This window comes from Pseudophryne corroboree, unplaced genomic scaffold (assembly GCF_028390025.1).
Source record: "Pseudophryne corroboree isolate aPseCor3 unplaced genomic scaffold, aPseCor3.hap2 scaffold_237, whole genome shotgun sequence".
NCBI classification, from domain to species: Eukaryota; Metazoa; Chordata; class Amphibia; order Anura; family Myobatrachidae; genus Pseudophryne; species Pseudophryne corroboree.
In genome coordinates, this window is record NW_026969024.1 from 46,054 (window position 1) to 115,213 (window position 69,160).

The 69,160-nt window shown below is 45.1% G+C and overlaps 26 non-coding genes and 2 pseudogenes across 26 annotated transcripts; 26 read left to right on the top strand and 2 right to left on the bottom strand.

The window, feature by feature from the left end:
* The first annotated feature begins 16,523 nt into the window (after positions 1-16,523).
* On the top strand, positions 16,524-16,687 carry LOC135010673 (U1 spliceosomal RNA). Its single transcript, XR_010209968.1, has one exon. It is a non-coding gene; the product is annotated as a U1 spliceosomal RNA (small nuclear RNA).
* Positions 16,688-16,839: 152 nt separating this feature from the next.
* On the top strand, positions 16,840-16,981 carry LOC135010769 (U1 spliceosomal RNA; annotated as a pseudogene).
* A 692-nt stretch (positions 16,982-17,673) lies between these two features.
* LOC135010612 (U1 spliceosomal RNA) lies at positions 17,674-17,837 on the top strand. Its single transcript, XR_010209908.1, has one exon. It is a non-coding gene; the product is annotated as a U1 spliceosomal RNA (small nuclear RNA).
* Positions 17,838-17,989: 152 nt separating this feature from the next.
* LOC135010854 (U1 spliceosomal RNA) lies at positions 17,990-18,152 on the top strand. Its single transcript, XR_010210135.1, has one exon. It is a non-coding gene; the product is annotated as a U1 spliceosomal RNA (small nuclear RNA).
* A 674-nt stretch (positions 18,153-18,826) lies between these two features.
* Positions 18,827-18,990, top strand: LOC135010607 (U1 spliceosomal RNA). Its single transcript, XR_010209903.1, has one exon. It is a non-coding gene; the product is annotated as a U1 spliceosomal RNA (small nuclear RNA).
* A 972-nt stretch (positions 18,991-19,962) lies between these two features.
* LOC135010728 (U1 spliceosomal RNA) lies at positions 19,963-20,128 on the top strand. The gene has a single exon (XR_010210022.1). It is a non-coding gene; the product is annotated as a U1 spliceosomal RNA (small nuclear RNA).
* A 152-nt stretch (positions 20,129-20,280) lies between these two features.
* Positions 20,281-20,443, top strand: LOC135010730 (U1 spliceosomal RNA). The gene has a single exon (XR_010210024.1). It is a non-coding gene; the product is annotated as a U1 spliceosomal RNA (small nuclear RNA).
* Positions 20,444-21,114: 671 nt separating this feature from the next.
* On the top strand, positions 21,115-21,278 carry LOC135010959 (U1 spliceosomal RNA). The gene has a single exon (XR_010210226.1). It is a non-coding gene; the product is annotated as a U1 spliceosomal RNA (small nuclear RNA).
* Positions 21,279-21,430: 152 nt separating this feature from the next.
* Positions 21,431-21,593, top strand: LOC135010805 (U1 spliceosomal RNA). The gene has a single exon (XR_010210092.1). It is a non-coding gene; the product is annotated as a U1 spliceosomal RNA (small nuclear RNA).
* A 671-nt stretch (positions 21,594-22,264) lies between these two features.
* Positions 22,265-22,429, top strand: LOC135010760 (U1 spliceosomal RNA). The gene has a single exon (XR_010210053.1). It is a non-coding gene; the product is annotated as a U1 spliceosomal RNA (small nuclear RNA).
* Positions 22,430-22,581: 152 nt separating this feature from the next.
* LOC135010740 (U1 spliceosomal RNA) lies at positions 22,582-22,744 on the top strand. Its single transcript, XR_010210033.1, has one exon. It is a non-coding gene; the product is annotated as a U1 spliceosomal RNA (small nuclear RNA).
* A 674-nt stretch (positions 22,745-23,418) lies between these two features.
* Positions 23,419-23,582, top strand: LOC135010628 (U1 spliceosomal RNA). Its single transcript, XR_010209923.1, has one exon. It is a non-coding gene; the product is annotated as a U1 spliceosomal RNA (small nuclear RNA).
* Positions 23,583-23,734: 152 nt separating this feature from the next.
* On the top strand, positions 23,735-23,897 carry LOC135010732 (U1 spliceosomal RNA). Its single transcript, XR_010210025.1, has one exon. It is a non-coding gene; the product is annotated as a U1 spliceosomal RNA (small nuclear RNA).
* A 674-nt stretch (positions 23,898-24,571) lies between these two features.
* LOC135010659 (U1 spliceosomal RNA) lies at positions 24,572-24,735 on the top strand. The gene has a single exon (XR_010209954.1). It is a non-coding gene; the product is annotated as a U1 spliceosomal RNA (small nuclear RNA).
* A 152-nt stretch (positions 24,736-24,887) lies between these two features.
* On the top strand, positions 24,888-25,050 carry LOC135010781 (U1 spliceosomal RNA). Its single transcript, XR_010210068.1, has one exon. It is a non-coding gene; the product is annotated as a U1 spliceosomal RNA (small nuclear RNA).
* A 674-nt stretch (positions 25,051-25,724) lies between these two features.
* Positions 25,725-25,888, top strand: LOC135010660 (U1 spliceosomal RNA). The gene has a single exon (XR_010209955.1). It is a non-coding gene; the product is annotated as a U1 spliceosomal RNA (small nuclear RNA).
* Positions 25,889-26,040: 152 nt separating this feature from the next.
* On the top strand, positions 26,041-26,203 carry LOC135010767 (U1 spliceosomal RNA). Its single transcript, XR_010210060.1, has one exon. It is a non-coding gene; the product is annotated as a U1 spliceosomal RNA (small nuclear RNA).
* A 674-nt stretch (positions 26,204-26,877) lies between these two features.
* Positions 26,878-27,040, top strand: LOC135010704 (U1 spliceosomal RNA). Its single transcript, XR_010209999.1, has one exon. It is a non-coding gene; the product is annotated as a U1 spliceosomal RNA (small nuclear RNA).
* A 153-nt stretch (positions 27,041-27,193) lies between these two features.
* LOC135010754 (U1 spliceosomal RNA) lies at positions 27,194-27,356 on the top strand. The gene has a single exon (XR_010210047.1). It is a non-coding gene; the product is annotated as a U1 spliceosomal RNA (small nuclear RNA).
* A 674-nt stretch (positions 27,357-28,030) lies between these two features.
* Positions 28,031-28,194, top strand: LOC135010641 (U1 spliceosomal RNA). Its single transcript, XR_010209936.1, has one exon. It is a non-coding gene; the product is annotated as a U1 spliceosomal RNA (small nuclear RNA).
* Positions 28,195-28,346: 152 nt separating this feature from the next.
* On the top strand, positions 28,347-28,509 carry LOC135010771 (U1 spliceosomal RNA). Its single transcript, XR_010210063.1, has one exon. It is a non-coding gene; the product is annotated as a U1 spliceosomal RNA (small nuclear RNA).
* Positions 28,510-29,183: 674 nt separating this feature from the next.
* LOC135010963 (U1 spliceosomal RNA) lies at positions 29,184-29,347 on the top strand. The gene has a single exon (XR_010210230.1). It is a non-coding gene; the product is annotated as a U1 spliceosomal RNA (small nuclear RNA).
* Positions 29,348-29,499: 152 nt separating this feature from the next.
* LOC135010851 (U1 spliceosomal RNA) lies at positions 29,500-29,660 on the top strand. Its single transcript, XR_010210132.1, has one exon. It is a non-coding gene; the product is annotated as a U1 spliceosomal RNA (small nuclear RNA).
* Positions 29,661-30,334: 674 nt separating this feature from the next.
* Positions 30,335-30,498, top strand: LOC135010672 (U1 spliceosomal RNA). Its single transcript, XR_010209967.1, has one exon. It is a non-coding gene; the product is annotated as a U1 spliceosomal RNA (small nuclear RNA).
* A 152-nt stretch (positions 30,499-30,650) lies between these two features.
* On the top strand, positions 30,651-30,813 carry LOC135010782 (U1 spliceosomal RNA). The gene has a single exon (XR_010210069.1). It is a non-coding gene; the product is annotated as a U1 spliceosomal RNA (small nuclear RNA).
* Positions 30,814-31,637: 824 nt separating this feature from the next.
* LOC135010733 (U1 spliceosomal RNA) lies at positions 31,638-31,800 on the bottom strand. Its single transcript, XR_010210026.1, has one exon. It is a non-coding gene; the product is annotated as a U1 spliceosomal RNA (small nuclear RNA).
* Positions 31,801-31,952: 152 nt separating this feature from the next.
* On the bottom strand, positions 31,953-32,116 carry LOC135010677 (U1 spliceosomal RNA). Its single transcript, XR_010209972.1, has one exon. It is a non-coding gene; the product is annotated as a U1 spliceosomal RNA (small nuclear RNA).
* Positions 32,117-35,613: 3,497 nt separating this feature from the next.
* Positions 35,614-35,792, top strand: LOC135010870 (U1 spliceosomal RNA; annotated as a pseudogene).
* Positions 35,793-69,160: the final 33,368 nt, after the last annotated feature.

The following is a 69,160-nucleotide window of genomic DNA, read 5'->3' on the forward strand; positions in this document are numbered from 1 at the left end:
TGTCAATATACTATTAAAACAAATTAAAATGGTAAAAGTTATTGTACTTTAAGTAAAAATAAAAGCTAAAATATCAATCCCAGTTTTGGATTACTTTAATGAACAAAAAAAAAATGCATATAGCAAAGGATAGTTTCAATCTGCCTACCTCTGGGTTATGGGCCCAGCATGCTTCCAGTGCAGTACTCTGCTGCACATGTAAGTGCAAGAGATCCTGAAGCACTCACTCATCATGCGAAAGTACCAATGTGTTTCTTCATTGGTTGCTGGAAGAAACATCTTACAAAAACTCTCCAGATTATTGACTTTTTAAAGTTTTTCTAGGAAACGTTCTAGATGAATGCTTATTAGTCTTTGTCAGTATGTACTTTTTGCAAAGTGTCTCTGTGGCGCAATCGGTTAGTGTGTTCAGCTATTAATCAAAAGGTTGGTGGTTCAATCCCACCCAGGGACGTAATTGACCTTGTGATCAGATTTTGGTGATCTTTAAGTAGACAAGTCAAAATTTCGAAAACCCCTGTTATGGTGTAGGGTACCTGGCCTTCTCTGATGTAATCAGAGTTAGATTTGATTCAGTGATTTTATAAAAACAGCTAGGAAGCACAATTTAGCAGTGGGTTGCAGAGAAAAAGAAATATGCTGGCAAAAAAATCCAATTGACTGATTAAACAGCTCTTCATTTTCTGGCTTTATTTTTATGCTAACAAATTTGTTCTCTGAAAAGTGTCCACAAAGCCAAGTATCTGATTAACATCTTTGTAGGGATGGTTTTTCACCTATTACTAAATTAAACTTGCTTCATTGGAAAGGCAGCAAGATGCATCCTCATTTCAATATCTACTGAAATAATACAGGTTGACACCAGGAAACATTAACGCCACTGCATCCTTGCTGCTTTCTCATGTGGAAGTCTGTTTAATGTGAAAACAAGGTGATATCTAATTAGCACACAGGTAAGGAATTAAGAAAATCTTTATTTAAGGGTGAAGATGTTTCTCACAAAATCGTTGCCCCAATGCATCATTGAAATTCAAGCTGGAAAGATGATTTTAATATATCACTTGTACATTTTGTATTGCTCTTCTGGTGACAATGTAGTTTGCTTTTGTCAATTACCATTTTAATAATCGGGTAAAGAAAATTAATTGGATTTTTGAAAGAAAACAATACTGTCAATATACTATTAAAACAAATTAAAATGGTAAAAGTTATTGTACTTTAAGTAAAAATAAAAGAGCAAAAATATCAATCCCAGTTTTGGATTACTTTAATTAACAAAAAAAAAATGCATATAGCAGAGGATAGTTTCAATCTGCCTACCTCTGGGTTATGGACCCAGCATGCTTCCATTACAGTACTCTGCTGCACATGTAAGTGCAAGAGATCCTGAAGCACTCACTCATCATGGGAAAGTACCAATGTGTTTCTTCATTGGTTGATGGAAGAAACATCATACAAAAACTCTCCACATTATTGACTTTTTAAAATGTTTCTAGGAATCGTTCTAGATGAATGCTTATTAGCCTTTGTCAGTATGTACTTTTGCAAAGTGTCGCGGTGGCGCAATCAGTTAGTGTGTAAGGCTATTAACCAAAAGGTTGGTGGTTCAATCCCACCCAGGGACTTAATTGACCTTGTTATCAGATTTTGGTGATCTTTAAGTAGACAAGTCAAAATTTCAAACCCCCTGTTATGGTGTAGGGTACCTGGCCTTCTCTGATGTAATCAGAGTTAGATTTGATTCAGTGATTTTATAAAAACAGCTAGGAAGCACAATTTAGCAGTGGGTTGCAGAGAAAAAGAAAAATGCTGGCAGAAAAATCCAATTGAGTGATTAAACAGCTCTTCATTTTCTGGCTTTATTTTTATGCTAACTAATTTGTTCTCTGAAAAGTGTCCACAAAGCCAAGTATCTGATTAACATATTTGTAGGGATGGTTTTTCACCTATTACTAAATTAAACTTGCTTCATTGGAAAGGCAGCAAGATGCATCCTCATTTCAATATCTACTGAAATAATACAGGTTGACACCAGGAAACATTAACGCCACTGCATCCTTGCTGCTTTCTCATGTGGAAGTCTGTTTAATGTGAAAACAAGGTGATATCTAATTAGCACACAGGTAAGGAATTAAGAAAATCTTTATTTAAGGGTGAAGATGTTTCTCACAAAATCGTTGCCCCAATGCATCATTGAAATTCAAGCTGGAAAGATGATTTTAATATATCACTTGTACATTTTGTATTGCCCTTCTGGTGACAATGTAGTTTGTTTTTGTCAATTACCATTTTAATAATAGGGTAAAGAAAATTAAGTGGATTTTTGAAAGAAAACAATACTGTCAATATACTATTAAAACAAATTAAAATGGTAAAAGTTATTGTACTTTAAGTAAAAATAAAAGCTAAAATATCAATCCCAGTTTTGGATTACTTTAATGAACAACAAAAAAATGCATATAGCAAAGGATAGTTTCAATCTGCCTACCTCTGGGTTATGGACCCAGCATGCTTCCATTGCAGTACTCTGCTGCACATGTAAGTGCAAGAGATCCTGAAGCACTCACTCATCATGCGAAAGTACCAATGTGTTTCTTCATTGGTTGCTGGAAGAAACATCTTACAAACACTCTCCAGATTATTGACTTTTTAAAGTTTTTCTAGGAAACGTTCTAGATGAATGCTTATTAGTCTTTGTCAGTATATACTTTTTGCAAAGTGTCTCTGTGGCGCAATCGGTTAGTGTGTTCAGCTATTAATCAAAAGGTTGGTGGTTCAATCCCACCCAGGGACGTAATTGACCTTGTGATCAGATTTTGGTGATATTTAAGTAGACAAGTCAAAATTGCAAACCCCCTCTTATGGTGTAGGGTACCTGGCCTTCTCTGATGTAATCAGAGTTAGATTTGATTCAGTGATTTTATAAAAAAACAGCTAGGAAGCACAATTTAGCAGTGGGTTGCAGAGAAAAAGAAAAATGCTGGCAGAAAAATCCAATTGAGTGATTAAACAGCTCTTCATTTTCTGGCTTTATTTTTATGCTAACTAATTTGTTCTCTGAAAAGTGTCCACAAAGCCAAGTATCTGATTAACATCTTTGTAGGGATGGTTTTTCACCTATTACTAAATTAAACTTGCTTCATTGGAAAGGCAGCAAGATGCATCCTCATTTCAATGTCTACGGAAATAATACAGGTTGACACCAGGAAACATTAACGCCACTGCATCTTTGCTGTTTTCTCATGTGGAAGTCTGTTTAATGTGAAAACAAGGTGATATCTAATTAGCACACAGGTAAGGAATTAAGAAAATCTTTATTTAAGGGTGAAGATGTTTCTCACAAAATCGTTGCGCCAATGCATCATTGAAATTCAAGCTGGAAAGATGATTTTAATATATCACTAGTACATTTTGTATTGCTCTTCTGGTGACAATGTAGTTTGTTTTTGTCAATTACCATTTTAATAATCGGGTAAAGAAAATTAAGTGGATTTTTGAAAGAAAACAATACTGTCAATTATAAGGGCACGGTCGTGCCCTTATATTAAGGCTGAATCGAACAAACGGAATTCTCCCATAGGGAACTTCTGAGATGGGGGCATGGTGTTTGAGGGGCTACACCTCAAAACTGATAGGACGTACTGAGCTGAAATTTGGCATGGACGCGTAGAATCGTCACCCGCTGCTGCAGGCCAAATTTCAGGGCAAAATAATAAAAAATGAGGAATTGGGAGTAAGCTAAATTCCAACTGTCAGTTTTTTTCTGCCACTCCCTCTGTGGCTTTTTGACAACGTTTTCCTATAGAGTGAATGAAGATTTTTTTGGGAAGGCATAACTCAGGATAGAGGACGAATTAAGACTTGGGGTTTGTTTTACTAGATAGAGTATGCCCCAGTGTAGTGCCTTTTGGGGTTGTGGTTTTTCAGAAAGTTATAGGGGTTTTTTAATTAAGAGAAATATGCCCCATTATAGAGATAGGGCATTTCAATTTGTTGCGCCTGCGCAGTGACCGCCAGCAGGGGGTGTACAGAGAGTAGCTCTGGCAGTTGGGCACGAGGAGACAGAGCGGGAAGGAGTCACGTGGAGCTGCAGGAGGACAGCCAGCGGTTCCCGGCGTGTGAGTTCATTGAGGTCCATGAAGCGGGAGGAGATCGCCGGAGCTGCGTAGCACTGGGTGAGTTCTGTCAGGCAGCCCACCGCTGTGTACCCAGCTTCCACTTCTCCCCCGCGTGTCCGGCCACCCTCCCTTCCCGCCCGCCCGGCCACCCTCCCCTCCCGCCCGCCCGCCCGCCCGCTCGCCCGCCCGCTTGCCCGCTGTGTGCCCGGCCGCCCGCCGGACCTTCCCTGGTGGCTGCCTGCGTCTCCTCCCCACGTCTGTGGTGCGGCTGGCAGTAGGAGGCGTCTCGGGCAGCTGTGTCCGGCCACTCCTCCCTCCTCCTCCTCCCGCTGTGTCCGGCCCTCCCTACCTGCAGTATGCGGTATTTATCAAGGTCTCTATGGTCACCAGTCACCCCCCCTTCCCCCTCTCGCCCTCCCTGCTGTGTGTCCGTCTCCCCCCCCCTGCTGTGTGTCCGTCGCCCCCCCCCCTTGCCCTCCCTGCTGTGTGTCCCCCCCTCCTCCCTGCAGTGTGTTCCCCCCCGTGCCCTCCCTGCTGTGTGTCCGGCCACCCTCCCCTCCTCCCGCTGTGTCCGGCCACCCCCCCTCCCGCTGTGTCCGGCCACCCCCCCCCTCTCGCTGTGTCCGTCCACCCCCCCCCCTCCCGCTGTGTCCGGCCACCCCCCCCTCCCGCTGTGACCGGCCACCCCCCCCACTCCCGCTGTGTCTGGCCACCCCCCCCTCCCTCTGTGTCCGGCCACCCTCCCCTCCTCCCGCTGTGTCCGGCCACCCTCCCCTCCTCCCGCTGTGTCCGGCCACCCCCCCCTCCCGCTGTGTCCGGCCACCCCCCCTCCCGCTGTGTCCGTCCACCCCCCCTCCCGCTGTGTCCGGCCACCCTCCCCCTCCCGCTGTGTCCGGCCACCCCCCCCTCCTCCCGCTGTGTCCGGCCACCCCCCCTCCTCCCGCTGTGTCAGGCCACCCCCCCTCCTCCCGCTGTGTCTGTCCACCCCCCCTCCTCCTCTCTGCTGTGTGTCCGTTCTCCCCCCGCCCTCCCTGCTGTGTGTCCGTCCCCCCCCGCCCTCCCTGCAGCGCCTGACACACGCACATGCAGCGCCTGACACACACGCACACACGCAGCACCTGACACACACACACAGACGCAGCACCTGACACTCACACGGACCTGACACACACGCACACACTCACACGCAGCGCCTGACACACACAGACACGCAGCGCCTGACACACACAGACACGCAGCGCCTGACACACACACACTCACGCACCTGACACACACACTCACGCACCTGACACACACACACACACTCACGCACCTGACACACACATACTCACGCACCTGACACACGCACACTCACGCACCTGACACACGCACACGGCACGCAGCACCTGACACACACACACAGCACCTGACACACACACACACACGCAGCACCTGACACACAGACATGCAGCGCCTGACACACACACACAGACACGCAGCACCTGACACACACACGCAGACACGCAGCACCTGACACACACACACACACGCAGCACCTGACACACACACGCAGACATGCAGCACCTGACACACACACGCAGACACGCAGCACCTGACACACACACGCAGACACGCAGCACCTGACACAGACACGCAGCACCTGACACACACACACATACGCAGCACCTGACACACACACACACACAGCACCTGACACATACACACGCAGCACCTGACACAGACATGCAGCGCCTGACACACACACGCAGACATGCAGCACCTGACACACACATGCAGCACCTGACAGACACACACACACACACACACACACACATGCAGCACCTGACACACCCACACACACAGACATGCAGCACCTGACACACCCACACACACACGCAGCACCTGACACACATACATACATGTGGCATTTAACGCACACACGCACAGCACCTGACACACAATCATATACACTCAGAGCACCTAACACACACATACACTCGCAGCACCTCACACACACTCGTATACACACGCAGCACCTGCCACTCACACATATATACACATGTAGCACCTGCCACTCCCACATACATGAACAGCACCTAACACACACATATATACATGCAGCACCTGACACACACATACACGTGCAGCACCTGACAGTCACACACATACAGATGCGACACAAACACATACACGCTCAACACCTGACACCCACGTGGCAGCTGACGCATACAAATGCAGCACCTGAGATACACACATATACACGTGCAGCACCTGAGACACACACATACACGTACAGCACCTGACACACACACACATGTATGTACACGCGCGGCTCCAGGCACACACATACGTACGTACACACGCGGAATTTAACACACACACACACATACACGTGCGGCACCTGACACACATGTACGAACACGCGTGGCTCCTGACACACACACACGCGTGGCTCCTGACACACACACACACACATGTACGAACACGCGCGGCTCCTGACACACACACGTATATACGTATACGCACGGCACCTGACACCTACACGTATGTACGTATACGCACGGCTCCTGACACCCACACGCATGTACACGCGCGGCTCCTGGCACACACACACACACACACGTACGTACACGCGCGGCACCTGACACACGCCTGTACGTACACACATGCACAGCACCTGACATACACACATGTAGGTACGCGCCACCTGACACACACACACACACGTACACGTACGACACTTGACACACACGTACGTACACGCACGGCACTGACACGTATGTACGCGCACGGCACCTGACACTCACGTACATACTAGTGATGAGTGGGTTCGGTTCGTCGGAATCCGAACCCCCCGAACTTCACCCATTTTACACGGGTCCGAGGCAGGTTCGAACCTTCCCGCCTTGCTCGGCTAGCCTGAGCGCGCACGAACGTCATCATCCCGCTGTCGGATTCTCGCGAGATTCGGATGTCTGCATTCGTGGAAAGGGATCCCATGTGTAAACATGGGACCCCTTTCAGTCCGTCTGGTCCGGGTGTTCGGTTTGTTGTTTTGCCAAGTACGTGGATTTAATCTGGAACCTGGATCAGGTGAGTATAATTATCTTTTATTTTCAGGTACCCGTGGATTCTACTTGGAGAAGAGGACCGACTGCTTCATGTCAACATAGGTAAGTATGTGTGTGTCGGCAGGTGGGAAATAAAGTTATACTTTCACGGTGTCTGTGTCCTGTTTTTATTTGGGTATTTTTTCCCCAGTAGAACTACAGGTACCAGCGGGCCCGTTTTTCTCCTGCATGCTGGTACTTGTGGTTCTCCAAGTACCAGCTTGCGGGGGAGGCTTGCTGGGACTTGTAGTACTACTAGAAAAAACAATATTCTTTAAATTTTCTCAAGGTTATCAGCCTCCCATCCGCAGCCCTTGGATGGGGGGGACAGCCTCGGGCTTCACCCCTGGCCCTTAGGTGGCTGGGGGGGACCCCTTGATTGAAGGGGTCCCCACTCCCCCAGGGTACCCCGGCCAGGGGTGACTAGTTGGATATTTAATGCCACGGCCGCAGGGCACTGTATAAAAGTGACCCCCGGCTGTGGCATTATCTGTCCAGCTAGTGGAGCCCGATGCTGGTGTAAAAAATACGGGGGACCCCTACTCTTTTTGTCCCCCGTATTTTTTGCACCAGCACCAGGCGCAGAGCCCGGTGCTGGTTTTAAAATTACGGGGGATCCCCTGTCCGTTTTTCCCCCGGATTTTTAGAACCAGGACCGGCTCGAAGAGCCCGAGGCTGGTTATGCTTTGGAGGGGGGACCCACGCAATTTTTTTTTCGGGTTTTTCACATTCCATTTAAAAAATAAATAATATTTTAAAAAATATATAAATAATACTTGTGCCTCCAAAAAAGACAAACCAAGTACCTAATCCCTTCTAATATAAATAGATATGCTATTACCAAAAAAAAAAAACTGCAAAAAAAAAACATGTTTTTAAATTTTTTTTATTAGATTCCGCCAGCAAAGTGTGGCGGATTGAAAATGACGAATTTACTGTTTAAAAGCACTGTTGTCGAATTTACAAACTTCAATTGAATATACTTTTGTCGAATTGCCGCATTTGTACCATTGCAGAAAAGTCGAATTTGTCAAATGTCGAATTTTAAAGTCGAATTTTGAAAGCCTGTAAGAATAGGCTCCGTCCCCTTCTACCCCTGTACCTTGCTCTCTCCTGTCTGTGCTCTCTCCCGTCTGTAGGACTAGGCCCAGCCCCCTTCTTACCCTCCTGTGACTGCTCTCTCCTGACAAGTGGACCAGGCCTGCCCCCTACACGCTGCTGGTGTCTTCATTGTTACTTGGTCTGGAGCTCCGTTGGGGAGAGAACTCACGTGAGCTCATTAAGAATGAGGAACTGGGATGTTTTAATTTTATTGTGAGTAGTGTAGTGTGGTGATGTAGTATGTTGTATGGGGGGTATAGTGTAATTATGAAGTGCAGCATATGGGAGGGCTGTAGCATAGTGATGTAGTGTGGCATATGGGGGGTGGTAGCGCATAGGCGTGCGTACAGGGGGTGCCTGGTGCGCACAGGCACTCCCTAATGTTCAGCACCGCTGCACGCCACGCTTGCTGTAGCACAGTGATCGCTGACTGTGTGATCGGTGGAGCCTAGCCTGCAGCTCATTTCCGTACCTCCCACCACCGCTGCACCCGACCCCCCTCTGCCTGCTGCTAATACTATGCTGAGTGCATTCGTCGGCGGCCTCACTGGGGGGACTGGCGTCACCTTGCAATGTGACGTGGTGATGTCCGCCCATGCTCTCCTCCCGCCCACCTGTGCTTTCCTCCTGCTGCGGTCTCTCAGTCCTAGTGTGCCGCGGCCGCCACACCACTGGCAGTGTTCCTCTAGGAGGGACTGGGAGCTGCTGGCAGACACATTCTGCTGAGACTTACTTGTCAGTGCGGGTTCCGGACTGCAGGCGGCGGGTGGGAGGGCAGACGGGGAGCAGGTGTCACAAGGAGTGTGTGGGTAACTAATTCACAATACTTCCGCTCAACGTGCCACTGCTGGTCCTTCATCTCCCATGTCTCTTCACCAGGTGGCGGGCGGCCCGGAAATTAAGTGATGTGTTGTGCAGCAGTCAGTGTGAAGTGACTGTGAGTAACACTGGTGGTGCTGATGATGCTGCTGCAGAATCTGGAAGCAATTAATTCATAAATATAATGTACTCTATCAGTGTTTCTCTGACGTCCTAGTGGATGCTGGGAACTCCGTAAGGACCATGGGGATTAGCGGCTCCGCAGGATACTGGGCACAAAAGTAAAGCTTTAGGACTACCTGGTGTGCACTGGCTCCTCCCCCTATGACAATCCTCCAAGCCTCAGTTAGATTTTTGTGCCCGGCCGAGAAGGGTGCACACTAGGGGCTCTCCTGAGCTTCTTAGTGAAAGTTTAGTTTTAGGTTTTTTATTTTCAGTGAGACCTGCTGGCAACAGGCTCACTGCATCGAGGGACTAAGGGGAGAAGAAGCGAACTCACCTGCGTGCAGAGTGGATTGGGCTTCTTAGGCTACTGGACACCATTAGCTCCAGAGGGACCGAACACAGGCCCAGCCTCGGAGCTCGGTCCCAGAGCCGCGCCGCCGGCCCCCTTACAGAGCCAGAAGCAAGAAGAGGTCCGGAAAATCGGCGGCAGAAGACATCCTGTCTTCACCAAGGTAGCGCACAGCACTGCAGCTGTGCGCCATTGCGCCTCAGCACACTTCACACTTCGGTCACTGAGGGTGCAGGGCGCTAGGGGGGGGCACCCTGAGCAGCAATAGAAACACCTTGGCTGGCGAAAATACATCATATATAGCCCCCAGGGCTATATGGATGAATTTTAACCCCTGGCAGATTCCACAGAAAAACGGGAGAAAAGGCCGCCGAGAAGGGGGCGGAGCCTATCTCCTCAGCACACTGGCGCCATTTTCTCTCACAGCTCCGTTGGAGGGAAACTCCCTGGCTCTCCCCTGCAGTTACTACACTACAGAAAGGGGTTAAAAAAGAGAGGGGGGCACTAATTAGGCGTAGTATAACAATACAGCAGCTATAAGGGGAAAAACACTTATATAAGGTTATCCCTGTATATATATATATATATATAGCGCTCTGGTGTGTGCTGGCATACTCTCCCTCTGTCTCCCCAAAGGGCTAGTGGGGTCCTGTCCTCTATCAGAGCATTCCCTGTGTGTGTGTGTGTCGGTACGATTGTGTCGACATGTATGAGGAGGAAAATGGTGTGGAGGCGGAGCAATTGCCTGTAATGGAGTTGTCACCCCCTAGGGAGTCGACACCTGAGTGGCTGAGCTTATGGAAGGAATTACGTGACAGTGTCAGCTCTTTACAAAAGATTGATGACATGAGACAGCCGGCTACTCAGCCTGTGCCTGTCCAGGTGTCTCAAAAGCCATCAGGGGCTCTAAAACGCCCGTTACCGCAGATGGCAGATACAGACGCCGACACGGATACTGATTCCAGTGTCGACGATTAAGAGACGAATGTGACTTCCAGTAGGGCCACACGTTACATGATTGAGGCTATGGAAAATGTTTTTACACATTTCTGATAATACCAGTACCACTAAAAAGGGTATTATGTTGGGTGAGAAAAAACTGCCTGTAGTTTTTCCTGCATCTGAGGAATTAAATGAAGTGTGTGATGATGCGTGGGTTTCCCCCGATAAAAACTGTTAATTCCTAAAAAGTTATTAGCATCATACCCCTTCCCGCCAGAGGATAGGGCACATTGGGAAACACCCCCTAGGGTGAATAAAGCGCTCACACGCTTGTCTAAACAGGTGGCACTACCGTCCCCGGATACGGCCGCCCTTAAGGAACCTGCTGACAGAAAGCAGTAAAATATCCTAAAATGTATATACACTCACACGGGTGTGATACTGCGACCAGCAATCGCCTCAGCCTGGATGTGCAGTGCTGGGGTGGCTTGGTCGGATTCCCTGACTGACAATATTGATACCCTAGATAGGGACAGTATATTACTGACTATAGAGCATTTAAAAGATGCTTTCTATATATGCGTGATGCACAGAGGGATATTTGCCGACTGGCATCAAGAGTAAGTGCGCTGTCCATTTCTGCCAGAAGAGGGTTATGGACAAGACAGTGGTCAGGTGATGCTGATTCCAAAAGGCATATGGAAGTATCGCCTTATAAAAGGGAGGAGTTATTTGGGGTAGGTCTAACAGACCTGGTGGCCACGGCAACGGCTGGGAAATCCACATTTTTACCCCAGGTAGCCTCTCAACATAAGAAGACGCCGTATTATCAGGCGCAGTCCTTTGGGCCCCATAAGGGCAAGCGGGCAAAAGGCTCCTCATTTCTGCCCCGTGGCAGAGGGAGAGGAAAAAGGCTGCAGCAAACAGCCAGTTCCCAGGAACAGAAACGGTGGGGGCCCGTCTCATAAATTTCAGCGTGCAGTGGGCTCACTCACAGGTGGACCCCTGGATCCTTCAGGTGGTATCTCAGGGGTACAAATTGGAATTCGAGACGTCTCCCCTTCGCCGTTTTCCTAAAGTCTGCTTTACCGACGTCTCCCTCCGACAGGGAGGCGGTATGGGAAGCCATTCACAAGCTGTATTCCCAGCAGGTGATAATCAAGGTACCCCTCCTACAACAGGGAAAGGGGTATTATTCCACGCTGTTTGTGGTACCGAAGCCGGACGGCTCGGTGAGACCTAATTTAAATCTGAAATCCTTGAACACTTACATACAAAGGTTCAAATTCAAGATGGAGTCACTCAGAGCGGTGATGGCAAACCGGGAAGAAGGGGATTATATGGTGTCTCTGGACATCAAGGATGCTTATCTCCATGTCCCAAATTACCCTTCTCACCAAGGGTACCTCAGGTTTGTGGTACAGAACTGTCACTATCAGTTTCAGACGCTGCCGTTTGGTTTGTCCACGGCACCCCGGGTCTTTACCAAAGTAATGGCCGAAATGATGATACTCCTTCGAAGGAAGGGAGTTTTAATTATCCCTTACTTGGACGATCTCCGGATAAGGGCAAGATCCAGGGAACAGTTGGTAGTCGGGGTAGCACTATCTCAAGTAGTGTTGCGGCAGCACGGTTGGATTCTTAATATTCCAAAATCGCAGCTGATTCCGACGACACGTCTTCTATTCCTAAGGATGATCCTGGACACAGTCCAGAAAATAAGAATTTACTTACCGATAATTCTATTTCTCATAGTCCGTAGTGGATGCTGGGGACTCCGAAAGGACCATGGGGAATAGCGGCTCCGCAGGAGACTGGGCACAAAGTAAAAGCTTTAGGACTAGCTGGTGTGCACTGGCTCCTCCCCCTATGACCCTCCTCCAAGCCTCAGTTAGGATACTGTGCCCGGACGAGCGTACACAATAAGGAAGGATTTTGAATCCCGGGTAAGACTCATACCAGCCACACCAATCACACCGTACAACTTGTGATCTGAACCCAGTTAACAGCATGATAACAGAAGGAGCCTCTGAAAAGATGGCTCACAACAACAATAACCCGATTTTTGTAACAATAACTATGTACAAGTAATGCAGACAATCCGCACTTGGGATGGGCGCCCAGCATCCACTATGGACTATGAGAAATAGAATTATCGGTAAGTAAATTCTTATTTTCTCTAACGTCCTAGTGGATGCTGGGGACTCCGAAAGGACCATGGGGATTATACCAAAGCTCCCAACCGGGTGGGAGAGTGCGGATGACTCTGCAGCACCGAATGAGAGAACTCCAGGTCCTCCTCAGCCAGGGTATCAAATTTGTAGAATTTAGCAAACATGTTTTCCCCTGACCAAGTAGCTGCTCGGCAAAGTTGTAAAGCCGAGACCCCTCGGGCAGCCGCCCAAGATGAGCCCACTTTCCGTGTGGAATGGGCTTTTACAGATTTTGGCTGTGGCAGGCCTGCCACAGAATGTGCAAGCTGAATTGTACTACAAATCCAACGAGCAATCGTCTGCTTAGAAGCAGGAGCACCCAGCTTGCTGGGTGCATACAGGATAAACAGCGAATCAGATTTTCTGACTCCAGCCGTCCTGGAAACATATATTTTCAGGGCCCTGACTACGTCCAGCAACTTGGAATCCTCCAAGTCCCTAGTAGCCGCAGGCACCACATATGAAAAATTAGGTAAGGGCTTTTATAGGATAAAGCCGCCAATTCTGAGACACGATGTACAGAGAGCCAACGTAAAAAATAACAATGTTTATTAATAAAACATATAAAAAGATTAATTGTCAAATAACCGGTGAAAAATATATATAAATATATATAAGAACATTCTACCTTTGAGAAAGTCACGTGAACGTGACGAAACGCGTCAGGACCCGCCCCTATCCACACTCAGCTCAGGTGAAATCTTCCAGGTGTTCCTTGGTCCCCGCTGCACCCTCCTTCTACAGCATCCGACATCAGCGGCTTCAGCGCACACGCCGCCACGACCGGGTTGTGAGAGAGACGGTCCATTCCTTTCCGCTGCACAGCGTATATGGGCATTGCAGGACATTGAAGCCGAGGACGCTCGGCTCTTACCAGCCCATTTTGGAAAGGTATTGAATATCAATTTCAACTGAGGGACTTTTTTATTCATTAGGATCCTACCAACACACCTGGTATTTATCAACTATCTAACAAGTGAATCACTGAACTTTTCACCCCAATAAGCTGAGTCATTACAATATACCACTAGTTCACGTCTAGTGACTGTTCTTATATATATTTGTATATATTTTTCACCGGTTATTTGACAATTAATCTTTTTATATGTTTTATTAATAAACATTGTTATTTTTTACGTTGGCTCTCTGTACATCATGTTTCGTTCCTGATATTCAGCGCAGCCGTTTGTTCTTTTTCTATGCTATCACCACAATACTACACATAGTATTCCGGCAAGCGCAGACTATCAGGAACATAAAATTGTGATTATTTAATTCTATGAAACACGTATTGGTTTTCACTTTTTATTTTGATGATTAGGCGCTCGTTTGTTGCAGTTTTTTGTTTTGGTCAATTCTGAGACACGCCTGGCTGAAGCCAGGGCTAACAGCATTACCACTTTCCATGTGAGATATTTTAAGTCCACAGTGGTGAGTGGTTCAAACCAATGTGATTTTAGGAATCCCAAAACTATATTGAGATCCCAAGGTGCCACTGGAGGCACAAAAGGAGGCTGTATATGCAGTACTCCCTTGACAAACGTCTGAACTTCAGGAACAGAAGCCAGTTCTTTTTGGAAGAATATTGACAGGGCCGAAATTTGAACCTTAATGGACCCTAATTTGAGGCCCATAGACAGTCCTGTTTGCAGGAAATGCAGGAAACGACCCAGTTGAAATTCCTCTGTAGGGGCCTTCCTGGCCTCGCACCACGCAACATATTTACGCCAAATACGGTGATAATGTTGTATGGTTACATCCTTCCTGGCTTTGATCAGGGTAGGGATGACTTCATCCGGAATGCCTTTTTCCTTCAGGATCCGGCGTTCAACCGCCATGCCGTCAAACGCAGCCGCGGTAAGTCTTGGAACAGACATGGTCCCTGCTGGAGCAGGTCCTTTCTTAGAGGTAGAGGCCACGGGTCTTCCGTGAGCATCTCTTGAATTTCCGGGTACCAAGTCCTTCTTGGCCAATCCGGAGCCACGAGTATAGTCTTTACTCCTCTCCTTCTTATGATTCTCAGTACTTTTGGTATGAGAGGAAGAGGAGGGAACACATACACTGACTGGTACACCCACGGTGTTACCAGAGAGTCCACAGCTATTGCCTGAGGGTCCCTTGACCTGGCGCAATATCTGTCCAGCTTTTTGTTGAGGCGGGACGCCATCATGTCCACCCTTTGGTTTTTCCCAACGGTTCACAATCATGTGGAAGACTTCTGGGTGAAGTCCCCACTCCCCCGGGTGAAGATCGTGTCTGCTGAGGAAGTCTGCTTCCCAGTTGTCCACTCCCGGAATGAACACTGCTGACAGTGCTATCACATGATTCTCCGCCCAGCGAAGAATCCTTGCCACTTCCATCATTGCCCTCCTGCTTCTTGTGCCGCCCTGTCTGTTTACGTGGGCGACTGCCGTGATGTTGTCCGACTGGATCAACACCGGCTGACCCTGAAGCAGAGGTCTTGCCTGACTTAGGGCATTGTAAATGGCCCTTAGTTCCAGGATATTTATGTGAAGTGACGTTTCCATGCTTGACCACAAGCCCAGGAAATTTCTTCCCTGTGTGACTGCTCCCCAGCCTCTCAGGCTGGCATCCGTGGTCACCAGGACCCAATCCTGAATGCCGAATCTGCGGCCCTCTAGGAGATGAGCACTCTGTAACCACCACAGGAGAGACATCCTTGTCCTTGGAGACAGGGTTATCCGCTGATGCATTTGAAGATGCGATCCGGACCATTTGTCCAGCAGATCCCACTAAAAAGTTCTTGCATGGAATCTGCCGAATGGAATCGCTTCGTAAGAAGCCACCATCTTTCCCAGGACCATTGTGCATTGTACTGACACTTGGCCTGGTCTTAGGAGGTTCCTGACTATGTCGGATAACTCCTTGGCTTTCTCCTCCGGGAGAAACACCTTTTTCTGTACTGTGTCCAGAATCATCCCTAGGAACAGCAGACGTGTCGTCGGAATCAGCTGCGATTTTGGAATATTTAGAATCCATCCGTGCTGTCGTAGTACTACTTGAGATAGTGCTACTCCGACCTCTAACTGTTCTCTGGACCTTGCCTGCTTACTTTGTGCCTTCCAATGCACAATGCAAACTACAGGTAGTGCTGCAGGGCCCACACCCTTTTACTTGCCGTACAGAGCAGCTCTGGAGCTGTTACAGTGCCCAGCTGCTGCAAGAAATCAGCTTGAATGCTTCAGGGGCTGGGGCATAGCCAACATGAGCCCCACACCGAAGGAGGGTGGAGGTGTTTAATGCGAACTAGGGGTCATCCAAGCACCGCAAAAGGCCGCCATGCCCTGCACGCCCCTTTTCTCTTTTCATATGCAGACGAGGGTTGAAGCCAACTTTGACCCACTGCTTGGATGACATCACCGTATGCAAATCCATCTGCTGCAGGCCTTCCCCCAGGAATGCTTGCACTAGTTGTTGCATTTGGTTTGTTGTTTGACCCACTGCTTGGATGACATCACCGTATGCAAATCCATCTGCTGCAGGCCTTCCCCCAGGAATGCTTGCACTAGTTGTTGCATTTGGTTTGTTGTTTGGGGGTGCTTCATTATTAGGCAGCCTTCTGCCCTCCCATGTTCATCTGAAAATTTGTGTTCTCCCTGCAGTTGTTGTCCCCAGATGAGAGTTCCCTTGTGCTGCCTCAGTTGAATCTCCTTTACTTGACAGAGATGTGCCTGAGCAGCGGCCCTCCCCAGCCCTATCCCAAATCATACTTATTTTGCATAGGAGATACCATGGTCATGAAGATTGTTCTCCCAGGGTGAGGTTCATTCATTGCATTCTGGGTATGCTGACCCCTGTGATTTCCCCAAATGTGGGAAACTCGACTGCATTATTTGTGGTAGTGGGGGACTGTGTTTGTGCTTTCCTCTGGTCAGCTCTGGTAAAAGTCAGATTTATTTGTCTCAGATCTTCCTCTAGCCTTGTTCTTCTTTCGAGAGTTCCCTTGTGCTGCCTCAGTTGGATCTCCTTCACTTGACAGGGGGGTACCCGAGCAGCGACCCTCCCCAGCTCTAGCCCAACTTCTACTTACCTGGCAGGTGAGATACTATGATCATGTAGGTGCTTCTCCCAGGGCAAGGCTCACCCATTGCACTCTGGGTATGCTGCTCCTGCGATTTCCCCAAATGTGGGAAACTTGACTGCATAATTTGTGTTTCCCCTGGTCGGCTCTCATATAATTCAGATCTCTTTGTCTCAGGTCTCTCTCCAGCCTAGTTTGCTGTCTGTTTCAACTTCTCTTTTCTTGAGCCGCTCCCTTCTATGCCCTTGCGCACTATCCTGACTTCTCCCGTCTGCTTACTTTGTGCCTTCCAATGCACAATGCAAACTACAGGTAGTGCTGCAGGGCCCACACCCTTTTACTTGCCGTTCAGAGCAGCTCTGGAGCTGTTACAGTGCCCAGCTGCTGCAAGAAATCAGCTTGAATGCTTCAGGGGCTGGGGCATAGCCAACATGAGCCCCACACCGAAGGAGGGTGGAGGTGTTTAATGCGAACTAGGGGTCATCCAAGCGCCGCAAAAGGCCGCCATGCCCTGCACGCCCCTTTTCTCTTTTCATATGCAGACGAGGGTTGAAGCCAACTTTGACCCACTGCTTGGATGACATCACCATATGCAAATCCATCTGCTGCAGGCCTTCCCCCAGGAATGCTTGTACTAGTTGTTGCATTTGGTTTGTTGTTTGGGGGTGCTTCAGTATTAGGCAGCCTTCTGCCCTCCCATGTTTATCTGGAAATATGTGTTCTCCCTGCAGTTGTTGTCCCCAGATGAGAGTTCCCTTGTGCTGCCTCAGTTGAATCTCCTTTACTTGACAGAGATGTGCCTGAGCAGCGGCCCTCCCCAGCCCTATCCAAAATCATACTTATTTTGCATAGGCGATACCATGGTCATGAAGATTGTTCTCCCAGGGTGAGGTTCATTCATTGCATTCTGGGTATGCTGACCCCTGTGATTTCCCCAAATGTGGGAAACTCGACTGCATTATTTGTGGTAGTGGGGGACTGTGTTTGTGCTTTCCTCTGGACAGCTCTGGTAAAAGTCAGATTTATTTGTCTCAGATCTTCCTCTAGCCTTGTTCTTCTTTCGAGAGTTCCCTTGTGCTGCCTCAGTTGGATCTCTTTCACTTGACAGGGGGGTGCCAGAGCAGCGACCCTCCTCAGCTCTAGCCCAACTCCTACTTACCTGCCAGGTGAGATACTTTGATCATGAAGGTGCTTCTCCCAGGGCAAGGCTCACCCATTGCACTCTGGGTGTGGTGCCCCTGCGATTTCCCCAAATGTGGGAAGCTTGACTGCATAATTTGTGTTTCCCCTGGTCAGCTCTCGTATAATTCAGATCTCTTTGTCTCAGGTCTCTCTCCAGCCTAGTTTGCTGTCTGTTTCCACTTCTTTTTTCATGAGCCCCTCCCTTTTATACCCTTGTGCACTATCCTGACTTCTCCTCCTGTCTGCTTACTTTGTGCCTTCCAATGCACAATGCAAACTACAGGTAGTGCTGCAGGGCCCACACCCTTTTACTTGCCGTACAGAGCAGCTCTGGAGCTGTTACAGTGCCCAGCTGCTGCAAGAAATCAGCTTGAATGCTTCAGGGGCTGGGGCATAGCCAACATGAGCCCCACACCGAAGGAGGGTGGAGGTGTTTAATGTGAACTAGGGGTCATCCAAGCGCCGCAAAAGGCCGCCATGCCCTGCACGCCCCTTTTCTCTTTTCATATGCAGACGAGGGTTGAAGCCAACTTTGACCCACTGCTTGGATGACATCACCGTATGCAAATCCATCTGCTGCAGGCCTTCCCCCAGGAATGCTTGCACTAGTTGTTGCATTTGGTTTGTTGTTTGGGGGTGCTTCAGTATTAAGCAGCCTTCTGCCCTCCCATGTTCATCTGAAAATATGTGTTCTCCCTGCAGTTGTTGTCCCCAGATGAGAGTTCCCTTGTGCTGCCTCAGTTGAATCTCCTTTACTTGACAGAGATGTGCCTGAGCAGCGGCCCTCCCCAGCCCTATCCCAAATCATACTTATTTTGCATAGGAGATACCATGGTCATGAAGATTGTTCTCCCAGGGTGAGGTTCATTCATTGTATTCTGGGTATGCTTACCCCTGTGATTTCCCCAAATGTGGGAAACTCGACTGCATTATTTGTGGTAGTGGGGGACTGTGTTTGTGCTTTCCTCTGGTCAGCTCTGGTAAAAGTCAGATTTCTTTGTCTCAGATCTTCCTCTAGCCTTGTTCTTCTTTCGAGCGTTCCCTTGTGCTGCCTCAGTTGGATCTCTTTCACTTGACAGGGGGGTGCCCGAGCAGCGACCCTCCCCAGCTCTAGCCCAACTCCTACTTACCTGCCAGGTGAGATACTATGATCATGAAGGTGCTTCTCCCAGGGCAAGGCTCACCCATTGCACTCTGATTTCCCCAAATGTGGGAAGCTTGACTGCATAATTTGTGTTTCCCCTGGTCGGCTCTCGTATAATTCAGATCTCTTTGTCTCAGGTCTCTCTCCAGCCTAATTTGCTGTCTGTTTCCACTTCTTTTTTCATGAGCCCCTACCTTTTATACCCTTGTGCACTATCCTGACTTCTCCTCCTGTCTGCTTTCTTTGTGCCTTCCAATGCACAATGCAAACTACAGGTAGTGCTGCAGGGCCCACACCCTTTTACTTGCCGTACAGAGCAGCTCTGGAGCTGTTACAGTGCCCAGCTGCTGCAAGAAATCAGCTTGAATGCTTCAGGGGCTGGGGCATAGCCAACATGAGCCCCACACCGAAGGAGGGTGGAGGTGTTTAATGCGAACTAGGGGTCATCCAAGCGTCGCAAAAGGCCGCCATGCCCTGCACGCCCCTTTTCTCTTTTCATATGCAGACGAGGGTTGAAGCCAACTTTGACCCACTGCTTGGATGACATCACCGTATGCAAATCCATCTGCTGCAGGCCTTCCCCCAGGAATGCTTGCACTAGTTGTTGCATTTGGTTTGTTGTTTGGGGGTGCTTCAGTATTAGGCAGCCTTCTGCCCTCCCATGTTCATCTGAAAATATGTGTTCTCCCTGCAGTTGTTGTCCCCAGATGAGAGTTCCCTTGTGCTGCCTCAGTTGAATCTCCTTTACTTGACAGAGATGTGCATGAGCAGCGGCCCTCCCCAGCCCTATCCCAAATCATACTTATTTTGCATAGGAGATACCATGGTCATGAAGATTACTCTCCCAGGGTGAGGTTCATTCATTGCATTCTGGGTATGCTGACCCCTGTGATTTCCCCAAATGTGGGAAACGCGACTGCTTTATTTGTTGGTAGTGGGGGGACTGTGTTTGTGCTTTCTTCTGGTCAGCTCTGGTAAAAGTCAGATTTCTTTGTCTCAGATCTTCCTCTAGCCTTGTTCTTCTTTCGAGAGTTCCTTTGTGCTGCCTCAGTTGGATCTCCTTCACTTGACAGGGGGGTGCCCGAGCAGCGACCCTCCCCAGCTCTTGCCCAACTCCTACTTACCTGCCAGGTGAGATACTATGATCATGAAGGTGCTTCTCCCAGGGCAAGGCTCACCCATTGCACTCTGGGTGTGCTGCCCCTGCGATTTCCCCAAATGTGGGAAACTTGACTGCATAATTTGTGTTTCCCCTGGTCGGCTCTCGTATAATTCAGATCTCTTTGTCTCAGGTCTCTCTCCAGCCTAGTTTGCTGTCTGTTTCCACTTCTCTTTTCTTGAGCCGCTCCCTTCTATGCCCTTGCGCACTATCCTGACTTCTCCCGTCTGCTTACTTTGTGCCTTCCTACGCACAATGCGAACTACAGGTAGTGCTGCAGGGCCCACACCCTTTTAGTTGCCTTACAGAGCAGCTCTGGAGCTGTTACAGTGCCCAGCTGCTGCAAGAAATCAGCTTGAATGCTTCAGGGGCTGGGGCATAGCCAACATGAGCCCCACACCGAAGGAGGGTGGAGGTGTTTAATGCGAACTAGGGGTCATCCAAGCGCCGCAAAAGGCCGCCATGCCCTGCATAACCCTTTTCTCTTTTCATATGCAGATGAGGGTTCCAGCCAACTTTGGCCCACTGCTTGGATGACATCACCGTATGCAAATCCGTCTTCTGCAGACCTTCACCCAGGAATGCTTTTACTAGTTGTTGCATTTGGTTTGTTGTTTGGGGGTGCTTCAGTATTAGGCAGCCTTCTGTCCTCCCATGTTCATCTGAAAATATGTGTTCTCCCTGCAGTTGTTGTCCCCAGATGAGAGTTCCCTTGTGCTGCCTCAGTTGAATCTCCTTTACTTGACAGAGATGTGCCTGAGCAGCGGCCCTCCCCAGCCCTATCCCAAATCATACTTATTTTGCATAGGAGATACCATGGTCATGAAGATTGTTCTCCCAGGGTGAGGTTCATTCATTGCATTCTGGGTATGCTGACCCCTGTGATTTCCCCAAATTTGGGAAACTCGACTGCATTATTTGTGGTAGTGGGGGACTGTGTTTGTGCTTTCCTCTGGTCAGCTCTGGTAAAAGTCAGATTTCTTTGTCTCAGATCTTCCTCTAGCCTTGTTCTTCTTTCGAGAGTTTCCTTGTGCTGCCTCAGTTGGATCTCCTTCACTTGACAGGGGGGTGCCCGAGCAGCGACCCTCCCAAGCTCTAGCCCAACTCCTACTTACCTGCCAGGTGAGATACTATAATCAGGAAGGTGCTTCTCCCAGGGCAAGGCTCACCCATTGCACTCTGGGTGTGCTGCTCCTGCGATTTCCCCAAATGTGGGAAACTTGACTGCATAATTTGTGTTTCCCCTGGTCGGCTCTCGTATAATTCAGATCTCTTTGTCTCAGGTCTCTCTCCAGCCTAGTTTGCTGTCTGTTTCAACTTCTCTTTTCTTCAGCCGCTCCCTTCTATGCCCTTGCGCACTATCCTGACTTCTCACGTCTGCTTACTTTGTGCCTTCCAATGCACAATGCAAACTACAGGTAGTGCTGCAGGGCCCACACCCTTTTACTTGCCGTTCAGAGCAGCTCTGGAGCTGTTACAGTGCCCAGCTGCTGCAATAAATCAGCTTGAATGCTTCAGGGGATGGGGCATGGCCAACATGAGCCCCACACCAAAGGAGGGTGGGGGTGTTTAATGCGAACTAGGGGTCATCCAAGCATCGCAAAAGGCCGCCATGCCCTGCACGCCCCTTTTCTCTTTTCATATGCAGATGAGGGTTGAAGCCAACTTTGACCCACTGCTTGGATGACATCACCGTATGCAAATCCGTCTTCTGCAGAACTTACCCCAGGAATGCTTGCACTAGTTGTTGCATTTGGTTTGTTGTTTGGGGGTGCTTCAGTATTAGGCAGCCTTCTGCCCTCCCATGTTCATCTGAAAATATGTGTTCTCCCTGCAGTTGTTGTCCCCAGATGAGAGTTCCCTTGTGCTGCCTCAGTTGAATCTCCTTTACTTGACAGAGATGTGCATGAGCAGCGGCCCTCCCCAGCCCTATCCCAAATCATACTTATTTTGCATAGGAGATACCATGGTCATGAAGATTACTCTCCCAGGGTGAGGTTCATTCATTGCATTCTGGGTATGCTGACCCCTGTGATTTCCCCAAATGTGGGAAACGCGACTGCTTTATTTGTTGGTAGTGGGGGACTGTGTTTGTGTTTTCCTCTGGTCAGCTCTGGTAAAAGTCAAATTTCTTTGTCTCAGATCTTCCTCTAGCCTTGTTCTTCTTTCGAGAGTTTCCTTGTGCTGCCTCAGTTGGATCTCCTTCACTTGACAGGGGGGTGCCCGAGCAGCGACCCTCCCCAGCTCTAGCCCAACTCCTACTTACCTGCCAGGTGAGATACTATGATCATGAAGGTGCTTCTCCCAGGGCAAGGCTCACCCATTGCACTCTGGGTGTGCTGCCCCTGCGATTTCCCCAAATGTGGGAAACTTGACTGCATAATTTGTGTTTCCCCTGGTCAGGTCTCGTATAATTCAGATCTCTTTGTCTCAGGTCTCTCTCCAGCCTAGTTTGCTGTCTGTTTCAACTTCTCTTTTCTTGAGCCGCTCCCTTTTATACCCTTGTGCACTATCCTGACTTCTCCTCCTGTCTGCTTACTTTGTGCCTTCCAATGCGCAATGCAAACTACAGGTAGTGCTGCAGGGCCCACACCCTTTTACTTGCCTAACAGAAAAGCTCTGGAGCTGTTACAGTGCCAAGCTGCTGCAAGAAATCAGCTTGAATGCTTCAGGGGATGGGGCATGGCCAACATGAGCCCCACACCGAAGGAGGGTGGGGGTGTTTAATGCGAACTAAGGGTCATCCAAGCGCCGCAAAAGGCCGCCATGCCCTGCATACCCCTTTTCTCTTTTCATATGCAGATGAGGGTTCCAGCCAACTTTGGCCCACTGCTTGGATGACATCACCGTATGCAATTCCGTCTTCTGCAGAACTTCCCCCAGGAATGCTTGTACTAGTTGTTGCATTTGGTTTGTTGTTTGGGGGTGCTTCAGTATTAGGCAGCCTTCTGCCCTCCCATGTTCATCTGAAAATATGTGTTCTCCCTGCAGTTGTTGTCCCCAGATGAGAGTTTCCTTGTGCTGCCTCAGTTGAATCTCCTTTACTTGACAGAGATGTGCATGAGCAGCGGCCCTCCCCAGCCCTATCCCAAATCATACTTATTTTGCATAGGAGATACCATGGTCATGAAGATTGTTCTCCCAGGGTGAGGTTCATTCATTGCATTTTGGGTATGCTGACCCCTGTGATTTCCCCAAATGTGGGAAACTCGACTGCATTATTTGTGGTAGTGGGGGACTGTGTTTGTGCTTTCCTCTGGTCAGCTCTGGAAAAAGTCAGATTTCTTTGTCTCAGATCTTCCTCTAGCCTTGTTCTTCTTTCGAGAGTTCCCTTGTGCTGCCTCAGTTGGATCTCTTTCACTTGACAGGGGGGTGCCCGAACAGCGACTTTCCCCAGCTCTAGCCCAACTCCTACTTACCTGCCAGGTGAGATACTATGATCATGAAGGTGCTTCTCCCAGGGCAAGGCTCACCCATTGCACTCTGGGTGTGCTGCCCCTGCGATTTCCCCAAATGTGGGAAACTTGACTGCATAATTTGTGTTTCCCCTGGTCGGCTCTCGTATAATTCAGATCTCTTTGTCTCAGGTCTCTCTCCAGCCTAGTTTGCTGTCTGTTTCCACTTCTCTTTTCTTCAGCCGCTCCCTTCTATACCCTTGTGCACTATCCTGACTTCTCCTCCCATCTGCTTACTTTGTGCCTTCCAATGCACAATGCAAACTACAGGTAGTGCTGCAGGGCCCACACCCTTTTACTTGCCTTACAGAGCAGCTCTGGAGCTGTTACAGTGCCCAGCTGCTGCAAGAAATCAGCTTGAATGCTTCAGGGGATGGGGCATGGCCAACATGAGCCCCACACCAAAGGAGGGTGGAGGTGTTTAATGCGAACTAGGGGTCATCCAAGCACCGCAAAAGGCCACCATGCCCTGCACGCCCCTTTTCTCTTTTCATATGCAGATGAGGGTTGAAGCCAACTTTGACCCACTGCTTGGATGACATCACCGTATGCAAATCCGTCTTCTGCAGAACTTCCCCCAGGAATGCTTGGACTAGTTGTTGCATTTGGTTTGTTGTTTGGGGGTGCTTCAGTATTAGGCAGCCTTCTGCCCTCCCATGTTCATCTGAAAATATGTGTTCTCCCTGCAGTTGTTGTCCCCAGATGAAAGTTCCCTTGTGCTGCCTCAGTTGAATCTCCTTTACTTGACAGAGATGTGCATGAGCAGCGGCCCTCCCCAGCCCTATTCCAAATCATACTTATTTTGCATAGGAGATACCATGGTCATGAAGATTTTTCTCCCAGGGTGAGGTTCATTCATTGCATTTTGGGTATGCTGACCCCTGTGATTTCCCCAAATGTGGGAAACTTGACTGCATTATTTGTGGTAGTGGGAGACTGTGTTTGTGCTTTCCTCTGGTCAGCTCTGGTAAAAGTCAGATTTCTTTGTCTCAGATTTTCCTTTAGCCTTGTTCTTCTTTCGAGAGTTCCCTTGTGCTGCCTCAGTTGGATCTCCTTCACTTTACAGGGGGGTACCCGAGCAGCGACCCTCCCCAGCTCTAGCCCAACTCCTACTTACCTGCCAGGTGAGATACTATGATCATGAAGGTGCTTCTCCCAGGGCAAGGCTCACCCATTGTACTCTGGGTGTGCTGCTCCTGCGATTTCCCCAAATGTGGGAAACTTGACTGCATAATTTGTGTTTCCCCTGGTCGGCTCTCGTATAATTCAGATCTCTTTGTCACAGGTCTCTCTCCAGCCTAGTTTGCTGTCTGTTTCCACTTCTCTTTTCTTCAGCCGCTCCCTTCTATACCCTTGTGCACTATCCTGACTTCTCCTCCCGTCTGCTTACTTTGTGCCTTCCAATGCACAATGCAAACTACAGGTAGTGCTGCAGGGCCCACACCCTTTTACTTGCCTTACAGAGCAGCTCTGGAGCTGTTACAGTGCCCAGCTGCTGCAAGAAATCAGCTTGAATGCTTCAGGGGATGGGGCATGGCCAACATGAGCCCCACACCAAAGGAGGGTGGAGGTGTTTAATGCGAACTAGGGGTCATCCAAGCACCGCAAAAGGCCGCCATGCCCTGCACGCCCCTTTTCTCTTTTCATATGCAGATGAGGGTTGAAGCCAACTTTGACCCACTGCTTGGATGACATCACCGTATGCAAATCCGTCTTCTGCAGAACTTCCCCCAGGAATGCTTGCACTAGTTGTTGCATTTGGTTTGTTGTTTGGGGGTGCTTCAGTATTAGGCAGCCTTCTGCCCTCCCATGTTCATCTGAAAATATGTGTTCTCCCTGCAGTTGTTGTCCCAAGATGAGAGTTCCCTTGTGCTGCCTCAGTTGAATCTCCTTTACTTGACAGAGATGTGCATGAGCAGCGGCCCTCCCCAGCCCTATTCCAAATCATACTTATTTTGCATAGGAGATACCATGGTCATGAAGATTTTTCTCCCAGGGTGAGGTTCATTCATTGCATTTTGGGTATGCTGACCCCTGTGATTTCCCCAAATGTGGGAAACTTGACTGCATTATTTGTGGTAGTGGGAGACTGTGTTTGTGCTTTCCTCTGGTCAGCTCTGGTAAAAGTAAGATTTCTTTGTCTCAGATTTTCCTTTAGCCTTGTTCTTCTTTCGAGAGTTCCCTTGTGCTGCCTCAGTTGGATCTCCTTCACTTTACAGGGGGGTACCCGAGCAGCGACCCTCCCCAGCTCTAGCCCAACTCCTACTTACCTGCCAGGTGAGATACTATGATCATGAAGGTGCTTCTCCCAGGGCAAGGCTCACCCATTGTACTCTGGGTGTGCTGCTCCTGCAATTTCCCCAAATGTGGGAAACTTGACTGCATAATTTGTGTTTCCCCTGGTCGGCTCTCGTATAATTCAGATCTCTTTGTCTCAGGTCTCTCTCCAGCCTAGTTTGCTGTCTGTTTCCACTTCTCTTTTCTTCAGCCGCTCCCTTCTATACCCTTGTGCACTATCCTGACTTCTCCTCCCGTCTGCTTACTTTGTGCCTTCCAATGCACAATGCAAACTACAGGTAGTGCTGCAGGGCCCACACCCTTTTACTTGCCTTACAGAGCAGCTCTGGAGCTGTTACAGTGCCCAGCTGCTGCAAGAAATCAGCTTGAATGCTTCAGGGGATGGGGCATGGCCAACATGAGCCCCACACCAAAGGAGGGTGGAGGTGTTTAATGCGAACTACGGGTCATCCAAGCACCGCAAAAGGCCGCCATGCCCTGCACGCCCCTTTTCTCTTTTCATATGCAGATGAGGGTTGAAGCCAACTTTGACCCACTGCTTGGATGACATCACCGTATGCAAATCCGTCTTCTGCAGAACTTCCCCCAGGAATGCTTGCACTAGTTGTTGCATTTGGTTTGTTGTTTGGGGGTGCTTCAGTATTAGGCAGCCTTCTGCCCTCCCATGTTCATCTGAAAATATGTGTTCTCCCTGCAGTTGTTGACCCAAGATGAGAGTTCCCTTGTGCTGCCTCAGTTGAATCTCCTTTACTTGACAGAGATGTGCATGAGCAGCGGCCCTCCCCAGCCCTATTCCAAATCATGCTTATTTTGCATAGGAGATACCATGGTCATGAAGATTTTTCTCCCAGGGTGAGGTTCATTCATTGCATTTTGGGTATGCTGACCCCTGTGATTTCCCCAAATGTGGGAAACTTGACTGCATTATTTGTGGTATTGGGAGACTGTGTTTGTGCTTTCCTATGGTCAGCTCTGGTAAAAGTCAGATTTCTTTGTCTCACATTTTCCTTTAGCCTTGTTCTTCTTTCGAGAGTTCCCTTGTGCTGCCTCAGTTGGATCTCCTTCACTTTACAGGGGGGTACCCGAGCAGCGACCCTCCCCAGCTCTAGCCCAACTCCTACTTACCTGCCAGGTGAGATACTATGATCATGAAGGTGCTTCTCCCTGGGCAAGGCTCACCCATTGTACTCTGGGTGTGCTGCTCCTGCAATTTCCCCAAATGTGGGAAACTTGACTGCATAATTTGTGTTTCCCCTGGTCGGCTCTCGTATAATTCAGATCTCTCTGTCTCAGGTCTCTCTCCAGCCTAGTTTGCTGTCTGTTTCCACTTCTCTTTTCTTCAGCCGCTCCCTTCTATACTCTTGTGCACTATCCTGACTTCTCCTCCCGTCTGCTTACTTTGTGCCTTCCAATGCACAATGCAAACTACAGGTAGTGCTGCAGGGCCCACACCCTTTTACTTGCCTTACAGAGCAGCTCTGGAGCTGTTACAGTGCCCAGCTGCTGCAAGAAATCAGCTTGAATGCTTCAGGGGCTGGGGCATAGCCAACATGAGCCCCACACCGAAGGAGGGTGGAGGTGTTTAATGCAAACTAGGGGTCAGACAAGCGCCGCAAAAGGCCACCATGCCCTGCACGCCCCTTTTCTGTTTTCATATGCAGACGAGGGTTGAAGCCAACTTTGACCCACTGCTTGGATGACATCACCATATGCAAATCCATCTGCGGCAGGCCTTCCCCCAGGAATGCTTGCACTAGTTGTTGCATTTGGTTTGTTGTTTGGGGGTGCTTCAGTATTAGGCAGCCTTCTGCCCTCCCATGTTCATCTGAAAATATGTGTTCTCCCTGCAGTTGTTGTCCCCAGATGAGAGTTCCCTTGTGCTGCCTCAGTTGAATCTCCTTAACTTGACAGAGATGTGCCTGAGCAGCGGCCCACCCCAGCTCTATCCCAAATCATACTTATTTTGCATAGGAGATACCATGGTCATGAAGATTATTCTCCCAGGGTGAGGTTCATTCATTGCATTCTGGGTATGCTGACCCCTGTGATTTCCCCAAATGTGGGAAACTCGACTGCTTTATTTGTGGTAGTGGGGGACTGTGTTTGTGTTTTCCTCTGGTCAGCTCTGGTAAAAGTCAGATTTCTTTGTTTCAGATCTTCCTCTAGCCTTGTTCTTCTTTTGAGAGTTCCCTTGTGCTGCCTCAGTTGGATCTCCTTCACTTGACAGGGGGGTGCCCGAGCAGAGACCCTCCCCAGCTCTAGCCCAACTCCTACTTACCTGCCAGGTGAGATACTATGATCATGATGGTGCTTCTCCCAGGGCAAGGCTCACCCATTGCACTCTGGGTGTGCTGCCCCTGCGATTTCCCCAAATGTGGGAAACTTGACTGCATAATTTGTGTTTCCCCTGGTCGGCTCTCGTATAATTCAGATCTCTTTGTCTCAGGTCTCTCTCCAGCCTAGTTTGCTGTCTGTTTCCACTTCTCTTTTCTTCAGCCGCTCCCTTCTATACCCTTGTGCACTATCCTGACTTCTCCTCCCGTCTGCTTACTTTGTGCCTTCCAATGCACAATGCAAACTACAGGTAGTGCTGCAGGGCCCACACCCTTTTACTTGCCTTACAGAGCAGCTCTGGAGCTGTTACAGTGCCCAGCTGCTGCAAGAAATCTGCTTGAATGCTTCAGGGGATGGGGCATGGCCAACATGAGCCCCACACCAAAGGAGGGTGGAGGTGTTTAATGCGAACTAGGGGTCATCCAAGCACCGCAAAAGGCCGCCATGCCCTGCACGCCCCTTTTCTCTTTTCATATGCAGATGAGGGTTGAAGCCAACTTTGACCCACTGCTTGGATGACATCACCGTATGCAAATCCGTCTTCTGCAGAACTTCCCCCAGGAATGCTTGCACTAGTTGTTGCATTTGGTTTGTTGTTTGGGGGTGCTTCAGTATTAGGCAGCCTTCTGCCCTCCCATGTTCATCTGAAAATATGTGTTCTCCCTGCAGTTGTTGTCCCCAGATGAGAGTTCCCTTGTGCTGCCTCAGTTGAATCTCCTTTACTTGACAGAGATGTGCATGAGCAGCGGCCCTCCCCAGCCCTATTCCAAATCATACTTATTTTGCATAGGAGATACCATGGTCATGAAGATTGTTCTCCCAGGGTGAGGTTCATTCATTGCATTTTGGGTATGCTGACCCCTGTGATTTCCCCAAATGTGGGAAACTTGACTGCATTATTTGTGGTAGTGGGGGACTGTGTTTGTGCTTTCCTCTGGTCAGCTCTGGTAAAAGTCAGATTTCTTTGTCTCAGATTTTCCTCTAGCCTTGTTCTTCTTTCGAGAGTTCCCTTGTGCTGCCTCAGTTGGATCTCCTTCACTTTACAGGGGGGTACCCGAGCAGCGACCCTCCCCAGCTCTAGCCCAACTCCTACTTACCTGCCAGGTGAGATACTATGATCATGAAGGTGCTTCTCCCAGGGCAAGGCTCACCCATTGCTCTGGGTGTGCTGCTCCTGCGATTTCCCCAAATGTGGGAAACTTGACTGCATAATTTGTGTTTCCCCTGGTCGGCTCTCGTATAATTCAGATCTCTTTGTCTCAGGTCTCTCTCCAGCCTAGTTTGCTGTCTGTTTCCACTTCTCTTTTCTTGAGCCGCTCCCTTCTATGCCCTTGCGCACTATCCTGACTTCTCCTCCTGTCTGCTTACTTTGTGCCTTCCAACGCACAATGCGAACTACAGGTAGTGCTGCAGGGCCCACACCCTTTTACTTGCCTTACAGAGCAGCTCTGGAGCTGTTACAGTGCCCAGCTGCTGCAAGAAATCAGCTTGAATGCTTCAGGGGCTGGGGCATAGCCAACATGAGCCCCACACCAAAGGAGGGTGGAGGTGTTTAATGCAAACTAGGGGTCAGCCAAGCGCCGCAAAAGGCCACCATGCCCTGCACGCCCCTTTTCTCTTTTCATATGCAGACGAGGGTTGAAGCCAACTTTGACCCACTGCTTGGATGACATCACCATATGCAAATCCATCTGCGGCAGGCCTTCCCCCAGGAATGCTTGCACTAGTTGTTGCATTTGGTTTGTTGTTTGGGGGTGCTTCAGTATTAGGCAGCCTTCTGCCCTCCCATGTTCATCTGAAAATATATGTTCTCCCTGCAGTTGTTGTCCCCAGATGAGAGTTCCCTTGTGTTGCCTCAGTTAAATCTCCTTTACTTGACAGAGATGTGCATGAGCAGCGGCCCTCCCCAGCCCTATTCCAAATCATACTTATTTTGCATAGGAGATACCATGGTCATGAAGATTTTTCTCCCAGGGTGAGGTTTATTCATTGCATTTTGGGTATGCTGACCCCTGTGATTTCCCCAAATGTGGGAAACTTGACTGCATTATTTGTGGTAGTGGGAGGCTGTGTTTGTGATTTCTTCTGGTCAGCTCTGGTAAAAGTCAGATTTCTTTGTCTCAGATTTTCCTTTAGCCTTGTTCTTCTTTCGAGAGTTCCCTTGTGCTGCCTCAGTTGGATCTCCTTCACTTTACAGGGGGGTACCCGAGCAGCGACCCTCCCCAGCTCTAGCCCAACTCCTACTTACCTGCCAGGTGAGATACTATGATCATGAAGGTGCTTCTCCCAGGGCAAGGCTCACCCATTGTACTCTGGGTGTGCTGCTCCTGCGATTTCCCCAAATGTGGGAAACTTGACTGCATAATTTGTGTTTCCCCTGGTCGGCTCTCGTATAATTCAGATCTCTTTGTCTCAGGTCTCTCTCCAGCCTAGTTTGCTGTCTGTTTCCACTTCTCTTTTCTTCAGCCGCTCCCTTCTATACCCTTGTGCACTATCCTGACTTCTCCTCCCGTCTGCTTACTTTGTGCCTTCCAATGCACAATGCAAACTACAGGTAGTGCTGCAGGGCCCACACCCTTTTACTTGCCTTACAGAGCAGCTCTGGAGCTGTTACAGTGGCCAGCTGCTGCAAGAAATCAGCTTGAATGCTTCAGGGGCTGGGGCATAGCCAACATGAGCCCCACACCGAAGGAGGGTGGAGGTGTTTAATGCAAACTAGGGGTCAGTCAAGCGCCGCAAAAGGCCACCATGCCCTGCACGCCCCTTTTCTGTTTTCATATGCAGACGAGGGTTGAAGCCACCTTTGACCAACTGCTTGGATGACATCACCACAAATCCATCTGCGGCAGGCCTTCCCCCAGGAATGCTTGCACTAGTTGTTGCATTTGGTTTGTTGTTTGGGGGTGCTTCAGTATTAGGCAGCCTTCTGCTCCACCCTCCTTTGGTGTGGGGCTCATGTTGGCCATGTCCCATCCCCTGAAGCATTCAAGCAGATTTCTTGCAGCAGCTGGGCACTGTAACAGCTCCAGAGACGCTCTGTAAGGCAAGTAAAAGGGTGTGGGCCCTGCAGCACTACCTGTAGTTTGCATTGTGCATTGGAAGGCACAAAGTAAGCAGACGGGAGGAGAAGTCAGGATAGTGCACAAGGGTATAGAAGGGAGCGGCTGAAGAAAAGAGAAGTGGAAACAGACAGCAAACTAGGCTGGAGAGAGATCTGAGACAAAGAGATCTGAATTATACGAGAGCCGACCAGGGGAAACACAAATTATGCAGTCAAGTTTCCCACATTTGGGGAAATCGCAGGGGCAGCACACCCAGAGTGCAATGGGTGAGCCTTGCCCTGGGAGAAGCACCTTCATGATCATAGTATCTCACCTGGCAGGTAAGTAGGAGTTGGGCTAGAGCTGGGGAGGGTCGCTGCTCGGGCACCCCCCTGTTAAGTGAAGGAGATCCAACTGAGGCAGCACAAGGGAACTCTCGAAAGAAGAACAAGGCTAAAGGAAAATCTGAAACAAAGAAATCTGACTTTTACCAGAGCTGACCAGAAGAAATCACAAACACAGCCTCCCACTACCACAAATAATGCAGTCGAGTTTCCCACATTTGGGGAAATCACAGGGGTCAGCATACCCAAAATGCAATGAATGAACCTCACCCTGGGAGAAAAATCTTCATGACCATGGTATCTCCTATGCAAAATAAGTATGATTTGGAATAGGGCTGGGGAGGGCCGCTGCTCATGCACATCTCTGTCAAGTAAAGGAGATTCAACTGAGGCAGCACAAGGGAACTCTCATCTTGGGACAACAACTGCAGGGAGAACATATATTTTCAGATGAACATGGGAGGGCAGAAGGCTGCCTAATACTGAAGCACCCCCAAACAACAAACCAAATGCAACAACTAGTGCAAGCATTCCTGGGGGAAGGCCTGCCGCAGATGGATTTGCATATGGTGATGTCATCCAAGCAGTTGGTCAAAGTTGGCTTCAACCCTCGTCTGCATATGAAAAGAGAAAAGGGGCATGCAGGGCATGGTGGCCTTTTGCGGCGCTTGGCTGACCCCTAGTTTGCATTAAACACCTCCACCCTCCTTTGGTGTGGGGCTCATGTTGGCTATGCCCCAGCCCCTGAAGCATTCAAGCTGAATTCTTGCAGCAGCTGGGCACTGTAACAGCTCCAGAGCTGCTCTGTAAGGCAAGTAAAAGGGTGTGGGCCCTGCAGCACTACCTGTAGTTCGCAGATGGATTTGCCGCCATAGAATGCGCCTGCTGAATCGTGTTACAGATCCAGAGAGCAATAGTCTGCTTTGAAGCAGGGGTGCCAATCTTGTTGGCTGCATACAGGACAAACAGTGCTTCTGTTTTTCTGACTCTAGCCGTTCTGGCCACGTAAATTTTCAAAGCCCTGACCACATCAAGGGACTCGGAATCCTCCAAGTCACGCGTAGCCACAGGCATCACAATAGGTTGGTTCATATGAAAGGATGATTCCACTTTTAGCAGGAATTGAGGACGGGTCTGCAATTCCGCTGCCACCGCGCTACAACCCCGGCCGACGCAATTGCCGGTCTGAGTAAGGTACCAGAATGTGTGTAAATGGACTTTAGGGTAACCTCCTGCTTGCGGTCAGCAGGGTCCCTGATGGTAGCCGTATCCTGGGATGGCAGCGCTACCTTTTTGGATAAGCGTGTCAATGCTTTATCCACCCTAGGGGAGGATTCCCACCGTATCCTGTCCATTGGCGGGAAAGGATACGCCATAAGAATCCTTTTGGGAATCTGCAGCTTTTTGTCTGGAGATTCCCAAGCTTTTTCACATAATTCGTTCAACTCATGTGAGGGGGGAAAGGTTATCTCAGGTTTCTTTCCCTTATACATGTGTACCCTCGTGTCAGGGACAGGGGACTCTGTGATGTGCAAAACATCTTTTAGTGCAATAATCATATATCGAATACATTTAGCCAATTTTGGCTGTAACTTTGCATCATCGTAGTCGACACTGGAGTCAGAATCCGTGTCGGTATCTGTGTCAACTATTTGGGATAGTGGGCGCTTTTGAGACCCCGAAGGTACCTGCGACATAGGGACAGGCATGGGTTGACTCCCTGACTGTTCCCTAGCTTCAGCTTTGTCTAATCTCTTGTGTAATAAGTTTACATTAGCACTTAAAACATTCCACATATCCATCCAGTCAGGTGTCGGCGTTGTCGATGGAGACACCACATTAATTTGCTCCTGCTCCTCTCTAGGAGAGCCTTCTACCTCAGACATGTCGACACACGTGTACCGACACACCATACACTCAGGGAATCCTCTTATCTGAGGACAGTTCCCCAACAAGGCCCTTTGGAGAGACAGAGAGAGAGAGTATGCCAGCACACACCCCAGCGCTATATGACCCAGGAAAAAAACACAATAATTTTATGTTTACCCAGTAGCGCTGTATTTCCATATATATATGCGCCTAATTATGTGCCCCCCTCTTCTTTAAGACCCTCTTTCTACCGTGGTATAAGCAGGGGAGAGTCCGTGGAGCTTCCCCTCAGCGGTGCTGTGGAGAAAATGGCGCTGGTGAGTGCTGAGGGAGAAGCCCCACCCCCTCAGCGACGGGCTTCTGTCCCGCTCAAATATAGTAAAAAAAAGGCGGGGGCTCTTATATATATATACAGTGCCTAGCTGCATATATATTTATTTTGCCAAAGAGAGGTCTATATTGCTGCCCAGGGCGTCCCCCCTGCGCCCTTCACCCTTACACTGACTGCCGTGTGAGAGGTGTATGGGAGCAATGGAGCACAGCTTTACTGCTGTGCGTTACCTCAGTGAAGATCATGAAGTCTTCCGCCGCCTCTGAAGTCTTCTTTTCTTCTCATACTCACCCGGCTTCTATCTTCCGGCTCTGCGAGGGGGACGGCGGCGCGGCGCTGGGACGGACGGCGAGGGTGAGACCTGCGTACCGATCCCTCTGGAGCTAATGCTGTACAGTAGCCTAAGAAGCAGAGCCTATCAACTCACAGAAGTAGGTGTGCATCTCTCCCCTCCGCCCCTCGATGCAGGGAGTCTGTTGCCAGCAGGCTCCCTGAAAATAAAAAAATCTAACAAATATACTTTCTGTCAGGAAACTCAGGAGAGCTCCCTGAAAAGCACCCAGTCTCCTCTGGGCACAGTAGTAAACTGAGGTCTGGAGGAGGGGCATAGAGGGAGGAGCCAGTGCACACCCAGATCTAAAGTCTTTCTTAAAGTGCCCATGTCTCCTGCGGAGCCCGTCTATCCCCCATGGTCCTTACGGAGTCCCCAGCATCCTCTAGGACGTAAGAGAAAAATTATGCTGGCAGAAAAATCCAATTGAGTGATTAAACAGCTCCAGAGCTGCTCTGTAAGGCAAGTAAAAGGGTGTGGGCCCTGCAGCACTACCTGTAGTTTGCATTGTGCATTGGAAGCCTAGTTTGCTGTCTGTTTCCACTTCTTTTTTCTTGAGCCCCTCCCGTCTATACCCTTGTGCACTATCCTGACTTCTCTTCCCGTCTGCTTACTTTGTGCCTTCCAAAGCACAATGCAAACTACAGGTAGTGCTGCAGGGCCCACACCCTTTTACTTGCCTTACAGAGCAGCTCTTGAGCTGTTACAGTGCCCAGCTGCTGCAAGAAATCAGCGTGAATGCTTCAGGGGCTGGGGCATGGCCAACATGAGCCCCACACCGAAGGAGGGTGGGGGTGTTTAATGCGAACTAGGGGTCTCGCACAATGCGAACTACAGGTAGTGCTGCAGGGCCCACACCCTTTTACTTGCCTTACAGAGCAGCTCTGGAGCTGTTACAGTGCCCAGCTGCTGCAAGAAATGTGAACTAGGTGTCATCCAAGTGCCGCAAAAGGCCGCCATGCCCTGCACGCCCCTTTTCTCTTTTCATATGCAGACGAGGGTTGAAGCCAACTTTGACCCACTGCTTGGATGACATCGCCATATGCAAATCCATCTGCTGCAGGCCTTCCCCCAGGAATGCTTGCACTAGTTGTTGCATTTGGTTTGTTGTTTGGGGGTGCTTCAGTATTAGGCAGCCTTCTGCCCTCCCATGTTCATCTGAAAATATGTGTTCTCCCTGCAGTTGTTGTCCCCAGATGAGAGTTCCCTTGTGCTGCCTCAGTTGAATCTCCTTTACTTGACAGAGATGTGCCTGAGCAGCGGCCCTCCCCAGCCCTATCCCAAATCATACTTATTTTGCATAGGAGATACCATGGTCATGAAGACTGTTCTCCCAGGGAGCGGTTCATTCATTGCATTCTGGGTATGCTGACCCCTGTGATTTCCCCAAATGTGGGAAACTCGACTGCATTATTTAATGCGAACTAGGGGTCATCCAAGCACCGCAAAAGGCCGCCATGCCCTGCATACCCCTTTTCTCTTTTCATAAGCAGACGAGGTTTGAAGCCAACTTTGACCCACTGCTTGGATGACATCACTTGCTGCCTTTCCAATGAAGCAAGTTTAATTTAATAATAGGTGAAAAACCATCCCTACAAAGGTGTTAATCAGATACTTGGCTTTGTGGACACTTTTCAGAGCACAAATTTGTTAGCATAAAATAAAGCCAGAAAATGAAGAGCTGTTTAATCACTCAATTGGATTTTTCTGCCAGCATATTTCTTTTTCTCTGCAACCCACTGCTAAATTGTGCTTCCTAGCTGTTTTTATAAAATCACTGAATCAAATCTAACTCTGATTACATCAGAGAAGGCCAGGTACCCTACACCATAACAGGGGGTTTGAAATTTTGACTTGTCTACTTAAAGATCACCAAAATCTGATAACAAGGTCAATTAAGTCTCTGGGTGGGATTGAACCACCAACCTTTTGGTTAATAGCCTTACACACTAACTGATTGCGCCACAGCAACACTTTGCAAAAGTCCATACTGACAAAGGCTAATAAGCATTCATCTAGAACGATTCCTAGAAACATTTTAAAAAGTCAATAATGTGGAGAGTTTTTGTAAGATGTTTCTTCCATCAACCAATGAAGAAACACATTGGTACTTTCCCATGATGAGTGAGTGCTTCAGGATCTTTTGCACTTACATGTGCAGCAGAGTACTGTAATGGAAGTGCTGGGTCCATAACCCAGAGGTAGGCAGATTGAAACTATCCTCTGCTATATGCATTTTTTTTTGTTAATTAAAGTAATCCAAAACTGGGATTGATATTTTTGCTCTTTTATTTTTACTTAAAGTACAATAACTTTTACCATTTTAATTTGTTTTAATAGTATATTGACAGTATTGTTTTCTTTCAAAAATCCAATTAATTTTCTTTACCCGATTATTAAAATGGTAATTGACAAAAACAAACTACATTGTCACCAGAAGAGCAATACAAAATGTACAAGTGATATATTAAAATCATCTTTCCAGCTTGAATTTCAATGATGCATTGGGGCAATGATTTTGTGAGAAACATCTTCACCCTTAAATAAAGATTTTCTTAATTCCTTACCTGTGTGCTAATTAGATATCACCTTGTTTTCATATTAAACAGACTTCCACATGAGAAAACAGCAAAGATGCAGTGGCGTTAATGTTTCCTGGTGTCAACCTGTATTATTTCCGTAGATATTGAAATGAGGATGCATCTTGCTGCCTTTCCAATGAAGCAAGTTTAATTTAGTAATAGGTGAAAAACCATCCCTACAAAGATGTTAATCAGATACTTGGCTTTGTGGACACTTTTCTGAGAACAAATTTGTTATCATAAAAATAAAGCCAGAAAATGAAGAGCTGTTTAATCACTCAATTGGATTTTTCTGCCAGCATTTTTCTTTTTCTCTGCAACCCACTGCTAAATTGTGCTTCCTAGCTGTTTTTTTTATAAAATCACTTAATCAAATCTAACTCTGATTACATCAGAGAAGGCCAGGTACCCTACACCATAAGAGGGGGTTTGCAATTTTGACTTGTCTACTTAAATATCACCAAAATCTGATCACAAGGTCAATTACGTCCCTGGGTGGGATTGAACCACCAACCTTTTGATAAATAGCTGAACACACTAACCGATTGCGCCACAGAGACACTTTGCAGAAAATACATACTGACAAAGACTAATAAGCATTCATCTAGAACGTTTCCTAGAAAAACTTTAAAAAGTCAATAATCTGGAGAGTTTTTGTAAGATGTTTCTTCCAGCAACCAATGAAGAAACACATTGGTACTTTCGCATGATGAGTGAGTGCTTCAGGATCTCTTGCACTTACATGTGCAGCAGAGTACTGCAATGGAAGCATGCTGGGCCCATAACCCAGAGGTAGGCAGATTGAAACTATCCTTTGCTATATGCATTATTTTTTTGTACATTAAAGTAATTCATAACTGGGATTGATATTTTAGCTTTTATTTTTACTTAAAGTACAATAACTTTTACCATTTTAATTTGTTTTAATAGTATATTGACAGTATTGTTTTCTTTCAAAAATCTAAGCCACTGCATCTTTGCTGTTTTCTCATATGGAAGTCTGTTTAATGTGAAAACAAGGTGATATCTAATTAGCACACAGGTAAGGAATTAAGAAAATCTTTATTTAAGGGTGAAGATGTTTCTCACAAAATCGTTGCCCCAATGCATCATTGAAATTCAAGCTGGAAAGATGATTTTAATATATCACTTGTACATTTTGTATTGCTCTTCTGGTGACAATGTAGTTTGTTTTTGTCAATTACCATTTTAATAATCGGGTAAAGAAAATTAATTGGATTTTTGAAAGAAAACAATACTGTCAATATACTATTAAAACAAATTAAAATGGTAAAAGTTATTGTACTTTAAGTAAAAATAAAAGCTAAAATATCAATCCCAGTTTTGGATTACTTTAATGAACAAAAAAAAATGCATATAGCAAAGGATAGTTTCAATCTGCCTACCTCTGGGTTATGGGCCCAGCATGCTTCCAGTGCAGTACTCTGCTACACATGTAAGTGCAAGAGATCCTGAAGCACTCACTCATCATGCGAAAGTACCAATGTGTTTCTTCATTGGTTGCTGGAAGAAACATCTTACAAAAACTCTCCAGATTATTGACTTTTTAAAGTTTTTCTAGGAAACGTTCTAGATGAATGCTTATTAGTCTTTGTCAGTATGTACTTTTTGCAAAGTGTCTCTGTGGCGCAATCGGTTAGTGTGTTCAGCTATTAATCAAAAGGTTGGTGGTTCAATCCCACCCAGGGACGTAATTGACCTTGTGATCAGATTTTGGTGATATTTAAGTAGACAAGTCAAAATTGCAAACCCCCTCTTATGGTGTAGGGTACCTGGCCTTCTCTGATGTAATCAGAGTTAGATTTGATTAAGTGATTTTATAAAAAAACAGCTAGGAAGCACAATTTAGCAGTGGGTTGCAGAGAAAAAGAAAAATGCTGGCAGAAAAATCCAATTGAGTGATTAAACAGCTCTTCATTTTCTGGCTTTATTTTTATAACAAATTTGTTCTCTGAAAAGTGTCCACAAAGCCAAGTATCTGATTAACATCTTTGTAGGGATGGTTTTTCACCTATTACTAAATTAAACATGCTTCATTGGAAAGGCAGCAAGATGCATCCTCATTTCAATATCTACGGAAATAATACAGGTTGACACCAGGAAACATTAACGCCACTGCATCTTTGCTGTTTTCTCATGTGGAAGTCTGTTTAATGTGAAAACAAGGTGATATCTAATTAGCACACAGGTAAGGAATTAAGAAAATCTTTATTTAAGGGTGAAGATGTTTCTCACAAAATCGTTGCCCCAATGCATCATTGAAATTCAAGCTGGAAAGATGATTTTAATATATCACTTGTACATTTTGTATTGCTCTTCTGGTGACAATGTAGTTTGTTTTTGTCAATTACCATTTTAATAATCGGGTAAAGAAAATTAATTGGATTTTTGAAAGAAAACAATACTGTCAATATACTATTAAAACAAATTAAAATGGTAAAAGTTATTGTACTTTAAGTAAAAATAAAAGAGCAAAAATGTCAATCCCAGTTTTGGATTACTTTAATTAACAAAAAAAAATGCATATAGCAGAGGATAGTTTCAATCTGCCTACCTCTGGGTTATGGACCCAGCATGCTTCCATTACAGTACTCTGCTGCACATGTAAGTGCAAGAGATCCTGAAGCACTCACTCATCATGGGAAAGTACCAATGTGTTTCTTCATTGGTTGATGGAAGAAACATCTTACAAAAACTCTCCAGATTATTGACTATTTAAAGTTTTTATAGGAAACGTTCTAGATGAATGCTTATTAGCCTTTGTCAGTATGTACTTTTGAAAAGTATCGCTGTGGCGCAATCAGTTAGTGTGTACGGCAATTAACCAAAAGGTTGGTGGTTCAATCCCACCCAGGGACGTAATTGACCTTGTTATCAGATTTTGTTGATCTTTAAGTAGACAAGTCAAAATTTCGAATACCCCTGTTATGGTGTAGGGTACCTGGCCTTCTCTGATGGAATCAGAATTAGATTTGATTCAGTGATTTTATAAAAACAGCTAGGAAGCACAATTTAGCAGTGGGTTGCAGAGAAAAAGAAATATGCTGGCAAAAAAATCCAATTGAGTGATTAAACAGCTCTTCATTTTCTGGCTTTATTTTTATGCTAACAAATTTGTTCTCTGAAAAGTGTCCACAAAGCCAAGTATCTGATTAACATCTTTGTAGGGATGGTTTTTCACCTATTACTAAATTAAACTTGCTTCATTGGAAAGGCAGCAAGATGCATCCTCATTTCAATATCTACTGAAATAATACAGGTTGACACCAGGAAACATCAACGCCACTGCATCCTTGCTGCTTTCTCATGTGGAAGTCTGTTTAATGTGAAAACAAGGAGATATCTAATTAGCACACAGGTAAGGAATTAAGAAAATCTTTATTTAAGGGTGAAGATGTTTCTCACAAAATCGTTGCCCCAATGCATCATTGAAATTCAAGCTGGAAAGATGATTTTAATATATCACTTGTACATTTTGTATTGCTCTTCTGGTGACAATGTAGTTTGCTTTTGTCAATTACCATTTTAATAATCGGGTAAAGAAAATTAATTGGATTTTTGAAAGAAAACAATACTGTCAATATACTATTAAAACAAATTAAAATGGTAAAAGTTATTGTACTTTAAGTAAAAATAAAAGAGCAAAAATTTCAATCCCAGTTTTGGATTACTTTAATTAACAAAAAAAAATGCATATAGCAGAGGATAGTTTCAATCTGCCTACCTCTGGGTTATGGACCCAGCATGCTTCCATTACAGTACTCTGCTGCACATGTAAGTGCAAGAGATCCTGAAGCACTCACTCATCATGGGAAAGTACCAATGTGTTTCTTCATTGGTTGATGGAAGAAACATCTTACAAAAACTCTCCACATTATTGACTTTTTAAAATGTTTCTAGGAATCGTTCTAGATGAATGCTTATTAGCCTTTGTCAGTATATACTTTTGCAAAGTGTTGCTGTGGCGCAATCAGTTAGTGTGTAAGGCTATTAACCAAAAGGTTGGTGGTTCAATTCCACCCAGGGACTTAATTGACCTTGTTATCAGATTTTGGTGATCTTTAAGTAGACAAGTCAAAATTTCAAACCCCCTGTTATGGTGTAGGGTACCTGGCCTTCTCTGATGTAATCAGAGTTAGATTTGATTCAGTGATTTTATAAAAACAGCTAGGAAGCACAATTTAGCAGTGGGTTGCAGAGAAAAAGAAATATGCTGGCAGAAAAATCCAATTGAGTGATTAAACAGCTCTTCATTTTCTGGCTTTATTTTTATGCTAACTAATTTGTTCTCTGAAAAGTGTCCACAAAGCCAAGTATCTGATTAACATATTTGTAGGGATGGTTTTTCACCTATTACTAAATTAAACTTGCTTCATTGGAAAGGCAGCAAGATGCATCCTCATTTCAATATCTACTGAAATAATACAGGTTGACACCAGGAAACATTAACGCCACTGCATCCTTGCTGCTTTCTCATGTGGAAGTCTGTTTAATGTGAAAACAAGGTGATATCTAATTAGCACACAGGTAAGGAATTAAGAAAATCTTTATTTAAGGGTGAAGATGTTTCTCACAAAATCGTTGCCCCAATGCATCATTGAAATTCAAGCTGGAAAGATGATTTTAATATATCACTTGTACATTTTGTATTGCTCTTCTGGTGACAATGTAGTTTGTTTTTGTCAATTACCATTTTAATAATAGGGTAAAGAAAATTAAGTGGATTTTTGAAAGAAAACAATACTGTCAATATACTATTAAAACAAATTAAAATGGTAAAAGTTATTGTACTTTAAGTAAAAATAAAAGCTAAAATATCAATCCCAGTTTTGGATTACTTTAATGAACAAAAAAAAATGCATATAGCAAAGGATAGTTTCAATCTGCCTACCTCTGGGTTATGGGCCCAGCATGCTTCCATTGCAGTACTCTGCTGCACATGTAAGTGCAAGAGATCCTGAAGCACTCACTCATCATGCGAAAGTACCAATGTGTTTCTTCATTGGTTGCTGGAAGAAACATCTTACAAAAACTCTCCAGATTATTGACTTTTTAAAGTTTTTCTAGGAAACGTTCTAGATGAATGCTTATTAGTCTTTGTCAGTATATAGTTTTTGCAAAGTGTCTCTGTGGCGCAATCGGTTAGTGTGTTCAGCTATTAATCAAAAGGTTGGTGGTTCAATCCCACCCAGGGACGTAATTGACCTTGTGATCAGATTTTGGTGATATTTAAGTAGACAAGTCAAAATTGCAAACCCCCTCTTATGGTGTAGGGTACCTGGCCTTCTCTGATGTAATCAGAGTTAGATTTGATTAAGTGATTTTATAAAAAAACAGCTAGGAAGCACAATTTAGCAGTGGGTTGCAGAGAAAAAGAAAAATGCTGGCAGAAAAATCCAATTGAGTGATTAAACAGCTCTTCATTTTCTGGCTTTATTTTTATGATAACAAATTTGTTCTCTGAAAAGTGTCCACAAAGCCAAGTATCTGATTAACATCTTTGTAGGGATGGTTTTTCACCTATTACTAAATTAAACATGCTTCATTGGAAAGGCAGCAAGATGCATCCTCATTTCAATATCTACGGAAATAATACAGGTTGACACCAGGAAACATTAACGCCACTGCATCTTTGCTGTTTTCTCATGTGGAAGTCTGTTTAATGTGAAAACAAGGTGATATCTAATTAGCACACAAGTAAGGAATTAAGAAAATCTTTATTTAAGGGTGAAGATGTTTCTCACAAAATCGTTGCCCCAATGCATCATTGAAATTCAAGCTGGAAAGATGATTTTAATATATCACTTGTACATTTTGTATTGCTCTTCTGGTGACAATGTAGTTTGTTTTTGTCAATTACCATTTTAATAATCGGGTAAAGAAAATTAATTGGATTTTTGAAAGAAAACAATACTGTCAATATACTATTAAAACAAATTAAAATGGTAAAAGTTATTGTACTTTAAGTAAAAATAAAAGAGCAAAAATGTCAATCCCAGTTTTGGATTACTTTAATTAACAAAAAAAAATGCATATAGCAGAGGATAGTTTCAATCTGCCTACCTCTGGGTTATGGACCCAGCATGCTTCCATTACAGTACTCTGCTGCACATGTAAGTGCAAGAGATCCTGAAGCACTCACTCATCATGGGAAAGTACCAATGTGTTTCTTCATTGGTTGATGGAAGAAACATCTTACAAAAACTCTCCAGATTATTGACTATTTAAAGTTTTTATAGGAAACGTTCTAGATGAATGCTTATTAGCCTTTGTCAGTATGTACTTTTGAAAAGTATCGCTGTGGCGCAATCAGTTAGTGTGTACGGCAATTAACCAAAAGGTTGGTGGTTCAATCCCACCCAGGGACGTAATTGACCTTGTTATCAGATTTTGTTGATCTTTAAGTAGACAAGTCAAAATTTCGAATACCCCTGTTATGGTGTAGGGTACCTGGCCTTCTCTGATGGAATCAGAATTAGATTTGATTCAGTGATTTTATAAAAACAGCTAGGAAGCACAATTTAGCAGTGGGTTGCAGAGAAAAAGAAATATGCTGGCAAAAAAATCCAATTGAGTGATTAAACAGCTCTTCATTTTCTGGCTTTATTTTTATGCTAACAAATTTGTTCTCTGAAAAGTGTCCACAAAGCCAAGTATCTGATTAACATCTTTGTAGGGATGGTTTTTCACCTATTACTAAATTAAACTTGCTTCATTGGAAAGGCAGCAAGATGCATCCTCATTTCAATATCTACTGAAATAATACAGGTTGACACCAGGAAACATCAACGCCACTGCATCCTTGCTGCTTTCTCATGTGGAAGTCTGTTTAATGTGAAAACAAGGAGATATCTAATTAGCACACAGGTAAGGAATTAAGAAAATCTTTATTTAAGGGTGAAGATGTTTCTCACAAAATCGTTGCCCCAATGCATCATTGAAATTCAAGCTGGAAAGATGATTTTAATATATCACTTGTACATTTTGTATTGCTCTTCTGGTGACAATGTAGTTTGCTTTTGTCAATTACCATTTTAATAATCGGGTAAAGAAAATTAATTGGATTTTTGAAAGAAAACAATACTGTCAATATACTATTAAAACAAATTAAAATGGTAAAAGTTATTGTACTTTAAGTAAAAATAAAAGAGCAAAAATTTCAATCCCAGTTTTGGATTACTTTAATTAACAAAAAAAAATGCATATAGCAGAGGATAGTTTCAATCTGCCTACCTCTGGGTTATGGACCCAGCATGCTTCCATTACAGTACTCTGCTGCACATGTAAGTGCAAGAGATCCTGAAGCACTCACTCATCATGGGAAAGTACCAATGTGTTTCTTCATTGGTTGATGGAAGAAACATCTTACAAAAACTCTCCACATTATTGACTTTTTAAAATGTTTCTAGGAATCGTTCTAGATGAATGCTTATTAGCCTTTGTCAGTATATACTTTTGCAAAGTGTTGCTGTGGCGCAATCAGTTAGTGTGTAAGGCTATTAACCAAAAGGTTGGTGGTTCAATTCCACCCAGGGACTTAATTGACCTTGTTATCAGATTTTGGTGATCTTTAAGTAGACAAGTCAAAATTTCAAACCCCCTGTTATGGTGTAGGGTACCTGGCCTTCTCTGATGTAATCAGAGTTAGATTTGATTCAGTGATTTTATAAAAACAGCTAGGAAGCACAATTTAGCAGTGGGTTGCAGAGAAAAAGAAATATGCTGGCAGAAAAATCCAATTGAGTGATTAAACAGCTCTTCATTTTCTGGCTTTATTTTTATGCTAACTAATTTGTTCTCTGAAAAGTGTCCACAAAGCCAAGTATCTGATTAACATATTTGTAGGGATGGTTTTTCACCTATTACTAAATTAAACTTGCTTCATTGGAAAGGCAGCAAGATGCATCCTCATTTCAATATCTACTGAAATAATACAGGTTGACACCAGGAAACATTAACGCCACTGCATCCTTGCTGCTTTCTCATGTGGAAGTCTGTTTAATGTGAAAACAAGGTGATATCTAATTAGCACACAGGTAAGGAATTAAGAAAATCTTTATTTAAGGGTGAAGATGTTTCTCACAAAATCGTTGCCCCAATGCATCATTGAAATTCAAGCTGGAAAGATGATTTTAATATATCACTTGTACATTTTGTATTGCTCTTCTGGTGACAATGTAGTTTGTTTTTGTCAATTACCATTTTAATAATAGGGTAAAGAAAATTAAGTGGATTTTTGAAAGAAAACAATACTGTCAATATACTATTAAAACAAATTAAAATGGTAAAAGTTATTGTACTTTAAGTAAAAATAAAAGCTAAAATATCAATCCCAGTTTTGGATTACTTTAATGAACAAAAAAAAATGCATATAGCAAAGGATAGTTTCAATCTGCCTACCTCTGGGTTATGGGCCCAGCATGCTTCCATTGCAGTACTCTGCTGCACATGTAAGTGCAAGAGATCCTGAAGCACTCACTCATCATGCGAAAGTACCAATGTGTTTCTTCATTGGTTGCTGGAAGAAACATCTTACAAAAACTCTCCAGATTATTGACTTTTTAAAGTTTTTCTAGGAAACGTTCTAGATGAATGCTTATTAGTCTTTGTCAGTATATAGTTTTTGCAAAGTGTCTCTGTGGCGCAATCGGTTAGTGTGTTCAGCTATTAATCAAAAGGTTGGTGGTTCAATCCCACCCAGGGACGTAATTGACCTTGTGATCAGATTTTGGTGATATTTAAGTAGACAAGTCAAAATTGCAAACCCCCTCTTATGGTGTAGGGTACCTGGCCTTCTCTGATGTAATCAGAGTTAGATTTGATTAAGTGATTTTATAAAAAAACAGCTAGGAAGCACAATTTAGCAGTGGGTTGCAGAGAAAAAGAAAAATGCTGGCAGAAAAATCCAATTGAGTGATTAAACAGCTCTTCATTTTCTGGCTTTATTTTTATGATAACAAATTTGTTCTCTGAAAAGTGTCCACAAAGCCAAGTATCTGATTAACATCTTTGTAGGGATGGTTTTTCACCTATTACTAAATTAAACATGCTTCATTGGAAAGGCAGCAAGATGCATCCTCATTTCAATATCTACGGAAATAATACAGGTTGACACCAGGAAACATTAACGCCACTGCATCTTTGCTGTTTTCTCATGTGGAAGTCTGTTTAATGTGAAAACAAGGTGATATCTAATTAGCACACAAGTAAGGAATTAAGAAAATCTTTATTTAAGGGTGAAGATGTTTCTCACAAAATCGTTGCCCCAATGCATCATTGAAATTCAAGCTGGAAAGATGATTTTAATATATCACTTGTACATTTTGTATTGCTCTTCTGGTGACAATGTAGTTTGTTTTTGTCAATTACCATTTTAATAATCGGGTAAAGAAAATTAATTGGATTTTTGAAAGAAAACAATACTGTCAATATACTATTAAAACAAATTAAAATGGTAAAAGTTATTGTACTTTAAGTAAAAATAAAAGAGCAAAAATGTCAATCCCAGTTTTGGATTACTTTAATTAACAAAAAAAAATGCATATAGCAGAGGATAGTTTCAATCTGCCTACCTCTGGGTTATGGACCCAGCATGCTTCCATTACAGTACTCTGCTGCACATGTAAGTGCAAGAGATCCTGAAGCACTCACTCATCATGGGAAAGTACCAATGTGTTTCTTCATTGGTTGATGGAAGAAACATCTTACAAAAACTCTCCAGATTATTGACTATTTAAAGTTTTTATAGGAAACGTTCTAGATGAATGCTTATTAGCCTTTGTCAGTATGTACTTTTGAAAAGTATCGCTGTGGCGCAATCAGTTAGTGTGTACGGCAATTAACCAAAAGGTTGGTGGTTCAATCCCACCCAGGGACGTAATTGACCTTGTTATCAGATTTTGTTGATCTTTAAGTAGACAAGTCAAAATTTCGAATACCCCTGTTATGGTGTAGGGTACCTGGCCTTCTCTGATGGAATCAGAATTAGATTTGATTCAGTGATTTTATAAAAACAGCTAGGAAGCACAATTTAGCAGTGGGTTGCAGAGAAAAAGAAATATGCTGGCAAAAAAATCCAATTGAGTGATTAAACAGCTCTTCATTTTCTGGCTTTATTTTTATGCTAACAAATTTGTTCTCTGAAAAGTGTCCACAAAGCCAAGTATCTGATTAACATCTTTGTAGGGATGGTTTTTCACCTATTACTAAATTAAACTTGCTTCATTGGAAAGGCAGCAAGATGCATCCTCATTTCAATATCTACTGAAATAATACAGGTTGACACCAGGAAACATCAACGCCACTGCATCCTTGCTGCTTTCTCATGTGGAAGTCTGTTTAATGTGAAAACAAGGAGATATCTAATTAGCACACAGGTAAGGAATTAAGAAAATCTTTATTTAAGGGTGAAGATGTTTCTCACAAAATCGTTGCCCCAATGCATCATTGAAATTCAAGCTGGAAAGATGATTTTAATATATCACTTGTACATTTTGTATTGCTCTTCTGGTGACAATGTAGTTTGCTTTTGTCAATTACCATTTTAATAATCGGGTAAAGAAAATTAATTGGATTTTTGAAAGAAAACAATACTGTCAATATACTATTAAAACAAATTAAAATGGTAAAAGTTATTGTACTTTAAGTAAAAATAAAAGAGCAAAAATTTCAATCCCAGTTTTGGATTACTTTAATTAACAAAAAAAAATGCATATAGCAGAGGATAGTTTCAATCTGCCTACCTCTGGGTTATGGACCCAGCATGCTTCCATTACAGTACTCTGCTGCACATGTAAGTGCAAGAGATCCTGAAGCACTCACTCATCATGGGAAAGTACCAATGTGTTTCTTCATTGGTTGATGGAAGAAACATCTTACAAAAACTCTCCACATTATTGACTTTTTAAAATGTTTCTAGGAATCGTTCTAGATGAATGCTTATTAGCCTTTGTCAGTATATACTTTTGCAAAGTGTTGCTGTGGCGCAATCAGTTAGTGTGTAAGGCTAATAACCAAAAGGTTGGTGGTTCAATTCCACCCAGGGACTTAATTGACCTTGTTATCAGATTTTGGTGATCTTTAAGTAGACAAGTCAAAATTTCAAACCCCCTGTTATGGTGTAGGGTACCTGGCCTTCTCTGATGTAATCAGAGTTAGATTTGATTCAGTGATTTTATAAAAACAGCTAGGAAGCACAATTTAGCAGTGGGTTGCAGAGAAAAAGAAATATGCTGGCAGAAAAATCCAATTGAGTGATTAAACAGCTCTTCATTTTCTGGCTTTATTTTTATGCTAACTAATTTGTTCTCTGAAAAGTGTCCACAAAGCCAAGTATCTGATTAACATATTTGTAGGGATGGTTTTTCACCTATTACTAAATTAAACTTGCTTCATTGGAAAGGCAGCAAGATGCATCCTCATTTCAATATCTACTGAAATAATACAGGTTGACACCAGGAAACATTAACGCCACTGCATCCTTGCTGCTTTCTCATGTGGAAGTCTGTTTAATGTGAAAACAAGGTGATATCTAATTAGCACACAGGTAAGGAATTAAGAAAATCTTTATTTAAGGGTGAAGATGTTTCTCACAAAATCGTTGCCCCAATGCATCATTGAAATTCAAGCTGGAAAGATGATTTTAATATATCACTTGTACATTTTGTATTGCTCTTCTGGTGACAATGTAGTTTGTTTTTGTCAATTACCATTTTAATAATAGGGTAAAGAAAATTAAGTGGATTTTTGAAAGAAAACAATACTGTCAATATACTATTAAAACAAATTAAAATGGTAAAAGTTATTGTACTTTAAGTAAAAATAAAAGCTAAAATATCAATCCCAGTTTTGGATTACTTTAATGAACAAAAAAAAATGCATATAGCAAAGGATAGTTTCAATCTGCCTACCTCTGGGTTATGGGCCCAGCATGCTTCCAGTGCAGTACTCTGCTGCACATGTAAGTGCAAGAGATCCTGAAGCACTCACTCATCATGCGAAAGTACCAATGTGTTTCTTCATTGGTTGCTGGAAGAAACATCTTACAAAAACTCTCCAGATTATTGACTTTTTAAAGTTTTTCTAGGAAACGTTCTAGATGAATGCTTATTAGTCTTTGTCAGTATATAGTTTTTGCAAAGTGTCTCTGTGGCGCAATCGGTTAGTGTGTTCAGCTATTAATCAAAAGGTTGGTGGTTCAATCCCACCCAGGGACATAATTGACCTTGTGATCAGATTTTGGTGATATTTAAGTAGACAAGTCAAAATTGCAAACCCCCTCTTATGGTGTAGGGTACCTGGCCTTCTCTGATGTAATCAGAGTTAGATTTGATTAAGTGATTTTATAAAAAAACAGCTAGGAAGCACAATTTAGCAGTGGGTTGCAGAGAAAAAGAAAAATGCTGGCAGAAAAATCCAATTGAGTGATTAAACAGCTCTTCATTTTCTGGCTTTATTTTTATGATAACAAATTTGTTCTCTGAAAAGTGTCCACAAAGCCAAGTATCTGATTAACATCTTTGTAGGGATGGTTTTTCACCTATTACTAAATTAAACTTGCTTCATTGGAAAGGCAGCAAGATGCATCCTCATTTCAATATCTACGGAAATAATACAGGTTGACACCAGGAAACATTAACGCCACTGCATCTTTGCTGTTTTCTCATGTGGAAGTCTGTTTAATGTGAAAACAAGGTGATATCTAATTAGCACACAGGTAAGGAATTAAGAAAATCTTTATTTAAGGGTGAAGATGTTTCTCACAAAATCGTTGCCCCAATGCATCATTGAAATTCAAGCTGGAAAGATGATTTTAATATATCACTTGTACATTTTGTATTGCTCTTCTGGTGACAATGTAGTTTGTTTTTGTCAATTACCATTTTAATAATCGGGTAAAGAAAATTAAGTGGATTTTTGAAAGAAAACAATACAGTCAATTATAAGGGCACGGTCGTGCCCTTATATTAAGGCTGAATCGAACAAACGGAATTCTCCCATAGGGAACTTCTGAGATGGGGGCATGGTGTTTGAGGGGCTACACCTCAAAACTGATTGGACGTACTGAGCTGAAATTTGGTATGGACGCGTAGAATCGTCACCCGCTGCTGCAGGACAAATTTCAGGGCAAAATAATAAAAAATGAGGAATTGGGAGTAAGCTAAATTTCCAACTGTCAGTTTTTTTCTGCCACTCCCTCTGTGGCTTTTTGACAACGTTTTCCCATAGAGTGAATGAAGATTTTTTTGGGAAGGCATAAGTCAGGATAGAGGACGAATTAAGACTTGGGGTTTGTTTTACTAGATAGAGTATGCCCCAGTGTAGTGCCTTTTGGGGTTGTGGTTTTTCAGAAAGTTATAGGGTTTTTTTAATTAAGAGAAATATGCCCCATTATAGAGATAGGGCATTTCAATTTGTTGCGCCTGCGCAGTGACCGCCAGCAGGGGGTGTACAGAGAGTAGCTCTGGCAGTTGGGCACGAGGAGACAGAGCGGGAAGGAGTCACGTGGAGCTGCAGGAGGACAGCCAGCGGTTCCCGGCGTGTGAGTTCATTGAGGTCCATGAAGCGGGAGGAGATCGCCGGAGCTGCGTAGCACTGGGTGAGTTCTGTCAGGCAGCCCACCGCTGTGTACCCAGCTTCCACTTCTCCCCCGCGTGTCCGGCCACCCTCCCCTCCCGCCCGCCCGGCCACCCTCCCCTCCCGCCCGCCCGCCCGCTCGCCCGCCCGCTCGCCCGCTGTGTGCCCGGCCGCCCGCCGGACCTTCCCTGGTGGCTGCCTGCGTCTCCTCCCCGCGTCTGTAGTGCGGCTGGCAGTAGGAGGCGCCTCGGGCAGCTGTGTCCGGCCACTCCTCCCTCCTCCTCCTCCCGCTGTGTCCGGCCCTCCCTCCGTGCAGTATGCGGTATTTATCAAGGTCTCTATGGTCACCAGTCACCCCCCCCTCCCCCTCTTGCCCTCCCTGCTGTGTGTCCGTCTCCCTCCCCCCCCCTGCTGTGTGTCCGTCGCCCCCCCTTGCCCTCCCTGCTGTGTGTCCCCCCCCCTCCTCCCTGCAGTGTGTTCCCCACCGCGCCCTCCCTGCTGTGTGTCCGGCCACCCTCCCCTCCTCCCGCTGTGTCCGGCCACCCTCCCCTCCTCCCGCTGTGTCCGGCCACCCCCCCCCTCCCGCTGTGTCCGGCCACCCCCCCCCTCTCGCTGTGTCCGTCCACCCCCCCTCCCGCTGTGTCCGGCCACCCCCCCCTCCCGCTGTGTCCGGCCACCCCCCCCTCCCGCTGTGTCTGGCCACCCCCCCTCCCGCTGTGTCCGGCCACCCTCCCCTCCTCCCGCTGTGTCCGGCCACCCCCCCCTCCCGCTGTGTCCGGCCACCCCCCCTCCCGCTGTGTCCGTCCACCCCCCCCTCCCGCTGTGTCCGGCCACCCCCCCCTCCCGCTGTGTCCGGCCACCCCCCCCTCCCGCTGTGTCCGGCCACCCCCTCTCCTCCCGCTGTGTCCGGCCACCCCCCCTCCTCCCGCTGTGTCCGGCCACCCCCCTCCTCCCGCTGTGTCCGGCCACCCCCCCTCCTCCCGCTGTGTCCGGCCACCCCCCCTCCTCCTCTCTGCCGTTCTCCCCCCGCCCTCCCTGCTGTGTGTCCGTCCCCCCCCCGCCCTCCCTGCTGTCCGTCCTTCCCGCCCTCCCTGCAGCGCCTGACACACGCACACGCAGCGCCTGACACACACGCACACACGCAGCACCTGACACACACACACAGACGCAGCACCTGACACTCACACGGACCTGACACACACGCACACACTCACACGCAGCGCCTTACACACACAGACACGCAGCGCCTGACACACACAGACACGCAGCGCCTGACACACACACACTCACGCACCTGACACACACACTCACGCACCTGACACACACACACACACTCACGCACCTGACACACACACACTCACGCACCTGACACACGCACACTCACGCACCTGACACACGCACACGGCACGCAGCACCTGACACACACACACAGCACCTGACACACACACACGCAGCACCTGACACACAGACATGCAGCGCCTGACACACACACGCAGACATGCAGCACCTGACACACACACGCAGACACGCAGCACCTGACACACACACACACACACACACACACACGCAGCACCTGACACACACACGCAGACACGCAGCACCTGACACACACACGCAGACACGCAGCACCTGACACACACACACACACACACACACAGCACCTGACACACACACACACACGCAGCACCTGACACAGACATGCAGCGCCTGACACACACGCAGACATGCAGCACCTGACACACACATGCAGCACCTGACAGACACACACACACACACACATGCAGCACCTGACACACCCACACACACAGACATGCAGCACCTGACACACCCACACACACACGCAGCACCTGACACACATACATACATACATGTGGCATTTAACGCACACACGCACAGCACCTGACACACAATCATATACACTCAGAGCACCTAACACACACATACACTCGCAGCACCTCACACACACTCGTATACACACGCAGCACCTGCCACTCACACATATATACACATGTAGCACCTGCCACTCCCACATACATGAACAGCACCTAACACACACATATATACATGCAGCACCTGACACACACATACACGTGCAGCACCTGACAGTCACACACATACAGATGCGACACAAACACATACACGCTCAACACCTGACACCCACGTGGCAGCTGACGCATACAAATGCAGCACCTGAGATACACACATATACACGTGCAGCACCTGAGACACACACATACACGTACAGCACCTGACACACACACACATGTATGTACACGCGCGGCTCCAGGCACACACATACGTACGTACACACGCGGAATTTAACACACACACACACACATACACGTGCGGCACCTGACACACATGTACGAACACGCGCGGCTCCTGACACACACACACGCGTGGCTCCTGACACACACACACATGTACGAACACGCGCGGCTCCTGACACACACACGTATATACGTATACGCACGGCACCTGACACCTACACGTATGTACGTATACGCACGGCTCCTGACACCCACACGCATGTACACGCGCGGCTCCTGGCACACACACACACGTACGTACACGCGCGGCACCTGACACACGCCTGTACGTACACACATGCACAGCACCTGACATACACACATGTAGGTACGCGCCACCTGACACACACACACACACGTACACGCACGACACTTGACACACACGTACGTACACGCACGGCACTGACACGTATGTACGCGCACGGCACCTGACACTCACGTACATACTAGTGATGAGTGGGTTCGGTTCGTCGGAATCCGAACCCCCCGAACTTCACCCATTTTACACGGGTCCGAGGCAGGTTCGAACCTTCCCGCCTTGCTCGGCTAGCCCGAGCGCGCACGAACGTCATCATCCCGCTGTCGGATTCTCGCGAGATTCGGATGTCTGCATTCGTGGAAAGGGATCCCATGTGTAAACATGGGACCCCTTTCAGTCCGTCTGGTCCGGGTGTTCGGTTTGTTGTTTTGCCAAGTACGTGGATTTAATCTGGAACCTGGATCAGGTGAGTATAATTATCTTTTATTTTCAGGTACCCGTGGATTCTACTTGGAGAAGAGGACCGACTGCTTCATGTCAACATAGGTAAGTATGGGTGTGTCGGCAGGTGGGAAATAAAGTTAAATTTTTACGGTGTCTGTGTCCTGTTTTTATTTGGGTATTTTTTCCCCAGTAGAACTACAGGTACCAGCGGGCCCGTTTTTCTCCTGCATGCTGGTACTTGTGGTTCTCCAAGTACCAGCTTGCGGGGGAGGCTTGCTGGGACTTGTAGTACTACTAGAAAAAACAATATTCTTTAAATTTTCTCAAGGCTATCAGCCTCCCATCCGCAGCCCTTGGATGGGGGGGACAGCCTCGGGCTTCACCCCTGGCCCTTGGGTGGCTGGGGGGGACCCCTTGATTGAAGGGGTCCCCACTCCCCAAGGGTACCCCGGCCAGGGGTGACTAGTTGGATATTTAATGCCACGGCCGCAGGGCACTGTATAAAAGTGACCCCCGGCTGTGGCATTATCTGTCCAGCTAGTGGAGCCCGATGCTGGTGTAAAAAATACGGGGGACCCCTACTCTTTTTGTTCCCCGTATTTTTTGCACCAGCACCAGGCGCAGAGCCCGGTGCTGGTTTTAAAAATACGGGGGATCCCCTGTCCGTTTTTCCCCCAGATTTTTAGAACCAGGACCGGCTCGAAGAGCCCGAGGCTCGTTATGCTTTGGAGGGGGGACCCACGCAATTTTTTTTCGGGTTTTTCACATTCCATTTAAAAAATAAATAATATTTTAAAAAATATATAAATAATACTTGTGCCTCCAAAAAAGACAAACCAAGTACCTAATCCCTTCTAATATAAATAGATATGCTATTACCAAAAAAAAAAAACTGCAAAAAAAAAACATGTTTTTAAAAATTTTTTATTAGATTCCGCCAGCAAAGTGTGGCGGATTGAAAATGACGAATTTACTGTTTAAAAGCACTGTTGTCGAATTTACAAACTTCAATTGAATATACTTTTGTCGAATTGCCGCATTTGTACCATTGCAGAAAAGTCGAATTTGTCAAATGTCGAATTTTAAAGTCGAATTTTGAAAGCGTGTAAGAATAGGCTCCGTCCCCTTCTACCCCTGTACCTTGCTCTCTCCTGTCTGTGCTCTCTCCCGTCTGTAGGACTAGGCCCCGCCCCCTTCTTACCCTCCTGTGACTGCTCTCTCCTGACAAGTGGACCAGGCCTGCCCCCTACACGCTGCTGGTGTCTTCATTGTTACTTGGTCTGGAGCTCCGTTGGGGAGAGAACTCACGTGAGCTCATTAAGAATGAGGAACTGGGATGTTTTAATTTTATTGTGAGTAGTGTAGTGTGGTGATGTAGTATGTTGTATGGGGGGTATAGTGTAATTATGAAGTGCAGCATATGGGAGGGCTGTAGCATAGTGATGTAGTGTGGCATATGGGTGGTGGTAGCGCATAGGCGTGCGTACAGGGGGTGCCTGGTGCGCACAGGCACTCCCTAATGTCCAGCACCGCTGCACGCCACGCTTGCTGTAGCACAGTGATCGCTGAGTGTGTGATCGGTGGAGCCTAGCCTGCAGCTCATTTCCGTACCTCCCACCACCGCTGCACCCGACCCCCCTCTGCCTGCTGCTAATACTATGCTGAGTGCATTCGTCGGCGGCCTCACTGGGGGGACTGGCGTCACCTTGCAATGTGACATGGTGATGTCCGCCCATGCTCTCCTCCCACCCACCTGTGCTTTCCTCCTGCTGCGGTCTCTCAGTCCTAGTGTGCCGCGGCCGCCACACCACTGGCAGTGTTCCTCTAGGAGGGACTGGGAGCTGCTGGCAGACACATTCTGCTGAGACTTACTTGTCAGTGCGGGTTCCGGACGGCAGGCGGCGGGTGGGAGGGCAGACGGGGAGCAGGTGTCACAAGGAGTGTGTGGGTAACTAATTCACAATACTTCCGCTCAACGTGGCACTGCTGGTCCTTCATCTCCCATGTCTCTTCACCAGGTGGCGGGCGGCCCGGAAATTAAGTGATGTGTTGTGCAGCAGTCAGTGTGAAGTGACTGTGAGTAACACTGGTGGTGCTGATGATGCTGCTGCAGAATCTGGAAGCAATTAATTCATAAATATAATGTACTCTATCAGTGTTTCTCTGACGTCCTAGTGGATGCTGGGAACTCCATAAGGACCATGGGGATTAGCGGCTCCGCTGGAGACTGGGCACAAAAGTAAAGCTTTAGGACTACCTGGTGTGCACTGGCTCCTCCCCCTATGACAATCCTCCAAGCCTCAGTTAGATTTTTGTGCCCGGCCGAGAAGGGTGCACACTAGGGGCTCTCCTGAGCTTCTTAGTGAAAGTTTAGTTTTAGGTTTTTTATTTTCAGTGAGACCTGCTGGCAACAGGCTCACTGCATCGAGGGACTAAGGGGAGAAGAAGCGAACTCACCTGCGTGCAGAGTGGATTGGGCTTCTTAGGCTACTGGACACCATTAGCTCCAGAGGGACCGAACACAGGCCCAGCCTCGGAGCTCGGTCCCAGAGCCGCGCCGCCGGCCCCCTTACAGAGCCAGAAGCAAGAAGAGGTCCGGAAAATCGGCGGCAGAAGACATCCTGTCTTCACCAAGGTAGCGCACAGCACTGCAGCTGTGCGCCATTGCTCCTCAGCACACTTCACACTTCGGTCACTGAGGGTGCAGGGCGCTAGGGGGGGGCGCCCTGAGCAGCAATAGAAACACCTTGGCTGGCGAAAATACATCACATATAGCCCCCAGGGCTATATGGATGAATTTTAACCCCTGCCAGATTCCACAGAAAAACGGGAGAAAAGGCCGCCGAGAAGGGGGCGGAGCCTATCTCCTCAGCACACTGGCGCCATTTTCTCTCACAGCTCCGTTGGAGGGAAGCTCCCTGGCTCTCCCCTGCAGTTACTACACTACAGAAAGGGGTTAAAAAAGAGAGGGGGGCACTAATTAGGCGTAGTATAACAATACAGCAGCTATAAGGGGAAAAACACTTATATAAGGTTATCCCTGTATATATATTATTAGCGCTCTGGTGTGTGCTGGCATACTCTCCCTCTGTCTCCCCAAAGGGCTAGTGGGGTCCTGTCCTCTATCAGAGCATTCCCTGTGTGTGTGCTGTGTGTCGGTACGATTGTGTCGACATGTATGAGGAGGAAAATGGTGTGGAGGCGGAGCAATTGCCTGTAATGGAGTTGTCACCCCCTAGGGAGTCAACACCTGAGTGGCTGAGCTTATGGAAGGAATTACGTGACAGTGTCAGCTCTTTACAAAAGATTGATGACATGAGACAGCCGGCTACTCAGCCTGTGCCTGTCCAGGTGTCTCAAAAGCCATCAGGGGCTCTAAAACGCCCGTTACCGCAGATGGCAGATACAGACGCCGACACGGATACTGATTCCGGTGTCGACGATTAAGAGACGAATGTGACTTCCAGTAGGGCCACACGTTACATGATTGAGGCTATGGAAAATGTTTTTACACATTTCTGATAATACCAGTACCACTAAAAAGGGTATTATGTTGGGTGAGAAAAAACTGCCTGTAGTTTTTCCTGCATCTGAGGAATTAAATGAAGTGTGTGATGATGCGTGGGTTTCCCCCGATAAAAACTGTTAATTCCTAAAAAGTTATTAGCATCATACCCCTTCCCGCCAGAGGATAGGGCACATTGGGAAACACCCCCTAGGGTGAATAAAGCGCTCACACGCTTGTCTAAACAGGTGGCACTACCGTCCCCGGATACGGCCGCCCTTAAGGAACCTGCTGACAGAAAGCAGTAAAATATCCTAAAATGTATATACACTCACACGGGTGTGATACTGCGACCAGCAATCGCCTCAGCCTGGATGTGCAGTGCTGGGGTGGCTTGGTCGGATTCCCTGACTGACAATATTGATACCCTAGATAGGGACAGTATATTACTGACTATAGAGCATTTAAAATATGCTTTCTATATATGCGTGATGCACAGAGGGATATTTGCCGACTGGCATCAAGAGTAAGTGCGCTGTCCATTTCTGCCAGAAGAGGGTTATGGACAAGACAGTGGTCAGGTGATGCTGATTCCAAAAGGCATATGGAAGTATCGCCTTATAAAAGGGAGGAGTTATTTGGGGTAGGTCTAACAGACCTGGTGGCCACGGCAACGGCTGGGAAATCCACATTTTTACCCCAGGTAGCCTCTCAACATAAGAAGACGCCGTATTATCAGGCGCAGTCCTTTGGGCCCCATAAGGGCAAGCAGGCAAAAGGCTCCTCATTTCTGCCCCGTGGCAGAGGGAGAGGAAAAAGGCTGCAGCAAACAGCCAGTTCCCAGGAACAGAAACGGTGTGGGCCCGTCTCATAAATTTCAGCGTGCAGTGGGCTCACTCACAGGTGGACCCCTGGATCCTTCAGGTGGTATCTCAGGGGTACAAATTGGAATTCGAGACGTCTCCCCTTCGCCGTTTTCCTAAAGTCTGCTTTACCGACGTCTCCCTCCGACAGGGAGGCGGTATGGGAAGCCATTCACAAGCTGTATTCCCAGCAGGTGATAATCAAGGTACCCCTCCTACAACAGGGAAAGGGGTATTATTCCACGCTGTTTGTGGTACCGAAGCCGGACGGCTCGGTGAGACCTAATTTAAATCTGAAATCCTTGAACACTTACATACAAAGGTTCAAATTCAAGATGGAGTCACTCAGAGCGGTGATGGCAAACCGGGAAGAAGGGGATTATATGGTGTCTCTGGACATCAAGGATGCTTATCTCCATGTCCCAAATTACCCTTCTCACCAAGGGTACCTCAGGTTTGTGGTACAGAACTGTCACTATCAGTTTCAGACGCTGCCGTTTGGTTTGTCCACGGCACCCCGGGTCTTTACCAAAGTAATGGCCGAAATGATGATACTCCTTCGAAGGAAGGGAGTTTTAATTATCCCTTACTTGGACGATCTCCGGATAAGGGCAAGATCCAGGGAACAGTTGGTAGTCGGGGTAGCACTATCTCAGGTAGTGTTGCGGCAGCACGGTTGGATTCTTAATATTCCAAAATCGCAGCTGATCCCGACGACACGTCTTCTATTCCTAAGGATGATCCTGGACACAGTCCAGAAAATAAGAATTAACTTACCGATAATTCTATTTCTCATAGTCCGTAGTGGATGCTGGGGACTCCGAAAGGACCATGGGGAATAGCGGCTCCGCAGGAGACTGGGCACAAAGTAAAAGCTTTAGGACTAGCTGGTGTGCACTGGCTCCTCCCCCTATGACCCTCCTCCAAGCCTCAGTTAGGATACTGTGCCCGGACGAGCGTACACAATAAGGAAGGATTTTGAATCCCGGGTAAGACTCATACCAGCCACACCAATCACACCGTACAACTTGTGATCTGAACCCAGTTAACAGCATGATAACAAAGAGATAGGCATTGGAAAATTCAGGGCTATAACAAGTAGATGAAGCACTAACAGGAGGCTTTAAAATTTTCATTCTAGTGTCTTTCGTTTGGGAGAAAAATGCAAAGGTACAATACAGCTTTTCCTTGCCGATATCTCTCTTTTGCAAAGAGATAGGCATTGGAAAATTCAGGGCTATAACGTGTAGATGAAGCATTAACAGGAGGCTTTAAAATTTTCATTCTAGTGTCCTTCGTTTGGGAGAAAAATGCAAAGGTACAATACAGCTTTTCCTTGCCGATATCTCTCTTTTGCAAAGAGATAGGCATTGGAAAATTCAGGGCTATAACGTGTAGATGAAGCACTAACAGGAGGCTTTAAAATTTTTATTCTAGTGTCCTTCGTTTGGGAGAAAAATGCAAAGGTACAATACAGCTTTTCCTTGCCGATATCTCTCTTTTGCAAAGAGATAGGCATTGGAAAATTCAGGGCTATAACGTGTAGATGAAGCACTAACAGGAGGCTTTAAAATTTTCATTCTAGTGTCTTTCGTTTGGGAGAAAAATGCAAAAGTACAATGCAGCTTTTCCTTGCCGATATCTCTCTTTTGCAAAGAGATAGGCATTGGAAAATGCAGGGCTATAACGTGTAGATGAAGCACTAACAGGAGGCTTTAAAATTTTCATTCTAGTGTCTTTCGTTTGGGAGAAAAATGCAAAGGTACAATACAGCATTTCCTTGCCGATATCTCTCTTTTGCAAAGAGATAGGCATTGGAAAATTCAGGGCTATTACGTGTAGATGAAGCACTAACAGGAGGCTTTAAAATTTTCATTCTAGTGTCTTTCGTTTGGGAGAAAAATGCAAAAGTACAATGCAGCTTTTCCTTGCCGATATCTCTCTTTTGCAAAGAGATAGGCATTGGAAAATGCAGGGCTATAACGTGTAGATGAAGCACTAACAGGAGGCTTTAAAATTTTCATTCTAGTGTCTTTCGTTTGGGAGAAAAATGCAAAGGTACAATACAGCATTTCCTTGCCGATATCTCTCTTTTGCAAAGAGATAGGCATTGGAAAATTCAGGGCTATAACGTGTAGATTAAGCACTAACAGGAGGCTTTAAAATTTTCATTCTAGTGTCCTTCGTTTGGGAGAAAAATGCAAAGGTGCAATACAGCTTTTCCTTGCCGATATCTCTCTTTTGCAAAGAGATAGGCATTGGAAAATTCAGGGCTATAACGTGTAGTTGAAGCACTAATAGGAGGCTTTAAAATTTTCATTCTAGTGTCCTTCGTTTGGGAGAAAAATGCAAAGGTACAATACAGCTTTTCCTTGCCGATATCTCTCTTTTGCAAAGAGATAGGCATTGGAAAATTCAGGGCTATAACGTGTAGATGAAGCACTAATAGGAGGCTTTAAAATTTTCATTCTAGTGTCCTTCGTTTGGGAGAAAAATGCAAAGGTACACTACAGCTTTTCCTTGCCGATATCTCTCTTTTGCAAAGAGATAGGAATTGGAAAATTCAGGGCTATAACGTGTAGATGAAGCACTAACAGGAGGCTTTAAAATTTTAATTCTAGTGTCTTTCTTTTGGGAGAAAAATGCAAAAGTACAATGCAGCTTTTCCTTGCCGATATCTCTCTTTTGCAAAGAGATAGGCATTGGAAAATGCAGGGCTATAACGTGTAGATGAAGCACTAACAGGAGGCTTTAAAATTTTCATTCTAGTGTCTTTCGTTTGGGAGAAAAATGCAAAGGTACAATACAGCATTTCCTTGCCGATATCTCTCTTTTGCAAAGAGATAGGCATTGGAAAATTCAGGGCTATTACGTGTAGATGAAGCACTAACAGGAGGCTTTAAAATTTTCATTCTAGTGTCCTTCGTTTGGGAGAAAAATGCAAAGGTACAATACAGCTTTTCCTTGCCGATATCTCTCTTTTGCAAAGAGATAGGCATTGGAAAATTCAGGGCTATAACGTGTAGACGAAGCACTAACAGGAGGCTTTAAAATTTTCATTCTATTGTCTTTCGTTTGGGAGAAAAATGCAAAGGTACAATACAGCTTTTCCTTGCCGATATCTCTCTTTTGCAAAGAGCTAGGCATTGGAAAATTCAGAGCTATAACGTGTAGATGAAGCACTAACAGTAGGCTTTAAAATTTTCATTCTAGTGTCTTTCGTTTGGGAGAAAAATGCAAAGGTACAATACAGCTTTTCCTTGCCAATATCTCTCTTTTGCAAAGAGATAGGCATTGGAAAATGCAGGGCTATAACGTGTAGATGAAGCACTAACAGGAGGCTTTAAAATTTTCATTCTAGTGTCTTTCGTTTGGGAGAAAAATGCAAAGGTACAATACAGATTTTCCTTGCCGATATCTCTCTTTTGCAAAGAGCTAGGCATTGGAAAATTCAGGGCTATAACGTGTAGATGAAGCACTAACAGGAGGCTTTAAAATTTTCATTCTAGTGTCCTTCGTTTGGGAGAAAAATGCAAAGGTACAATACAGCTTTTCCTTGCCAATATCTCTCTTTTGCAAAGAGCTAGGCATTGGAAAATTCAGGGCTATACCGTGTAGTTGAAGCACTAACAGGAGGCTTTTAAATTTTCATTCTAGTGTCCTTCGTTTGGGAGAAAAATGCAAAGTTACAATACAGCTTTTCCTTGCCGATATCTCTCTTTTGCAAAGAGATAGGCATTGGAAAATTCAGGGCTATAACGTGTAGATGAAGCACTGACAGGAGGCTTTAAAATTTTCATTCTAGTGTCTTTCGTTTGGGAGAAAAATGCAAAGGTACAATACAGCTTTTCCTTGCCGATATCTCTCTTTTGCAAAGAGCTAGGCATTGGAAAATTCAGGGCTATAACGTGTAGATGAAGCACTAACAGTAGGCTTTAAAATTTTCATTCTAGTGTCTTTCGTTTGGGAGAAAAATGCAAAGGTACAATACAGCTTTTCCTTGCCAATATCTCTCTTTTGCAAAGAGCTAGGCATTGGAAAATTCAGGGCTATACCGTGTAGATGAAGCACTAACAGGAGGCTTTTAAATTTTCATTCTAGTGTCCTTCGTTTGGGAGAAAAATGCAAAGGTACAATACAGCTTTTCCTTGCCGATATCTCTCTTTTGCAAAGAGATAGGCATTGGAAAATTCAGGGCTATAACGTGTAGATGAAGCACTAACAGGAGGCTTTAAAATTTTAATTCTAGTGTCTTTCGTTTGGGAGAAAAATGCAAAGGTACAATACAGTTTTTCCTTGCCGATATCTCTCTTTGGCAAAGAGATAGGCATTGGAAAATTCAGGGCTATAACGTGTAGATGAAGCACTAACAGGAGGCTTTAAAATTTTCATTCTAGTGTCTTTCGTTTGGGAGAAAAATGCAAAAGTACAATGCAGCTTTTCCTTGCCGATATCTCTCTTTTGCAAAGAGATAGGCATTGGAAAATGCAGGGCTATAACGTGTAGATGAAGTACTAACAGGAGGCTTTAAAATTTTCATTCTAGTGTCTTTCGTTTGGGAGAAAAATGCAAAGGTACAATACAGCATTTCCTTGCCGATATCTCTCTTTTGTAAAGAGATAGGCATTGGAAAATTCAGGGCTATTACGTGTAGATGAAGCACTAACAGGAGGCTTTAAAATTTTAATTCTAGTGTCTTTCGTTTGGGAGAAAAATGCAAAGGTACAATACAGTTTTTCCTTGCCGATATCTCTCTTTGGCAAAGAGATAGGCATTGGAAAATTCAGGGCTATAACGTGTAGATGAAGCACTAACAGGAGGCTTTAAAATTTTCATTCTAGTGTCTTTCGTTTGGGAGAAAAATGCAAAGGTACAATACAGCTTTTCCTTGCCGATATCTCTCTTTTGCAAAGAGATAGGCATTGGAAAATTCAGGGCTATAACGTGTAGATGAAGCACTAACAGGAGGCTTTAAAATTTTCATTCTAGTGTCTTTCGTTTGGGAGAAAAATGCAAAGGTACAATACAGCATTTCCTTGCCGATATCTCTCTTTTGTAAAGAGATAGGCATTGGAAAATTCAGGGCTATTACGTGTAGATGAAGCACTAACAGGAGGCTTTAACATTTTCATTCTAGTGTCTTTCGTTTGGGAGAAAAATGCAAAAGTACAATGCAGCTTTTCCTTGCCGATATCTCTCTTTTGCAAAGAGATAGGCATTGGAAAATGCAGGGCTATAACGTGTAGATGAAGCACTAACAGGAGGCTTTAAAATTTTCATTCTAGTGTCTTTCGTTTGGGAGAAAAATGCAAAGGTATAATACAGCATTTCCTTGCCGATATCTCTCTTTTGCAAAGAGATAGGCATTGGAAAATTCAGGGCTATAACGTGTAGATGAAGCACTAACAGGAGGCTTTAAAATTTTCATTCTAGTGTCTTTCGTTTGGGAGAAAAATGCAAAGGTACAATACAGCTTTTCCTTGCCGATATCTCTCTTTTGCAAAGAGATAGGCATTGGAAAATTTAGGGCTATAACGTGTAGATGAAGCATTAACAGTAGGCTTTAAAATTTTCATTCTAGTGTCTTTCGTTTGGGAGAAAAATGCAAAGGTACAATACAGCTTTTCCTTGCCAATATCTCTCTTTTGCAAAGAGCTAGGCATTGGAAAATTCAGGGCTATAACGTGTAGATGAAGCACTAACGGGAGGCTTTAAAATTTTCATTCTAGTGTCTTTCGTTTGGGAGAAAAATGCAAAGGTACAATACAGTTTTTCCTTGCCAATATATCTCTTTTGCAAAGAGATAGGCATTGGAAAATTCAGGGCTATAACGTGCAGATGAAGCACTAACAGGAGGCTTTAAAATTTTCATTCTAGTGTCCTTCGTTTGGGAGAAAAATGCAAAGGTACAATACAGCTTTTCCTTGCCAATATCTCTCTTTTGCAAAGAGCTAGGCATTGGAAAATTCAGGGCTATACCGTGTAGATGAAGCACTAACAGGAGGCTTTTAAATTTTCATTCTAGTGTCCTTCGTTTGGGAGAAAAATGCAAAGGTACAATACAGCTTTTCCTTGCCGATATCTCTCTTTTGCAAAGAGATAGGCATTGGAAAATTCAGGGCTATAACGTGTAGATGAAGCCCTAACAGGAGGCTTTAAAATTTTCATTCTAGTGTCTTTCGTTTGGGAGAAAAATGCAAAGGTACAATACAGCTTTTCCTTGCCGATATCTCTCTTTTGCAAAGAGATAGGCATTGGAAAATTCAGGGCTATAACGTGTAGATGAAGCACTAACAGGAGGCTTTAAAATTTTCATTCTAGTGTCTTTCGTTTGGGAGAAAAATGCAAAGGTACAATACAGCTTTTCCTTGCCGATATCTCTCTTTTGCAAAGAGATAGGCATTGGAAAATTCAGGGCTATAACGTGTAGATGAAGCACTAACAGGAGGCTTTAAAATTTTCATTCTAGTGTCCTTCGTTTGGGAGAAAAATGCAAAGGTACAATACAGCTTTTCCTTGCCGATATCTCTCTTTTGCAAAGAGATAGGCATTGGAAAATTCAGGGCTATAACGTGTAGATGAAGCACTAATAGGAGGCTTTAAAATTTTCAATCTAGAGTCCTTCGTTTGGGAGAAAAATGCAAAGGTACAATACAGCTTTTCCTTGCCGATATCTCTCTTTTGCAAAGAGCTAGGCATTGGAAAATTCAGGGCTATAACGTGTAGATGAAGCACTAACAGGAGGCTTTAAAATTTTCATTCTAGTGTCTTTCGTTTGGGAGAAAAATGCAAAAGTACAATGCTGCTTTTCCTTGCCGATATCTCTCTTTTGCAAAGAGATAGGCATTTGAAAATGCAGGGCTATAACGTGTAGATGAAGCACTAACAGGAGGCTTTAAAATTTTCATTCTAGTGTCTTTCGTTTGAGAGAAAAAATGCAAAGGTACAATACAGCTTTTCCTTGCCAATATCTCTCTTTTGCAAAGAGCTAGGCATTGGAAAATTCAGGGCTATACCGTGTAGATGAAGCACTAACAGGAGGCTTTTAAATTTTCATTCTAGTGTCCTTCGTTTGGGAGAAAAATGCAAAGGTACAATACAGTTTTTCCTTGCCGATATCTCTCTTTGGCAAAGAGATAGGCATTGGAAAATTCAGGGCTATAACGTGTAGATGAAGCACTAACAGGAGGCTTTAAAATTTCATTCTAGTGTCTTTCGTTTGGGAGAAAAATGCAAAGGTACAATACAGTTTTTCCTTGCCGATATCTCTCTTTGGCAAAGAGATAGGCATTGGAAAATTCAGGGCTATAACGCGTAGATGAAGCACTAACAGGAGGCTTTAAAATTTTCATTCTAGTGTCTTTCGTTTGGGAGAAAAATGCAAAGGTACAATACAGCTTTTCCTTGCCAATGTCTCTCTTTTGCAAAGAGATAGGCATTGGAAAATGCAGGGCTATAACGTGTAGATGAAGCACTAACAGGAGGCTTTAAAATTTTCATTCTAGTGTCTTTCGTTTGGGAGAAAAATGCAAAGGTACAATACAGCATTTCCTTGCCGATATCTCTCTTTTGTAAAGAGATAGGCATTGGAAAATTCAGGGCTATTACGTGTAGATGAAGCACTAACAGGAGGCTTTAAAATTTTCATTCTAGTGTCTTTCGTTTGGGAGAAAAATGCAAAAGTACAATGCAGCTTTTCCTTGCCGATATCTCTCTTTTGCAAAGAGATAGCAATTGGAAAATGCAGGGCTATAACGTGTAGATGAAGCACTAACAGGAGGCTTTAAAATTTTCATTCTAGTGTCTTTCGTTTGGGAGAAAAATGCAAAGGTACAATACAGATTTTCCTTGCCGATATCTCTCTTTTGCAAAGAGCTAGGCATTGGAAAATTCCGGGCTATAACGTGTAGATGAAGCACTAACAGGAGGTTTTAAAATTTTCATTCTAGTGTCCTTCGTTTGGGAGAAAAATGCAAAGGTACAATACAGCTTTTCCTTGCCAATATCTCTCTTTTGCAAAGAGCTAGGCATTGGAAAATTCAGGGCTATACCGTGTAGATGAAGCACTAACAGGAGGCTTTTAAATTTTCATTCTAGTGTCCTACGTTTGGGAGAAAAATGCAAAGGTACAATACAGCTTTTCCTTGCCGATATCTCTCTTTTGCAAAGAGATAGGCATTGGAAAATTCAGGGCTATAACGTGTAGATGAAGCACTAACAGGAGGCTTTAAAATTTTCATTCTAGTGTCTTTCGTTTGGGAGAAAAATGCAAAGGTACAATACAGCTTTTCCTTGCCGATATCTCTCTTTTGCAAAGAGCTAGGCATTGGAAAATTCAGGGCTATAACGTGTAGATGAAGCACTAACAGGAGGCTTTAAAATTTTAATTCTAGTGTCCTTCGTTTGGGAGAAAAATGCAAAGGTACAATACAGCTTTTCCTTGCCGATATCTTTCTTTTGCAAAGAGATAGGCATTGGAAAATTCAGGGCTATAACGTGTAGATGAAGCACTAACAGGAGGCTTTAAAATTTTAATTCTAGTGTCTTTCGTTTGGGAGAAAAATGCAAAGGTACAATACAGTTTTTCCTTGCCGATATCTCTCTTTGGCAAAGAGATAGGCATTGGAAAATTCAGGGCTATAACGTGTAGATGAAGCACTAACAGGAGGCTTTAAAATTTTCATTCTAGTGTCTTTCGTTTGGGAGAAAAATGCAAAGGTACAATACAGTTTTTCCTTGCCGATATCTCTCTTTGGCAAAGAGATAGGCATTGGAAAATTCAGGGCTATAACGCGTAGATGAAGCACTAACAGGAGGCTTTAAAATTTTCATTCTAGTGTCTTTCGTTTGGGAGAAAAATGCAAAGGTACAATACAGCTTTTCCTTGCCAATATCTCTCTTTTGCAAAGAGCTAGGCATTGGAAAATGCAGGGCTATAACGTGTAGATGAAGCACTAACAGGAGGCTTTAAAATTTTCATTCTAGTGTCTTTCGTTTGGGAGAAAAATGCAAAGGTACAATACAGCATTTCCTTGCCGATATCTCTCTTTTGTAAAGAGATAGGCATTGGAAAATTCAGGGCTATTACGTGTAGATGAAGCACTAACAGGAGGCTTTAAAATTTTCATTCTAGTGTCTTTCGTTTGGGAGAAAAATGCAAAAGTACAATGCAGCTTTTCCTTGCCGATATCTCTCTTTTGCAAAGAGATAGGCATTGGAAAATGCAGGGCTATAACGTGTAGATGAAGCACTAACAGGAGGCTTTAAAATTTTCATTCTAGTGTCTTTCGTTTGGGAGAAAAATGCAAAGGTACAATACAGCATTTCCTTGCCGATATCTCTCTTTTGCAAAGAGATAGGCATTGGAAAATTCAGGGCTATAACGTGTAGATGAAGCACTAACAGGAGGCTTTAAAATTTTTATTCTAGTGTCCTTCGTTTGGGAGAAAAATGCAAAGGTACAATACAGCTTTTCCTTGCCGATATCTCTCTTTTGCAAAGAGATAGGAATTGGAAAATTCAGGGCTATAACGTGTAGATGAAGCACTAATAGGAGGCTTTAAAATTTTCATTCTAGTGTCCTTCGTTTGGGAGAAAAATGCAAAGGTACAATACAGCTTTTCCTTGCCGATATCTCTCTTTTGCAAAGAGATAGGCATTGGAAAATTCAGGGCTATAACGTGTAGATGAAGCACTAACAGGAGGCTTTAAAATTTTCATTCTAGTGTCTTTCGTTTGGGAGAAAAATGCAAAGGTACAATACAGCTTTTCCTTGCCGATATCTCTCTTTTGCAAAGAGCTAGGCATTGGAAAATTCAGGGCTATAACGTGTAGATGAAGCATTAACAGTAGGCTTTAAAATTTTCATTCTAGTGTCTTTCGTTTGGGAGAAAAATGCAAAGGTACAATACAGCTTTTCCTTGCCAATATCTCTCTTTTGCAAAGAGCTAGGCATTGGAAAATTCAGGGCTATAACGTGTAGATGAAGCACTAACAGGAGGCTTTAAAATTTTCATTCTAGTGTCTTTCGTTTAGGAGAAAAATGCAAAGGTACAATACAGTTTTTCCTTGCCAATATATCTCTTTTGCAAAGAGATAGGCATTGGAAAATTCAGGGCTATAACGTGTAGATGAAGCACTAACAGGAGGCTTTAAAATTTTCATTCTAGTGTCTTTCGTTTGGGAGAAAAATGCAAAGGTACAATACAGCTTTTCCTTGCCGATATCTCTCTTTTGCAAAGAGATAGGCATTGGAAAATTCAGGGCTATAACGTGTAGATGAAGCACTAACAGGAGGCTTTAAAATTTTTATTCTAGTGTCCTTCGTTTGGGAGAAAAATGCAAAGGTACAATACAGCTTTTCCTTGCCGATATCTCTCTTTTGCAAAGAGATAGGAATTGGAAAATTCAGGGCTATAACGTGTAGATGAAGCACTAATAGGAGGCTTTAAAATTTTCATTCTAGTGTCCTTCGTTTGGGAGAAAAATGCAAAGGTACAATACAGCTTTTCCTTGCCGATATCTCTCTTTTGCAAAGAGATAGGCATTGGAAAATTCAGGGCTATAACGTGTAGATGAAGCACTAACAGGAGGCTTTAAAATTTTCATTCTAGTGTCTTTCGTTTGGGAGAAAAATGCAAAGGTACAATACAGCTTTTCCTTGCCGATATCTCTCTTTTGCAAAGAGCTAGGCATTGGAAAATTCAGGGCTATAACGTGTAGATGAAGCATTAACAGTAGGCTTTAAAATTTTCATTCTAGTGTCTTTCGTTTGGGAGAAAAATGCAAAGGTACAATACAGCTTTTCCTTGCCAATATCTCTCTTTTGCAAAGAGCTAGGCATTGGAAAATTCAGGGCTATAACGTATAGATGAAGCACTAACAGGAGGCTTTAAAATTTTCATTCTAGTGTCTTTCGTTTAGGAGAAAAATGCAAAGGTACAATACAGTTTTTCCTTGCCAATATATCTCTTTTGCAAAGAGATAGGCATTGGAAAATTCAGGGCTATAACGTGCAGATGAAGCACTAACAGGAGGCTTTAAAATTTTCATTCTAGTGTCCTTCGTTTGGGAGAAAAATGCAAAGGTACAATACAGCTTTTCCTTGCCAATATCTCTCTTTTGCAAAGAGCTAGGCATTGGAAAATTCAGGGCTATACCGTGTAGATGAAGCACTAACAGGAGGCTTTTAAATTTTCATTCTAGTGTCCTTCGTTTGGGAGAAAAATGCAAAGGTACAATACAGCTTTTCCTTGCCGATATCTCTCTTTTGCAAA